Genomic DNA, 60948 nt, shown 5'->3' on the forward strand with positions numbered 1-60948 from the left:
AAACAGATTTTTATTTTATGGTTACTTAAGAATATTTTCAAATGAATATTATGGAATATCCATCTAAAAATGGCTTAAAATATTATTTAAGCCTACATAATAAGTTGTTGGCAAGGCTTTGGCCAGCTTCTCTGCAATTCCTTGGCTCCTTCTTCATGGTCACGTAGTAGCTGATGTCATGAATCACTCCTCACAGAACAGCATCTGACACAGGAAGTAAGGAACAGAACTTTCCCTTGGAGTGTTCTCTCTCTTTTCATCAGGAAGAGTTCCAGCACAATATTCCTTAAGTTTTGTTTCTGGATGAATCACTAGAAATTAGTGTGATTGGTTTAGAATTAGTATGATTCATATCCTGAGGCTGGGTACATTACTCCAAATTTTATCTATTACCACACAAAATTTGGATTCTACTAGAAAGAAGCAGTAGGGATCATTTTGGGTAAGCAATCAATTGCATCTCTTCCATGTTTCAAAGAGTTTCTAGATTTTTCATTGTACTAAACTAGAGGAAAGTAGAACAGTGCTCCTAAATAATATCACTTTTATCCACTCACAGAGAAGTTTTTATAAAATCATGCTTTAGTGTTATAATCTCACCTTTCCCTGAATCATTTCCTTTTATTGCTCTAATAACAGAAAGTACAATCTGCAATTATTAAGTGCTTATTCTGTGTCTAGCATTAGTAAAAATTAGAGATGAAAAAGGAGAAAGCACCACAGACATCACAGAAATCCAGAGGATCATTAGGGACTATTTTGAAAATTTATACTCCAAAAATTAGAAAATCTAGAAGAAACTGATACCTTTTTAGGCATATATGACTACCAAAATTGAACCCAGAGGATATAGAAAACCTAAACAGGCCAATAACAAGCAATGAGATAGACACAGTAATAAAAAGCCTTCTAACAAAGAAACCCCAGGACCAGATTGAGTCTCAGCTGAATTCTACCAGACCTTTAAAAATGAATTAATGTCAGTGCACCTCAAATTATTCCATAAAATTGAAAGGGATGGAACACTTCCAAATTCATCCCATGAAGTCAGTATTGCCCTGATACCAAAATCAGATAAGAACACATCAAGGAAAGAAAACCATAGACCAATGATGAACATAGTTGCAAAGTCCTTAGTAAAATATTAGCAAATTATTTTCAGCAACACATTAAGAAGATTGTATATCATGACCAAGTTGGTTTCATTCCAGGGATATAAAGATGTCTCAACATAGGCAAAACAATAAATCTAATTCACCACATTGATAGAATTAAAGATAAAAATCACACCATCATCTCAATAGATGTTCCAGCATATTAAGTGATTTATATGCATCATCTGATTAAAGTCACCAAATAAACAAGATGAGGTAGTTACTGTGAGACCTTCATTTTGCATATAAAGGAACAGAATCTTAACGTGCTTAAATGTCTTTGCTTGAGTTGAGTTCACATAGCTAGTAAGTGGTAGCAGCAAGATTTGAAACTTCAGACTTGTGGTTTTCAGACTCTAAGGCTTTAACCAGCATCATATTGATTTTATCCCTATATTACCAAGAATCCTTTATACATATATCCCCATGACCAATTCCTAGATAACAAGACTTGGAAAAATATGTCCTACAAGGCCCACTATGAGAAGATTTAGAGGAACACACCAAACATGGTTCCTAGGAAGCTCAGAGACATTTTTTAAATTTTATTTTCAGTCAATTCATTTGGCTAAATTCTTGATAAACTACATAATTATCCTGCCTTTTTGTTTTAGCACTTAACTTTTGTCTTTTGCAAATACTTTGGTTCTAATACATATATATATCCATGCTTTGATCAGAAATCATTTGAGAGGAAGAAGTGATTATAAAAATATCTAATGTCAAATGATATGCATGTTGAAGGTTAAGGAATGAAAACCTCTTATGACTTGAACTTCTTTTGAAATGCTTCAAAAATATGTGAAATTTATGTATAGATGGAGAAATGAATGGATAAACATAACAAAGCAAATATTGTGAAATATTAATTATAGAATCTATGTTGTTTGTTATATGGATATTGATTACAATTCTGTATTTTTTTTGCATTGAAGTCTTTCATCATAAAATGTTAGAGAATATGTCAATTAGAATCTGGCCCCATGTTTATAAAAGTTTCACAAAGTATTAATTCCTCCTAAATAACATTTAGGTTTTGTGTTAGTACCACATAGCCCACGTGTATGAGGACTCAGGCTAACATGCACACATGTACTTTTCTTTTCCATTCTTTATTGGTCAAGAATTCTAGATAATTTACTTATTGTATCTCTGAATAGAAAGATCTTTGAATCACCAAGAAAAGATGCCTTTGTAGACTGAGCAAGCGTTTCCGTCTTTCTGTTCTTCTCTCTTTCTGTACCCCCTTTCTTCCTTTCTTTTTTCATTCCTTTCTTTTTTACTTTTCTCCTACCATGTGCCCAAACTGCATTGGTCAAAAGGGACCACAAACATGAATCAGAACAGAAATATTTGTTAAATCAACAAGACCAAGATACAAGCAAATACAAGTAAATCAATCTAAAGACTTCATAAAGAAGAGAGCCCATGATAGTTTCTCAAAGGAGGAGACACTGGATTTTGAAAGAATATGAAGTTTACTAAGTAGACAAGGGAAAAAGGAGTATTTCAGGGAAATATAGCACTATGTGCCAGTAAATAGTGATATAATTCAAATTCCAATAATTCAGAATGTCTGGAATAGTTCAGGGTTGATGGGAGATGAAGCTTAAGAGGAAATCAGAGGCTGAATAATGAAGAGTTTTGTCTACTGGGCTAAGAAACTGGGATTTAATGCTCAAGGTAATTGAGTGACACTGGAGGATTTAAGTAGGGATATAAAATGCAAGATGGACCTGTTGATGTGGAGGAGGACTAGATGGGGCTGGGTGGAAGCAGTGACCAGTCAGAGGCTGAAGAACAGCACAGTGAGGGTAACATGAGAGTGTCTGAGCAAAGGCAGCTGCTGTGGGTGGAAGAATAAAGGCAAATTCAAGAAAAATCCAAGACAGGAAGAAACTTGACACCTGAAATGGGAGCATAGGGACATTGGGTGACTTGATTTCCTGACTTGGGCCAATAGGATGCCATTCTCCAGGGTAGAGGTCATGGACTGAGTCTTGCTGCTGAATTGGCTCCTTTAGGAAGCATGATCCCCTTGGCACAGATGCACTGTCCTCTCTGGGAAGTCCCCAGCCCCACCACTGCCTATTGAAGCTCTAGACTTCTCCTACATGGATATTTTTCCTTTTCCTGCTTCCAAGCAAAGTAAATCCATGGTCTATGTTCCTGTATCCTTGGAGCCTACTGGAGAAAAGCAGTGCACATGGCTTTGAAAATGCTTTCCCAGCCATCTGGAGCACAGGTTGGAGGAAGACCCGACATGGCCCAGCTCTCACTTCTGGATGCCTGGTTTCACACCCCCTGGCTGCTGTCTTTCAGAAACAAATCCTATGCTGCCTCACTTTATTATGGAATTAAAATTGTTTCCAAAGACCTCAAAGGAGGAAAATGAAATTGTTTTCAGCTTTGATTGCGGTCATAATAAAATAGCTATTTAGAGGGGGATTTGTTATTCTTGGATAAATGAGGAGTAAAAATACTTTTTTACAGTTTGCCATAAAGAGAGCAATAGAACTTTTCATTAGACAAACACAAGCAATGGTTCAGGGAAGATGAGGGCATCTATATTGGTTCTTCCTTGGACATCATGCACAGTGGGATACTTGGTCTTAATCACAATGGGGGAGTGGCAAAACAGGCTTCTGCTCTGCTTTCCCTATTAGTCCATGCCTTTGACCTTCCTCTGTTGCTCAGAGCCCTGGCAGCTGGCCTCTGAGGACCCTCCAAGAAGGACAATAGGTCCTCTTTCCACTTACGGCACTCCATGTCTCTTTTCTGTTGCTCATTCTCAGCTTCCTTGTCGAAATAAGTATCTAGAACCTGAAGGAGAGTCATTTGACTTATACTGAGCACCAGCCATGAGCATTATCTTGGAATAATAATAATGTGAAAGAACATTATCTTGTGTCTGTCTCATTTGACCCTCACAGCAACTCTGAAAAGTAAGAAATGAGCATTCTTGTTTTCCAAATGGAAAAACTAAGGTGTAGAAAGGTAAAATGTCTTGCACCAGGTTTCAGAGTTGGTGAGTATAATGAACCATAAAATTTAAGTACAGGTCTGTCTAAAGTTTTTTCTCCCACTCTTTAAGTTTGTTCTTCTCTTTGTGGGACCCAGACCATTGTAGGACACAATCAATGTCCTGTGGAAAAATGCAGGACTTAGTGACCAAGCCCTGTGATCTTGGGAAAGTGGTTCTGAGACTTGGTGTCTTGATATTCCCATTGGGAAATCAAAGGGGAGAAATAAATTCTAGAGGTTTGGATTTATTAAGGAGTAATTGTTAGAACATATATAATGCGCCTATTAAACAGTAAGGGCTCAAAAAATTAGTTCCTGAATGAAGTTCTTATTAGCTCATTTTAGGATGATGTGATGCCTTAATTCCCATGAAGACAGGGAAAAAATGGTGCATGGTATTTAAGAAAAATAACTCCCATGTGATGTGCTGACATAGCAGTATGTGTGTGTGTCGGGGGGGGGGGAGGAGGGTACTTCGGACACAGTGGCCTTGGAATAACCTAACAAGTCCCTCTGTGTTGGCAGCTACCCACTTACTCTATGTGTAAGAGGAGATTTCAATTCTCCTTCCGTGACCTGGACTTCAGCATATGCCCAGAGGCAGGAATCATGAAAAGTGCTCCTTTTTTTTTCCATCCTGAAACAAAAAGACAATTTAGTCTATTTCCAAGTACACTTCCAAAAATTAGTCTTGAATTCAGCAGAGTGTTCACCTTTCAGATGATTCTATGGTTTTGAAGAAAGTTTGGATTTTCAGTTCTCTGAATTGGCAAGATAACTTTTTTTTTGGATAGGGGATCTCCTGCTTCCTTCTAAATGCTGGCATGAATGAAGACTCAAGCCAGCCTCCTAACCCTGGTTCTAGGAGGAAAGCAAGAAAGGGAACTGAGGTCTTGTGCACACAGCCAAATGTTTGCTCTGTCTCCATTCATCTTTGACTCTTCACCTGGAGAGACTCAGCTGTGAGTAAGCTGGGACCATGGAAATACTCTGCCTCCCACACCAGCCCTGGGTTTCCTAGGCCTTCTTCAGAACATATAGACTTCAGTTGTTGTCAAGCTAAGTGCTTCTCCCTTTATCTCTATTTCAAGTCTACACATTTAAAGGCCTGGCCTGGATACTTCAGTGGCATAACACATTTGGACTCTTTGATTTTCCAATAATAAATAAACCAAACATTAGGGAAGGAGTTGCAAAAGTCTCAAAAATCTGCTCCCAGTTTAACAAACCTCTTTCAGTATTCAGATGCTTTAGATAAATTAAAGATTTTAGCCCATATTTATGATTTTTGAACATTAACTTAACTTTTGATAAATGCATCAATAATTTGCATGGGAAAAGGAGGGAAACATTGACTGATTCTCCAACTACTGACCTCTCTTGGCAGTAAATCCTGACACTTATGAGGAATTATGGGGTCATTTACATGAATGGGCACAGGTCCTTGCTCACCCATGGATTGTGCCCTCTAATAGGGTAGGGAGGGTTGGATGAGAAGAGTTGTTCATGTGTGTTAATATTAGGGACATTGGGAGGCCCACCCCCCTCTGAATGTCTTCTGTTGTATCTGGCCTGAATCTAATAATATGGTCTTCTCTAATGTGACCCTCAGGCAGTGGGTGAGTGGGGAATGTACAAAGACAATCTGAGGTTGAGGTAGAAAAAGAGAAGAAGGAGAAACATGAAGGTCAAATTCCATTACCTTCAGAGCTGACCTTCTGATCAGTAGTATAACACGAAAAAGATCATTGGCAAAGCAGGGTAAACATGCAGATAAGTGAACAGGATACAGAAGGAAGGACAAACCATGTCGTCAGAGAAAGAACTGAAGAACCTAAGGCTGTTTAGTGTGAAGGAAAAGAAAACATGGGGCAGTGAGAGCTATTTGAAGGGTGAATATGAGGAATACTTTCTGCTCATAGTCAGAGAAACTAGAGCTAGAAAGATACAAAGGAAAATATTCCAAATACTTTTTAAAGGTCTCAACAATGAAGGGAGGGAAAAATGGAATACTACCATTTACTAAACACCTCATATGAACCAGGGCCTGTATGAAACATTTTATGTTTTTTATCCTAAAGTCTGCATCCTACTCTTTAGACATGATGTGAGAATTGAAAGTCAGACAGGTTATGGAACTTATTTGAGATCCCAGAGCTGGCAGAGAGGAGCTAGAATTTGAACTTTTACCCTCTCTCCAGTGACCCAATTATAGCTAGTGCTCAAGCAGAATCTTTGTGACCTCACTTGGGGGAAATGAAAAGGGACTCCTGAACAGGTGAGGGTTATGCTAGCTGTTCTATGAGGTCCTTCCTATTCCCTGAACTCTGTGCACAATCCTGGTGGCCCAAGGAAGCCTGACTGGAGTGCTGGAGAGAAGGAGGAGGAGGGACGATTTGTGGGCAAGTCATCTGTTCAGCAGAGTGAAATGAATGGCAAATGGGCCTCCCTGGGACTGAGTCCCTCCAAATGTACCACCAATAAAATGCTTTACAAAGAAACCTGACAATTTGATTGTTAATTCAAAACATCCTGCTCCAAGCTTCCTTTAACGAGAAGTTAATTGTTGCAAGTTGGTGGTTTATATAGAAGAAAGAAAGGAGAGAGAAAAGAAAGTAAAATCACACTAAATACAAATGCATAAATTTATTCAATAACTCACTATTCTTATGGTTGTTTTTCTCTACATTCTTTCATGTTACTATTGGAATATTATTCTATACAATAAACATTTATTTCCATGAAAAGTCTAATATCACTTCAAGAAATAAGACTCTTGTAAGTCTAAGTCAGTGTTGGAAACAATCTGAGTTCTGAGGCATAGGACCTGATATTAGACCTGGGATGGAGCTGTAGCCAGCTGGCTACATGGGCAACTTATTTAACTCCTCTGAAGATCTTCTAAGCTCTAATAAGTAATACCAATGTTTGTTATTCATTTCTAGCTCCAGAGGTTTGGCATGAGGGAAATCTTATTTGGGCTCCTGGGTATTTAAAAATTATTTATTTGTCTTCTATTAAACCATCCATCCATCCACCCATCTATTCATCCATCCATTCTTTTATCTGCCTAGTTTTTTTAACAAATGGTGATGGAATTTCTGCTATGTTCCAGATTCCAAATCAGGAACTAGGATTATAGACATGAATAAGACATAGTATAAATTCCTGTTACCAAAGAACTTCTATCTACAAAGAGTAGCACATTTATATATGTTTGTAATGAAATGGACACAATAGACCTATTAAGCCATGAAGAAAATGTAATCACTTCATATTATTTTGTTTTTTTCAAGTCATTGACTAGGAACAAAGTTGAATTTGTGAGGATTTCAATTGTCAATTATTCTACAGTAGAAAATAGAGCAGGTGTTGGACATAGAGAAGGGAGAAACTTTCTGTGGACTTGGCATCCAGAAAGGGATGCTACCAGGAAGCTCGTGAGCAATTCTGATTGTGAGAATCAACTGCCTCTGATTCATGCAGCCAGGGCAGGTAAGCAGAGCCTGTAATCCTCTTTCCCTCCTCTTGGGGAAGTGCCAGACAGTAGCCATAGAGGATGCTTTATTTCCAAACTTCTCATTCTGACACATAGCAATTCAGGGAATTGAGAATTATTGGAATACTCGGGAAGAGCAGATAACATCCCCACAATTAGCCTGATTATTACCTTTAGGTCCAGTCACCCTGGCATTGTGGGGACATCTTGGGAAAGTGATATGTATGCATGTAACAGATGATCCTAACTAGTTGCATGGGTAAAATAACTGGAAAGAAATAATTGAGTTGTCAGATCCCCGGTCAAATGTGCTAGGTTTAGTCTGGAGCTTCAGACTTGACGGGATTAGATGCCAAGGAAGAATGGGGGAAAGTAGACCTGTGAGGTGGGTCTTTGCCTGGGTATGAGGGAAGCAGGAGTTTTATGTTCTGGTTTGAGTATATGTCCATGTTCTTGTGTGCATACAGATATTCTACACTACAATCAAGATAAAATTCTGGAACAGTGCAGTTCACAGTGAAGTGACATATGAAGGGAAATTAAGATTTTCCAAATCCTTACCATGCAAATTTTTTATATTTCTCTGAACAACATTAAATAATACTTAAAATGTATTACACAAGTAATAAATGTGTTTGGGTTGTTATTCTTACCAATGCTTAGTTGAAATATAGGAACCCACTCAGGGTAGAAAGATTTAAGCAAAAAGAAGATGGAGGAAAAAGAATTCTACATGTACTGTAATGAACAAGCTAAATTAATGGAGTATGTTCAGAAAGTAATATTTTTGAACTATATTTAAAGGAATATAGTAGAAAGACATATATATAATAAGCTTCACAAATTTGAAGTATACCATTACACCTTTGACACACCTATGTACTCATGAAACCATCTTTACAACCAAGATAATACACATACTAGTCTCCCCCCAAAATGCCCTTTTGCAACCTTTAGAAATCAACTTCATTTTTACTTACTAAGCTTCTTTAAACTTATTTGGAGGGATCAGTTAATCCAGCATGCATGAATGAATACTTCAGGCTGTTCCTTCCAAAATTCCAGAATGTTCAAGACTTATTTTAGGTAATAAAAAATGTTTAAATAGTCACTGTCTCAAAAAATGTACTTAATTTATAACTTAAATGGTTTCTCCCACATAATAGTGAAATCTTAAAACTAGATTTACAGTTACAACTTTTCTCGCTCTCCCACCTCATGTAGTGGGAAGGCTGCTGTGGCAAAAAAGGACAGGGCCAGCCAGGCTGTCTTCTCCATGTGGTGCTTTTCCTCTTGCTTTGTATACCTTGGGTTGAAGCACCGTGGTCAGGAAGAGGGAAGAGAAGCACGTGGTCCTTTCATGAGTGTTTCTGTCTGGTGAGGGTGCTTAGTTACCTTCTTTAGAGAAGCCCACCCTTTCACTCATGGCTGGAGGACTTCTGTCTTACAGGACTCTAGATGCTGCTGCTCCCCTCCAGCTAGTTGTCTGCTCCCTTTTCAGCTACTATATTTGGTAGTGCCCTCAGTTTGTTTCTGCTGAGACCTTTTCATCCCACCAGATCCTCTTGGGTAAGAGCACATGATCCCATGCAAGCTTCCTCTCACATAGACCCACATATGGCTTAATTTTCTTCCCTCTTCAATCTGTGCTCCTCTACATAAACAGCCAGCTGGTCATATTTTGTAGACCTATAGATTTATTAGGTGTAGTCCACTAAGTCCTCCACCTCAGAGGATAAAAACTAAGGGTCATTAGTGGTCTCCTTGAGTTTAATTTGACTTGAGGTAAAGGTAGAGGTAACTTCTGACTGTCTCCCTTAGGGAGTTGAGACTGAAAACACAGACTCTTCTTCATTCATTGCTAATCTCCAACTTTTTTGTTATGGGTGAGAGTTTAGAGTTACAAGGACAGAATTTTGCATATTTGTCTTAATGGCCTCTCAACTCACTTCAGAATATTGCATATGTTGTCTTCAGCTAAAATTAAGAAAGGAATAACTCCATTTGAACATCTTTTTTTTTAACCTAGATTTCACATCCTGGGGATCAGTGATGTGATGAAATGTGAAAAGTTGTGCTCTCCTGGAAGCTCTTGCTTCTGATTTTTTGTTATCTTTCCTTAAGACAGTAAAAATATGAAACTGCTCTCACAGATCAGAGTCTGGTGAATAACACATATCATTCCTTCTCTCTATTTCTGCCAAAATTATGCTTAAAGATTGTACATAACATTGTAACTTTTAGCAAAAGTAAGCATTGAACACACAGAAAGGGTTATCAAAGAGAATATGTTTTAGGAATAAGAACATGTTCTGTAGTCTATGACTGGTTCATTTTTGTATCTTCTAAGTCTCTGACACAAAGTGTGGCCCATACATTTTTACAAATGTAACTGTTTAGCAGTATTGACTCCTGAGTTAGGAAGCCCCACAATACCCATTAGCTCCATGTTGGCTGAAGCCAAATGATCTCAGAGCACCCACGCTGAGGCCCAGCGTGGGTCACCTAGAGTTGTCACCTTCTGATTTCCAGACTCTTCTTTTTCATTACTGAGGACTTGGGGATTTGATCACGATCTTTCTATTCCTCTATCTCAGAAAATGTCAATATGTACATAAGGCTACATATCACAACCTAGCTTCCTAAGATTTGAACCCCCTTAAACTCTTTGACCATGTCCTCTACTCCAATTCAGAGACATATCTCTTTGCCCAGAACTAACTATTCCATCAGAAAAATTTATTTCCTGTTTCTTAATTCTACCACAACTCCCAATCCCATCCCACAGATGTCTCATTCTCTCCCCCTCCGTGCACATGCATAGGTTCCTCACTCCCTTGGTCCTATCACACCCTCTGAGGCTCCCAATCACTTCCTGGTCTCACATATATCCCTGTCTATCAAAGATTCCATGGTGATCATTGCAATTGCTTTCTCAGATGCACCTTTCTTTTCCTTTTCCTTCTAGCCTTCTGCCATATCTGCCTGGCAAAACCCCAACCTTAGATCCATTTTACATTCTACTTACTCATCTTGTACCTCGGCAGGTAAAAAATGTTGGGAAAAAAATAAAATAACCGTAATATTGGTATTGTACAAATTCATGACTATTAACCTAATCTTTGGTCCATTTCCTCTATCATCTTATTCAAACTTACCTCAATATTCTTCATTTTCTGAAGGTTTATCTATTCCCCCAACCACTGCTACTGTCTGCAAATAGCATTTTCCTCTACTTTATCAAGACTCAGCATGTGCTTGGGGCATGGACATTGTATTTTTAAAAAGCTCTTCCAGAAGATTCTGAGGTAATCTACAGAAATCCTCCACCACCTAAACTTCTATCCAGGGAAGCTAGCTCAGCCCTCTGGCTCCACATTTCTTCTACTTATTCTGAATCAGCAACCTGCGGTCCCAGCCAATGGGTTTCCCATCTAGGTTCCCTTTAATTTCATTTTGCTCCATTTGATGATCTACCTTTAGACTGTGGACCTGGCTTTCATTGATGATTTGTGATAATCTCAGCTGCACATGAATCTGCTGTCACGAAGCACTGGGCTTCTTACCATCAGACTTGAGTTATTGAACTGTAAGTACAGTTTTTAAAAATATTTATAAATCAGACTTCAGAATTAGGACTGTGTCAGGTTGGTTATTGTCATCTTAGCAGCATCACAACCAAGCTCTTCTAAGGATGGGCTGGAAATAAAAGAGTTTTGGGTTAATTTGCCAATGAGAAGATGCATGACATTGGGGAAGGTAGAAATGATCTTGATTATTCTTCTCAGGGAATTGTGATGGTCAGACACAGCAAGCTTCCAGAAAATTTCTCCATGCTTTCATGGTTGCAGTGGTCAGAGAACTCCCTACTACAGTTCACCAGCATTATAGTGAATGTTTCTTTGTGCCTTGGATGGTAGCCTTCTAGACAAACCTTTATTCCTTCCACTTTGCCCACATTTATATAAATTCCTTTTTAAAATACTTACTGGGGGCTTTATTTTCTTTACAGAATTTAGGCTGATCAAGAGCCTTAATATATAATGGAGAAGTTCTAAATGTTCTTGCCTGGGAAAATCATATCATATAGGGACCATTTAAGGAAAATTGCTTATGGAAAGCCAGCAACCTATCCAACAGGTAAGAATTAATAACCACCTAATTTTCTATGTCATCCTGCTCTGAAGATGTCTCCTGGGTGGGTCTGATTATCTGAAACACAGGTCAGCTCTGGGACATGTTCTTCTCTCCTAGCTCTAGTTGAATGTGTGAGTATGTGTATTTGTGCAGATGAGAAGCTCAGCTCTCCGTCTCCATGCCTGGTCCTGCTCTGTTTTGAGCCTAGGAAAGAGAGCTGGAATGTGATTTAGAACCCCTGACTCTGGATCTTGTCCACCATGTGAACCCAACCAAGTCACTCTCCCTGCTGTGCTTCTGTTTCCTCATCAGTTAATTGGTCAGAGTACTTATTCCAGAGATGCCTTTCATGCCTAATGTTTTACATGAATCCATTGTTGATAGTTTAGTTTCTTGAAAGTGTCCCTGAAGGCTGGGCCTGGGACAAGTTCAGCAAGATCTAAGCCAGCCCTGGAAACTGAAAGTTCTCTCCTGGGCCTGTGGGAGCTGATTTATGGATAGGGCCTTGTTGGGATGGAACCCAAGGGTAGCTAGGGAGGTGAGAATCCACAGGCAGTAGAGAAGCAAACAACTGTGCCCGCTAAGTTAGGCCCAGGGGCAGAGGGAGCTTGGCTGTTCCAGCTGCTGACAGTCAGACAAATGGAGATACACATCTCATGCTTGCCTTGTGGTCCTTTCCTCATTGGAACTACTGCCACCTCTCACAGAGTGATGATTAGGTCAAGAATAAGCCACAGTGTAAATTTATGGCGCCTATAAGCTTCCCATGTTTTGCAGGGAGATTCCTTCACCAAGGCAGTCTCCTCTTTCACTTGTCCTGAGGTCCCACACAAATCTTGATTTTATCAGGATTGCTGTGTTCCCTTAGCTGCTCTTGGGTTCCCTCTGACACACGCCCTTCCCTGGAAGTTTTATTGTTCCCCTCTGCCTCATTTTCTCACACGCTCCTTCCTGGAGAGCTGGGACCCAGCCAGCCTCTTCTTATGGGAAATAGTCTCCAGCACCCACAAGAAAGCCCCCTTCTCTCTTCATTATGTCCCCTGTTGTCATTAAAAAGAGAAAGACAATAAAAATCTCTCTTCCTCCTGTGCTTTTTATAGATTTTCTCATTAAGAGAATTAAGAGCAATCAAAGCCAAATCCATAGCTGCTTCTCTTTAGACAAATCATCTTGAAACTGTTTGCTACTCAAGTCAAATATGATGACTGCTGGCTGCCAAAACTGAGCTCCCAGGGTAAGTTTCCATTATCTTCTCTGCAGTGCAGCCAGAGGGAAAAGGCACGGCAGGTGGTGGTATTTCAGACTGACCACTGCTACCCAATAGCCACTCTATTCTGGTGGCTGAGGGGACTCCATCCTTTGCTTCTGGCTGGATAGGTCCTCAGGAAGACCTACCCACAGATGTGAGTCTAGGTGGAAACTTCTAATGAAATTCTTAGCCAACAAGCCAGAATTTCTCAGGGAAGTGGCAAGAATTGCATAATATAATGCAACTGGCACAATTGCATTATATTTGGTACATACCAAATAATAGCTTCTGGTAACTACAAGACTTTCTATTCTACCAGAGCATGCAATGATCTGAGAGTCAGGAAAAATAGGATTCTCTTCTCTTTCCTGTACAATTCTGGGGAAGTTATTTTCCATTTCTAAATTTTAGTTTCCTCATCTGTAAAAACCTATGATTGGTCTATATATGAATTTCTTCAAGAAGATTCCAGGGAAACAGTACCATAGATTTTGTGGCAAAATGTTTGAAAACCTTGTATGTAACAATGCCCCTTAGAGAGTGACAATGTTGATGTGCCTTAGAACACTCCAAAAAGTCCCACAGAAGACAACTGTTTATCTTAACATTGTGTTCCTGAGATATATTTGAGCATGGAAGTCATTTTCTCCAGTACATGCCTTCATTACCCAAGAAACCAGTGCCCCTCAGCACACAGTCTAGGGTGAAGGGTTCTAGATAATCTGTGTCATGTTTATGGTTCCTTAGTCCCAGGACATTCTGCACACGTTTAACTAGTAGGAGAATCACCAACAAAGAGCTTTATTGTCAAACATGAATCATTGTGTGTGGGGGTGTGTTGGAAATGTTGTTTTCTTCTTTTCTAGTTACTTTGAAACATGTCACACGAGTTGTTAATTAATAGTTATCCTATAGAAAACCAGAATTAATTCTTCCTCTGTGTTTTGGTGGCCCTTAAAGACGTACAAATATTGTGCCTCAATAAAAATAAAAAAGATAAAAAAGAACTTCAATGTCATGTATACGAGCAGAAGCCACACTGCTGGCTTTGATTATCTGGCTCTGCATACACTCCTTTCTCTGCCTAAAACAGTCCACATTTTGACTGGCCAACTCAACCTTCTCATCTGGGCTCAGTGTGGGTGTGTCCTTGGAACTGCCTTCTTTATCCCTCAGGTCTGGGTTAGTGGCCATTGTATGTCCTTTACTTTCCAAACCATGTCTACATTGGAATAAGAACTTCCTGAAGGCCAGTGCACGCATGTGGAGTTCTCTATTCTAACTGGAGTGCCTAGGAGAGTGTTTGGGATCTGGCAGGGTCAAGTTATAGAATGACTTTGGAAATTGTACCTTTAATTGGAACTGGAAAGCAGTGATTAGCTCTTATAAGAAGAAAAAACATATATTTTTTTTCTCTTGTTCCAGTGAGGATGTTACAAATGGAGAGACATCTGAGTTGTTCAAGATAGACTAACTGACTGCTTCTGTTAGGTCAGAGCTTCCTACTTGTTCACCAGAGACATAAAGGAGGCTGTCATCAATTGGAATTTCGTGTTAAATGATTTGACATTCCCTGCTAATTTTAAGAATCTAGAATTTAATTCTTTCTTAATTAGCATTCTGTGTAATGTATATTTCCCTATCAAATAGAGCCTATTTTATCATATATCTTTGGTTTTTGAGAAGTATAACTAAATTTAAACAATAATTAATTTACTAGCAATCTTATTACATTAATAGTAGCCATCTAATGCATTAATGAAAATGTTGCTATGTGCTGTAGTCAAGGAACAATTAAGCTATATTATATAGCTCCCAACAATGATAGAAATTACGATTTTTAAAATATGTTTATGACATAATATTAATAGAAAATATGTAGACTTAAATAAGCATTATATAAATTGTGTGAATGCAACTTGGTTATAAGCAGGGAAAAAAAGATGGGAAGGAAATACACATAAATGCAAAGTATTGGGGTAAGAAAGTTGGGACCAGGGTAAAGTTCATCTGTTTATAAATTTGCTTCTGCAAAATTTTTCTCCAATTTATTTATTTATTTATTTATTTGTTTGTTTGTTTGTTTGTTTGTTTGTGTGTGTGTGTGTGTGTGTGTGTGTGTGTGTGTGTGTGTGTATGCTGGGGATTGAATCAGGGCCCGGGGATACTTTTCTGCTGATCTACATTTCCAGTCCTTTTTATTTTTTATTTTGAGATAGGGTCTCCCTAAGTTGCTGACTGCTGGCTTTGAACTTGAGATCCTCCTGCCTCAGCCTCCTGGGTTGCTGGAATCAGGCATGCACCACCCCAGCCTGGCTTTTAATGTGCTTGTCTTAATTATACATATTTGAAAGACAAAAGTAAGACTTGAAACAGCAGAAACATTGTTTTGCCAACATTATTGACATTAATGTTCTGCAAAACATTATTTTGACTTTTATTCTAGTAGAGTTTTGGGGCCCTTGTTCAAAGATGACTGGACTATAAGGATAATTCAGGCCTTATTCTCTTTCCCAGATGTTTTATAGGATACTTCATAACAAGACAGAATGAAAACAATCATCCCCAACTCAAATATTCCACTAGTTATTGAGAACCCCCAAAGCCCTTAAGATGGGAACTGGACTGAGATTGAAAAGCTGAGAAACTTGGCCTTCATCTGTCCCCATTTTTGACTTAAGTTTTTCATTTGGAGGATGGAGGAAGGATGCCTACTCCAGATCAGCAATCTTTTCTCTTTGTCTTAAGATAAATCTCCAAAGCTATTACTGATAGAAAGGGGAAAAAAAAGTTTTGTTTGGCTTTTTGTTGCTCTGGACATAAACAACAATCCAGGATCCTAGGCCTTGTGGGTGCACAGGATTTAATCTCCTCCAGGTTTTCTTCTGATAAACATCCTTTCAGCTGTCCTGGCCCCAAACATTTTTCCTTTGTGAGACTAGATGTGTGGCTTTCTACAGAGGCCTGAAGCTTTGCTCTCAATGGATCCAATCACTGATTCTGACCCTTCATGCCTGGACAATCTCAGCTCATTCAAGCCTGAGATATTTGCCAAGACAGTCTCTGACTTGATGGTTAAATATAATTTGATGGAACAGAGAGGCCTGCTAAAGTAGCAAGAGCATGACTTTGGGGAGTCAGAACAATTGAAGTTTGAATCCCAGTCCCTCTGCTTACAAGCAATGTGACTTTGATTAGACAAATGACTTAACTTCCAGAAACCCTCACTTCTCCATCTGATAAAATGGCACAATCAGTCCTACATGAAGGCTATTTTGTGGCTTGAAAAATACCTATAGTATCAGATGCAAAGTGCCTGATAGAGTAAGCCTGAGTTCCCATTCCTCTGCTAGCTAGTGTCACACGCTGAAGTGTCGAAATCACATTTTCAAAATTCCACTGCCCTGGACCAAGTCCTAAAAAAACTAACCAGGGTAGCAAGGGGTCTGGAACCCAGGTCCTTCGAAGAAGGGCAATTACCAGTGAGTAAATAAATACTTGATGGATGCCTGCCATGTGTCAAATTCTGCTTATCACTGAGGACAGACTAGGCGACAAGAGGTGTTTTGCCCTCTTGAGCATATAACCCAGGTGGAAAGACAAACATTGAGTGGAGTAATTATAAGTGTGATTAGTAATGTAAAGGGGAAAGTCCCAGGCACTGTGTGGTTTATAACCACAGAATCAGAACCAGGCAGATTAGGACCAATAGGTAAGAACTAGCTAACAACTAGTATTGTTTCAATACAATAATTCAAAGAAAGGCACATCATGGCATAAAGTTGAGCCATCTGTAAATTGCACAGCATCCAGTTGAGAGGACGTACGAGGACTGAAGTTTAGGCCTTACTTTGTTTCTTAGACTATGTATCTTGAAGCAGCGTCTTCCTAAAGGTGACACCATTTTCTAATTTTCACAGAAACATTTTAGAGTTGGTGTTATGGTTTGGATGTGAGGTGTCCCCCAAAGCTCACATGTGAGACAATACAAGAAGGTTCAGAGGAGAAATGATTGGGTTATAAGAGTTTTAGCCCAATCAGTGATTTAATCCCCTGATAGGGATTAACTGAGTGGTAACTGAAGTGGTAGAGTTGTGGCTGGAGAAGATGGGAATTGGGGCATGGCTTTGGGTATATATTTGTGTCTGGTAAGTGGACATTCTTTCTGCTTCCTGATCACCATGTAAGCTGCTTTCCTCTGCCACACTCTTCCACCATGATATTCTGCCTCATCTTGAGCCCCAAGAAGTAAATGGAGCAGCCTTCTATAGACTAAGACCTCTGAAATCATGAGCCCTCAAATAACTTTTCCTCCTCTACAGTTGTTTTGGTCAGGTCTGTTAGTCACAGCAGTGGAAAAAGCTGACTAAAACAGTCGGTAATGGTCCTGAACAGAGGTTTCCAAATGGTGATCCTGGGTAATATCTGACATACTTTGTTGGTTTATACATTATTTTATAGGTTTTTAGTTTGAGTTAGTTGCCAGATTTTAAAATTAAAGAGATTTTACATTATGCAGATTACTGGACTCTATGGAAAAAGGGAGAACTAAACTTTGTGAACCCAAAAGAAAATTAGCTAGAGATGAGCAGTGGCTGCTAGCTTTACTTTTTGAAAACTAAAGATGCCCCTATCCTCTTCAAACATTTTATGCAAATTCTTTCCCTCTCTGGATCCCAGTTACTTGCATGTGCTACTTCTGTCCTTTATATGTCCACAACTGTGTAGAATAGGCTGCCCATTGCCTCAGTGGATTCACTCCCTGGTGCTGGTCAAGCAGCAACTGCAGATTCTCACTCAGAGATGTAAAGGTGGAACCAATTATTCTAGGAAAGAAATGTCCACTGAGCTCTAGGTTTTGCAGATGACTGAAGTTGGACAAATGACTCTTGCATGACATTCATTATATAGGAGGGCTGAAAGTATATGGATCAAAATAAGAGTTGTTTATTATGTTTGTTCACATGAATATGCCAAACATCTGAATCTATTAAGAAAACCCTCAGCAAATTCCTGATGTGGAAACACTACTATATTTTGTGATACGGAGCAATTACAAACTTGGTTTATTTTGGCTTTGTTATCCAACCTACTAAATAATAGAATGATCAACTAACTAAACTATTATGGGCTGAATTGTGTCCCCCTAAGTTTATATGTTGCAGCCAAGCACAGTGGCTATAATCTCAGAGGCTCAGGAGGCTGAGGCAGGAAGATCAAGAGTTCAAAGATCCCTAAGCAACTCAGTGAAACACTGTCTCAAAATAAAATATACAGAGGACTGGGGATGTGGCTCAGTGTTAAGCACCCCTGGGTTCATTTCCTGGTACCAAATACATAAGTAAGTAAATAAATAAATAATAAAATTTATGTGTTGAAATCTTAACACTCAGAACTTCAGAATGTGACTATATTTGTATATAGGGCCTTTAAAGAGGAAATTATTAAAAAGAGGTCTTGGGATGGATCCCAATCCAATATTACTGGTGTCTTTATAAGAATGAGATTAGAACATAGACACACAGACTGAGGGGCAACTTCTGGTGTAAAGAAGCTCTTTATACTTAGGGCTCTTCCCCTTCCTCATTCAGGAAGACAGTCATCTCCAAGTCAAGGAGAGAGAGACTCAGAAGAAACCCAATCTGCCAGCACCTTGACTTTGAACTTCTAGTCTCCAGAACTATGAGAAAATAAATTCTGTCATTAAGATAACAAGTCTGTGATTATCTTGCTATGGCAGCCATAGCAAATTAGTCTACTAACTTATTAAATAAGTAAATAAATAGATAATACAATTCCTATTTCCTGCCCTAAAAAGTCTCATGAAATTGGAGGGAAAGCTTGACTCATGAACATTTCCACCAGTCCCCAGAGTGATTTCCCAAAGTTAAAACTAGATCACATAGCTCCACTGTGGCTTCTCCTTGAATTTGGAGTAAAATCTAAGCTCTGCCCTGTGAAAGTCCTGGTGTGATTCAGCCCCTGCCTAATGGCCCACCTTGGTTTGTGCTATGTCCTCCTGGCTCATGCCACCCTACTAATCCTCTGCAAGACAGATACCAACTTCTTTCCAAACACCAAGGTCTCAGCGGGTTCTGCTCTTTCTACTTAGGGCTCTTCCCCTTCCTCATTCAAACAATCTCATCCTCATTCTCAGCTGGGCCTGGAGGAAGGAGACTTCAAGGAGAAAGGGAAGCAACTTCCATTTCCTAAGCTATAGCATGCATATGTTATCTGGATGTAAAGTGTTCTGAGGTGGAGAATATTAAGCCCACTTAACAGATAGGGAAGCTGAGGTTCAGAGAATCAGAAAGCTTAAGTAAGAAGAAGGGATGGGATTGCAACCTAAGTCTCACAGACTGGAGACCCCTTCCTCATCCTGTCATTGTCACCTGCTGCCCAGAGTGCCTGGTCACCTGTTGGAGGGAGCATGTAAGCGTCTTGCTGGCCTATTTCAGAGGTCTTGCAGCTTTGGAGTCTTTCCTGGGGATTAAAAAGCTCTCAGGCTTTTTGTTATTTTCAATTTGCCATTAAAATCCCCATCCTCTGCTCTTGTCTAACTTAAAAAATATCTGTTCTTTTATTTAACTTGGGCATCTTCAGATGAGCTTTTGTCTGCAGCTAGGCTAGGAGGAAGGAAGGCCAAGCAGAGGACATAAGAAAATAAAAGCAGAGGAGAAGGTAAGTAAGCAGTACACCAGGAGAGCAGAGAGTTGGCAGGATGTAAAGAATAAGGAGCTGGAGCCGGTGGAGTCACTCCCCCAGTTCACTTATGGGGCAACACCTGTCACTTTGTCACCCTGAACTGCGGGTGGAGAAGGAGAACAGGAGTAAAGAGTGTTATGAGGGGTGCTTACAGAAAACTGAGAGTTTAGAAAGTTTTACAGTATCTAAAAGGTGAGAGGAGTTGGAATTATTATTATCAGTAATAGTAGTATTTTGAAAAAATATTCAGGATAAGGAAGAACCCAGACTCAGCCCTACTGAACAGAGAGAAGGTTCAAGAATTTTACTGGGTTGTGGAGTGACTGTGACCTAAGAGGGGACTCAGTACACAGAGCCCATGGGCATGGAAATTAAGCTTTATCCTAGCCAGGGCCAGTGTCCAAGGAGGGCCCAGCTGATGCACAGAGTTGTACTTTCTAAGCCTTTAGTGATGATCAATGTCTAAAAGACAAGGGAGGGGCTGAGGTTGTGGCTCAGCCGTAGAGCATTCGCCTGGCATGTGCAAGGCCCTGGGTTTGTTCCTCAGCACCACATAAAAATAAACAAACAAATAAATAAATAAATAAAATAAGGGTGTTGTGTTCAACTACAACTAAAAAATAAATATTAAAAAAAAGACAAAAGAATTGAGGTCTGAAGTGGGGATCCTGTGATGAGCCAGGACCAGTGATTCTGTCCTCTCTCCCAAGCAGAAGGGTCAGGAAGAGCTAGACTAGTACTGGGCCATGGCCAAATAAGTTAGGGTTAAGGTAGACTTGGGTGACTGGTGGACTGGATGGAAAGTCAAGGCCAAAGCCAAGTTCAATGGAAAAGGCAGTGTGGGGTGTGACGTGCTTCTCAGTTCCCTGCTCAGTGAAGTACTTACTGCTTCAAGAGTGCTCTTGGTAGAGGGGCCTTCAGTGGTTTCCTTCAGGGATTGCCTCAGCTTCAGAGGTCCACTTGGCCAAGGTTATACCTGTCCATGGAGCCCACATTAAATGATTGATCAGTGTAGAGGGGGTGATGGCCTGGTCATCCCAGTCCTACCAGGTCACTGTGAAGAGTCCTTTTGTCTCCACAGCTCCGAAGGTTTGGCCAAGGCTGCCTTGGGTCTGCATCACAGCTAAACTTTTCATTCTGCCACTTCTTCTTTCTTCCCTTCCTTTTCATAGGTATTGACCCCAAGGATACTCTTTTTTAAAAATTTTTTGTTAGTTTTATATTTTTTAAGTTATTGATAGATCTTTATTTACTTGTTTATATGTGGTGCTGAGAATTAAACCCAATGCCTCACACATGCTAGGCAACTGCTCTACCATTGAGCCACAACCCCAGCCCCCAAGGATACTCTTTAATAGGTATTCTGTGTGCTAGACTATCTAAGTCTGCTTTCTAGGAGACTCACTGAGCAGAGACTTAAAGGAGGGGGTATACCACACAGATACCTGGCAAAAGTGTTCCAGGCCTAAGGAACAGCCAATGTTAAGGTCATAAAATAGGAATATGCCAGGAAAAATTTAGAAAGGAGGCCAGTGTGACAGAGAAGAGGGGGAACCAGGGGGAAAATCACCCAAGAGAATGATCAGAAAGGTGAAGCGATGATTTGAATGTGGTTTGTTCCCTTTAAACCTCATGTTGGAATTTCATTCCCATTGTGAAGTATTAAGAGGATTAAAACTTAATCTGACTATGGTGTTTACAGGTAGGGCCTTTGAGAAATAAATGAGGATAGAGGGGGTCGTTAGGGTGGAACCCCCAAGATTGAATACTGGTTGTTGGCTTCATAAGTAGCGGAAGAGACCAGAGCATATGGATACATATGCTGTCCCTCTCTTGCCATGGGGTGTCCTACACCACTTTGGGACTCTGCCAACAAGAGGGTCAGTGGATGCAGCCCCTCCACCTTGGACCTTTAGAACCATAACCAGTTTTAACTTAACCAATCTGGTAATGTGTTATTAGCAATAGAAAATGGACTCAGAAGGCTAAAGAAGGCAGAATTGTGTAGATTTTACTGGCCACTGTAAATTCTCTGGCTTTTCCTCTGGGTGCTCCAAAGCCCAGGGATGGTCATATAATAAAGACTGGCATAATCTGACGTTTTAGAAAGATCCCTCTGGCTACTTCATTGAGACAGAGGGGAGGAGCACTTGAGTGGAGGCACAGCTGTCCATCTTGGATCTACTCCTCCATCAGGAAGGAGAGTCCTGCTCCTTGACTCTACATGTGCTTAGACTCATAGATTCTGGGCTCTCCTCAGCTCCGGGGCTCTGAGCCAACACAGTTTCTGCAGGGATGGTTTGTTCTGCCCCCTATCTCCTGGTGGTGATCAGAGCCTACCCTGTGAAAGTAAGATTATAAGATTGCACGGAGTGCCCTTGTCCTCCTTCGGGACTCAGCTGCTGCCTGTCCTCAGATGCAAATGGATCCTCCACTGGGTGCTCACTGTCTTATCACAGTAGTCTTCATACTAAGCTGAAATTACTGGCTTTTGTGTCTGTTTTCCTAACTGATTCTGCAGAAATAGAAACTTCCTCATTTTTATTTTAATCTCAAGCACCCAGCAGAGTGTCTTACACAACTGGGTTTCATTTTATGCTTGATAAGTGAGCGAACGGATGAATAGAGCCAATGGGTGGACATTACTGGGAATTTTAGTCTGTTAAAAAAAAACATAAATGGTTCTAACAACCAGAGCTGATCAACAATGGAAGAAACTGCTCCTAAGGTGGAAAATTCCCCACTGTTGGGAGGGCCAAGCAGAGCCTGGACACCACTCTGTTGGAGCTGTTGTAGACAATACAGAGACTTCAATTGCCGGAAACACCATTCATTGATGACCATCTGTGTAAGTTCCATTTTAAGGATGCAGTAAGAATGAAACACTGTACCTGTGTGCCCAGGGAGGAGCCTCTGGCATTAGCAATATCCTGTTTGGTACTAAAAGTTTGAGGGTAAGACTAACTTCATTCCTCTTCCTACCCCTTAGGAAAGCTACTAAGGTCAGAGAGATGGAAATTAAAATAATAATAATAATAATAATAATAATAATAACAATATTATATTAAGCTGATTGGAAAAAATGCCTTGGATCTCTATCCACTCTGGCTCCGTAATTTTGCCCACTTCCTGAACTGAATGTCTTGACCAGCTTATAGTGGATGGACCATCACAGGCTTCCCTGGAAGAAACTTTGAGAAGACAGAAGTTGAAAGGCAAATCTACAGTGCTGATGTCTTTATTCCTCATCCCACCTGCTCTTTGGAGAGAAAGACGCCGGCTGAGAAAGGAATCATACTTTGGAAATAAAATGTCTCCTATAATTAGAAATTGGGGAGGAAGAACAAGGATTGGTGGTGTTCTGTCCCAGCAGCATGGACGCACATGGGCTGCACATCAATAGAGCCCTTCTCTAGCCTCTCTGGTCCCTTGCCTGGAGGCCGAGGAGCACTGGGAAGGGTTAACAACAGGAGTTGTGGTTCCCTTTGGTGGAGAGAGTTAGGATCTCACAATTGAAGCTTTTACTTTAAGACACAATAAAAGACACTGACATGCTGCGTAAGCATTGTTCCTGGCTGTAGTTATTCCAATTATTTTTTATGTTTTCTCCTTAAATGAGAAACATATCAGACACTAACTCAAACACGGAGATACCTATTTATGCTTCAGAACAAACAGTTTAAGGGCATTATATACAGATGTCTAAATATTTAGAAAGTGTCTGTTTATGGGAGTGAAATGAAAAGTACCTGTTTTCATTTGAAGGATTTTATGTGAAATTTGCATGTAAAAAAAGGCAGCCCCCTGTGGCAAAGGGGTGTCAGAGATGAGAAGCATGTACAGGCGTGGAGTGGGGGTGACTGTGGGGTGGGGGCTTCCCTTGGCCTGTCCTGGGTCCTGCGATGACCCAGAGTTCAAAAGGTCTGGAATCTTAGGCTGGGTGATGCTTCCCGTTAGGCGGTGGGGATAAATAAATGCCTTGGAGACATCTGGGTGTTTTACTGGCCTAAAATGTGCTTCCGAAATCCCGACCTTATCTTTTTATCCCACACTCATCTTAGCCCTAGAGGAACATTTAAAGAGAAATAGGCTGCTTTAGAAGAGTGTAGCAGTAAATGGAGGGATGATTAGACTACTTGGGGGTGCTCAAGGCCCTCCCAAAGCTGGGGCACCACAGGAGCTCAAATGGAAGAGTGAGAGACTGTTTAACACACTGTTTGCTAGAGAGACAGGTTTCAGCTCAATTTATGGGAGTACCTAACACGTGAAGATGCTGTGTATGGTTTGGGAAGCAGAGAGGTCTCTGTTGCTTGTGGTGTTCTAAAACAGGAAGGCCTCTTACAGAGGGTTTTGAGGAGATTAGCTGGATTGCAATGTACCTCTGGTTCTTTGGTTCCCAAGATTCTCAAATAGGTTATTCAGAACAGTCCAGAAGTTGCTCTCCTCTTTCGTGTTTTTTCCTAGGAGGATCCTACCAACTTGCGGCTCCCAGAGTTAGGGCTTCTCAGTAGCCCATGGAGTCCATAGGTAACTAGGATCTAAAGTTGTTTCTTGAGGTCAGGAGAGAGTAGCCCATGCTATCCTCCCCAGGAGTTGCTCTGAAGCCCTCACCAATCCCAGCTCAACGGGTCTACGTGTCCTCTGAAGGGGTCTTTCTCTTGCTTTACTCTCCTTTTCAAGATCTGGCATGGAGGGTTCCTGGCAGAATCATTTGCTCAGGGTCTTTTGAGGAAAGAGATCAGAAGCTGGGGAGTGGAATGATGTCTGGTCCTTCTCCCTTCCTTGTCCCATCTTGGAATTTAGTAATGAAGCAAGGTTACTCACCATAGCATTAGAAGGAAATGGGAAAGTGCTGAGTTCCAGCAGAGCTGCCTTGGGCCCCCTCCCCTCAACTGTCACAGTGTGATGGGGTGGGCTAAGGGCGTAACTGAGTAAGATGCAGGAGTGAAGGTAAAGGTCCTCCTGTTAAAACTGGCAAAGTGCCGTTGGTCAGCACTTTCTGATCATATTGGAAAGTTGAGACAAGTTTGGCCCTGGAGACAATATAAAGGTTCAGATTGATATCCAGAGGCTTCTGGCAAGTGCCCTTAAGATGGGCATTCTAGAACTCTCCAGAAGGTGCTTTACAGTGGGCACATCCATCTGTAAGACCTGGACCAGAAGGGACTGCCAAAATAGAGAGGACAGAAAAACAGTGGGAGGTTGGAAGTTAGGGGCGGCTGATGGAGAAGGATGGATGTGGGAATTGCCAGAATCAGCAAGAGAAGCTTATTGTGTAGGGGGAAGAATAAGAGAGTGAGAAAACTAAGATTTAAGACCAAAATTTTGAATGGCTATGTTCACTCTGCTCTCATTCTGTGAAAGGCAGGGTCTGAGGCTAGGCATTTGTCTTTCCATTTATTCAGTTACATTTTTTCAGTTGTTGCTGGCTCATCTTTCTAGGTGGGGCTGCTGCTGGTTCATCTTTCCTCCTCTGAGTTGTTCTTTTTGGTCGTGGTAACAGAATGTTAACCCACACAGCACCCAACTATTATTCACTGAGTGAATTGACAATTTATTATTCACTTTAATTTTGGTTCTTTTGTGTGTGGTATAAATAAAACAAGCCCTCTCCACATTCTGGAATGAAGCCCCTATTACCCTCTTAAGAGTGGAGTGCTTAATGGTAGCCGAGTCACCAAATCCTAATGGATATTTTACACTCTATCACCAATGTCTAAAGCTGGCATCAGGATCAGACCCCAGGTATCAAGTGGGAATCGGGAGAATGTCCGTAACTGGGGAGGGGGCTGGCAAGAACAAGTCGGAAAGCCCAGCTTCCTTAAAGTGGTGACTGGAGAAGTCACCAACTTGAAACTAAATAGTCTGGTCCTGTACCAGGCAGCACTCAGCAAGAAGTCCCACCTGAGTTCTTTTTTTTTATTATTGGTTGTTCAAAACATTACAAAGCTCTTGACATATCATATTTCATACTTTAGATTCAAGTGGGTTATGAACTCCCATTTTTACCCTGTATACAGATTGCAGAATCACATCGATTCTCTGCAGATGCCTCAACTAACAGGGAGTGCAGCACAGAAGCCTGGTAGTTAACACCAAGCACCTCCCAGACCAGACCAACAAAGGAGATTCAGGAAAATCTGTGGAATCTTGAACCCAGTCCTGGGGCAATGACTCACAGATGAGGCCAGCAAACAGGGGGAATCAAAACTAAGCCCCATTGGACTGGGTTCCAAAGGTGCTTAAGAACTTCCTGCCTTGCTCTGGAACTGGGGCAGAGCCAGGCCCACAGGTGGGAGCAGCATCAGCTCCATCTGTGTGACCCTCTGACCTCTTTTCCTGTCTGCCAGGGAACTGACCACTTATCTGTCAACTGCTATTTGTCAGGAGATTGAATTCAGCTGATATTTCAGCTGGGCATGCTTGTCCTCCTACCCAGTTACAGAGCTAAAAGAGACCACCTCTGCCCTGGAAGACGTAAAGGCTTGTGCTGAGCTGGCCTCCTAAATAACCAAATTGCAGTGCAAAGGGATAAGGGTCTTATAATGGATTTGAATAAGGGACTCAAGTGGCACACAGAGGAGTCTGTCATAGAGAGGGCACCTGTTATGATTCAGACCTAAAATGTCACCAAAAAAAAATCTCATGTGTTATCTGTGCAGCCAAAGTTCTGAGGTGAGATGATTGAATCATATGAGCTGTTATCTCCTCAGTGGATTAATCCATTTGATGGAGTAATAAGTAGATTTACCCAGAAGTGGTGAAAACAATAGGCAGGTGGGGCATGGCTGGGGGAAGTAGGCCACTGGGGGTGTGGCCTTGGGGACTATGCCTATTTCTGTTCCCTCCTCACCCCTTCTCTTTCCTGGCTCCAGAGAGCTGAGAGGCCTCCCTCTGCCATGCCCTTCCATCATGATTTTCTGCCCAACATCAGGCCCACAGCAGTAGAATCAGGTGACCACAGACTGAGACCTCTGAAACCATGCACCAGAATAAATCTTTCCTTCTCCGAGTTGTTCTTTTTGATTGTGGAACAAAATGCAAAATGTTAACCAACACAGCACCCAACTACTATTCAAGGAGTGAATTAACAATTTATTATTCACTTTAGTTTTGGTTCTTGTGTGTGTGTGTGTGTGTGTGTGTGTGTGTGTGTGTGTGTGTGTGGTATAAATAAAGAGGGGTCTGTAAAGGCATCAAAGGGAAACTAAAATTTGATAATTTGATTCTGCTCTTGAATGATGAGTAGGTAAGGAAATGAATTTCAAACAGAAGAAACTTTACAAGGAACATCATGGAAACTTGAATGAACACAGTGGGCTGGGAACAGATTAATTGTTTGGTACAACTAGAAGATGAGGCTAGAGAGGGTAGATCACGTCATACTGAGCAAAGGATCAGGAACACAGGGTCAGTCAGCTTTTGCTGAGTAATAAACAACCATAGGACCTAAACACAATGAAAAATAAACATTGCTTTCTATCACATGCATCTGCTGGTGGCAAGGACATCTCTGTAATGAGTGAAGAGCAGACATGACCCACCTGAGGTGGGATCAAGTTCAGATCTGGACTACACAGACCTGTCGTGGTATAGGGGCCCATGCTGTAGTACAGTAGTTATCTGGGGTGTGTGCTTCTCAAGGAGAAGGTGGGTAGCTCTCAGGGAAGCAAGTAGAACCATACAGTGCTCCCCAATCCCTGGGCTCAGGACTGAAACACTGCCACTTCTACCAAAACAGGTCATGTGTCTATGATAGAGGGAGTGAGTGAATAGCTGTTTAACAACTCTCTCACCTGAAATAATACTGTGCAATTTGTTTTGATTCTTAAAAAAAAAAAAAAAGCGAGTTGTTGCTGGTTCATCTTTCTTGGTGGGGCAGTTTCATTTTAACTGGCATGTCAGGAATACCTGCCACATGCAAGAGGACACTTTATTCATACCTGGATGTGGCTAATATGCCTACTTTGTTTATATATTGAAGGTTTTGAAGGGTAGGGATCGTGATTCATTTATCTGTGTAGCCTTAGCACTGAGCACAGAGTAAATGCTTGAAACACTCATGAACGGGGAATTGACCTCATGATGTCCTCAATGTATGATTAAAATTGAAGGGAAAATGGACATTTCTCTGTTTCCCTGGACCATTCCAGGTTAAGAGTGGTGTCATAAATGACGAACAGTCACAACATGTTTGGAGTGAGAACAAAAATGCTAAGCAGGGGAAAAAATAGTAGAAAGCAGATGGTTTAACCCATAGCTGCCATAGTCAAGGGACCACTTGATAATGAGAGTCAAGAAGGACTTGGAATAATGGAACTTCTTTTCTTCTTCCAGGTAACCATCAATTTGAATGTGTGTGTGTGTGTGTGTGTATGTGTGTGTGTATACACACATATATATATATATATATATATTCTGAAATATGTATGTGTATATATATACACACACATTTATATATATATGTCTAATTATCATAGCTAACAAATATTGAGTGTCTATTATGTGTCTGATGCATCTTAATATGTTTTATATATTGTTTCATGTAATTGAATCCTCCCTTGGATCACAGTTATTAATGGCGCACAGCACTGAGAACAATAGCCTATTTCCATTCTACTAAAGTTGCATCTTTTCATGCTAGTTCAGTGGCAAACAAGGACAGAAAAGGCTGAAGCAATGTAAATACAATTGAGTGGTAAGCACAGCTGAAGAAGTCAGTAAAATTGTGCAATCTCGGATGAAAGACTAAGCATATACTGTGAATAGATTCAGGTCTCAACAAAATCATGATCAGGGCAATGGACAACAAAGAATAAGAATAAAGATGAAAGGGACCAGAATACTGACCCTCTTAGCCACTTTTAGTTCTGAATTCCACACAGGTTCTCCTGCCGGGGAGGGGGTGGGACTTAGGTCCTAGGAGTCCTGCTCCGTTAATTGTTACTTTGGATTTCCAGATCTCTCCAGGGAAGGGGTATCCTTGTTCATTTCTGCTGCCCCAGAGCACAGCACAGTGCGTGGGTAGAGTATAAACCCGGTGTACTTCAAAGATCTGAACTTGGGCCTGTCACAGGGTGGAAAGAGACTTGAGAAAATTCGCAGCCTCTCAACCAAGTGTCTGCTTCTTCCTGCTCCTCTCTGGTAGACTGCTCAGGAGTGGAAACACCATCATCCCAGGGAAGCTTAGGGTAAGTACCTGCCCTTTGGTTCTGTCTTCAATATCAGAATGTAACCTCTTCTCCAATCCTGTACCTGCCCCTCATATCTGGCCCAATGTCCTGATCTCCAGGAGACAATCAGATGGCAAGAGGCCACTGAGTTAAGGCTAGAGTGTGTGGTCTGCACATGGCAGCACAACAGGGGACGAGACCTGAAAGGTGGGCAGAGTCTGCACCACATCTTGGGTGAATTGTGCTATTTCTGACTTTCAGTCACCTCATGTCTGTAACTGGACCAGAGTCCCTGCACTCCCTAATTCATGGGGTCTGTTTTAGGATTACAGAGAAAGATGTCTGCAAGATGGAGGAATGTTTCGCTGAATAAATGTTACACGTAGGTTAGTTAGTTCCCTCTGAGAGAAATCTAGACTTGTAAAGGGAGCAGGAAGGCCTCTGAATGGCCTGATAGTCCAGAGATTCTCAAGCTGTTTCCAGGGATTGCTGTGGAACCTGGGAGTTTGGTGCCCTTGGGAGGGGGTGAAAAAGGCTGGAACCCTGACTTGAACTTCCATCAGAGCAAAGGCTGTGCTTTGCTTGTGAGTGCTGGAATTCTGGGTATTGATTGAGACCCTCACCCCACAAAATGAGGTGCATATACTCATGGTAAAGTTTGAAAATCACTGAACTAGTCCAACCCTCCCATTTTGTAGATGAGGAAAATTGAGAGGGGTGAGAAAGGCCAGGAAATGACTCCTGGGGCTCTAATGAGTCAATCAGTGGGCTTTGACAAGGCTGGGTTTCATATTATTGAAGACACATTCTCATGCTCATTTTCTTCTTCAGATCAATCAAGGTGTCCCCCTCCTTCCTTTTAGAGGAGTCAGGCTCCTGCCAACAAGAAAGACAAAGGATCAAAGTAGAAAAACAAATGCTAATGCTCCCAACTCTGCTGCCCACCTACTGGGCCCAAGAGGTTCAAAGCTTCCAGACCAGGAAAGAAAAGCCCAGCCCCCTCCCAGCACCTGGGCTCCTGCTGCTTCTCTAACCCCATCCCCCCATCCTCCAGGTTCTTCTGCCACCTAGCTTTCCAGAGCCATTTTGGTCTCCTAACAGGCTTGGGCCATTGGTCCCCAAAGGCTGTGACCCCTAAATAGTCCCCTTACCACGGGGACTGTGTGTGTGCTAGGGGTTGTGGGGTTAACTGCAGTGGACTAACTCTTCCATCTGTTCAGAATATGTTTAGGAGGTGTAAGCAGAGAAAGGGATTGGAAAGTACACACACTTCAAACTGCTGAAGAATTTTGCGAAGTGTTCTGTGTGCTTTTAGGCAAACCACTCCAGTTTTCTGGGTCTCAGCTTTCCACTTTTAGAAATGAGCAGCTGGAGGAGTTATTTCTAAGGTCCTTATCGGCTGACAAATGTAGCTCCTCCTTGTTCTTTTCTATTCTCTGAAGGCATTCTTTGAAGAGAGTTTTCCCTTGAGGAGAGCGCTTCAGAGGGGAAAATATGTCAGGTATGTGTTCCCCGTGGCTACTTAGGACAGTTTGGAGCACAAGAAATTGTAAAAGATGGACAGACAGGGCAGAGTCACGCAGAGTCTGCAATGGGGATTGGGGACTGCATTTGAAGAGTGAAAAGGACCACTATGCAGGGAGCCCCTCAGGGAAGCCACGGAGGCACAGTGAAGGCTTGATCTGCTGCCCTGTGCCCAGCCACTGGCCACTCAGATGCCATTGCTCTCCAGTGATATTTGAGTAGGGCTGCATCCTAAGATTAAGTAGCAATGAGTGCAAACTGGAAATTAGTGAGAGGCCACCATCTGTGACTTTTGCTTTTGTAATTCCTGCTTTGAACGTTTCTCTTTTCAGGCTAATAAAAAATGCAAGTGAGTAAGTCACGTTTATGAAATCATTTATAAAAATCTCTTTCAGGCAGGGTTGAGGTACAGTGGGTTCCCACACCAACTGGTGGGACCTCAGTGGTCAGTCCTGTGCAACTCTAAATTGTTCTGTATTTTAAATATCGCCTGAACCCCTGGGACTTTTTGCTTGGGGTGTTGGAGCAGAGCAGTGGAAACACAAAAATCCTCAGGAAAACTTCTTTTCACCAAAATTCAAAGAAGACATACTAGGCGTCATATCTTAGACATGGCTACAGTCCCAAAGCCTCATGTCTGCTAGCGTGGTACTGTTAGAAAAGAGCCAGGGTTCCCCAGTATTAACCAATTCTGTAAAGCATTCAGTGAGAAAAAAAAAAAAAAACTGGCTAGAGAACTAACCCAGACCAGATCTAGATTTCCTTAGGCTGGACAACTGCCCCTGCCTATTTTCTTCTGCAGGAGCTTGCCTGGGCTCTATTCTACCAAATTGCATGCAATTCACTAAAGAGAATTCTGCCCTGGTCAAGGGCCCAGAATTCCCTTCTTCACTTCTCTTCTGGGAGAAGGGTTACTTCTTCTTTGAAGTTTTTGTGTTCAGGTCCTTAGACTTGACTTGACTTTAAATAAGCAAACAAACAAACAAAAACTTCTTTTGCTATTTGTCCACCAGTTATTGCAGTCTCCATAACGCTTTACAGTATTTATCTATTTAAAATGCTGTCTTCCCCAGCCAGACCTGATTTTTGCCAAAAATGGACCTAGTCCAAGTCATCTTTGCTCTCCTGGTGCCTAAGAGTGCCTGGTACATAACAGAACTTTATAAATCCTGTTAAAGGAGAAGTTGAAAGACTCAATAAATAAAAATGAATAAATAAACAAATCCATTCCTAGCCTTCAGCTCCCTGAAGGCATCCCTTAGTTGCCTACCTGGCTCCTCATGGTATTTGTGTTTCAGACCCCTGCTGTAAGTGATAATTCATTAGAATTGGGATCAGCTGGAGTGTCATAAAACCCGGAAATAGCTGTGGCTTAATCAGGATAGAAGTTTCTCCCTCAGTGACTGTTTGGAAGGAAGAGCCAGGTTTAGGGTGGTGTGTTTCTCTCTTGCTGTGCATGACCTCTGCTGCCAAGATCACTTTATAGCCCAAGATGATTACTCCAGCTACGGTCATCAAATCTGTATTTTATCTGCAAGAAAGAAGACAAGATGACAAAGAGAACATTACTTCCCGTTAAAAATGCTGCTTAAAATCTCATACTCGATTTGAAGGTAAATGCTATCTATCAATCAGAACTGTGTAGTAGCCACACCTTGCTGCAAAGCGGTTAGGAAATACAGTGTTTATTCTCAGTGGTCCCCAAAATGTGGGAGTTGTATGACTGTAGGAATATGGTGAGGGAATGTTGACTGGATCAAACCTGTAATTAAGAAAGACCAGATGGTGTCTGGAAAGAAGGAATTCAAGAAAGAAGAGAGTGGAGGCAAGGAGACCCATAGGAGGCCGGTTCACAATTCCAGACAGATGAGAAGCACATGAAATAGGACAGTAGCAGAGGGGACAGGAAGGAGGACACAGGTTAGTAACTCAGTGGGATGAGGGAGGAAAAGAGTCTAGAATGAGCCCCCTTTCCTGACTGGGGCCCTTGGGAATAAGATTGTATTTGACTGGTTTGGGAAATCCAGGAAGGCTTCAGTGTCAGAGGTGGAGGTGAATACTGAGAACACTTATTTTTATTTGTGACCCTTGATGAGCTGGGCATGCCCCAAAGGAAACCATAAGGTTTCCCAGAGCAGTTTGTGGGAATGGGCCGTTGGTCCAGTTAGAAGGAGCCAAGTGGAGTAAGAAGTGCATTTGGGGGTGTGGGGTCAGATCCCTATTCCCTGCCTTGTACCTTGGCCACTGACTTATCAGTGGAGTCCTGGTTGTCTTAAGGGTCAACAACCAATTCTTCAAAGAATTTCAAGCAGAAGTCATTTCAAATTCCCCCTAATTAAAAGGGGTAGATCAGTGTGTGCCTGGAGTCCTGCTGCTACTGGAGAAGGGGAAGGCGGGGTGTGGGGGTTTACAAATCCCTTAAGGCAGTATCCTGACTCTATGGGGAGGTGCTGGGGAGTCTAAGGAGGGGCAGCCACGTGCCAGCTGGCTGTGCCAAGTGAAGGAGCCACATGCCTGGGGTTCTGCCATGTGTTTGTTTATTTGGTTTGGCTGATGTAAAACATACACACACAGACGTACAGCCTCAGGGCCTGTGTGCAGAGCCCTCATTCAATCCTCAACTAAAATCAGAAACAGTGTAGAAAGAAAGAAGAAAGTCCAAGTAGCAGGATATGATCAGGTAGCCAATTTGTGTGTGTGTGTTTTTTTTCTTCATTCATTTATTTATTCATTCATTCATTTAGCAAATGAATGTCAGGCATTCTGTAAGGCACTAGGCCTAGAAAGTGAATTCAACACAGGCCCCTAGAGGCCCAAAGACAGGGCAGGGGATAGAAGCCTGGAAAGAGGTCATTTCATTACAAAGTGAGCATATAGGATACAAATCTCTGGTCTGGTCTTTTCCGGGGCTTCCAGCATCTCTACCCAGACTTTCAACAGTCTGAAAATTGCACCCTCCAAACCCCAATGTATGCTCCAAATTCAGGGGAGTTCACAGTCACGCTTGCATTTTCTACCTCTGTACACCCTATCTCCCTGCTATTCTTTGCCACTTCCCACTCAGCTTTGAGGGTCCAATGGAACCCTCTGTTGGGGACCATCCTCTGGGTCCTCCTTGCCTTTCCTTCAGCCTTTATTGCTGGTGCTGCTCACCTGCTACTTTCATAGTTCACCTGCACATTTCCCCAGTGACCTGTGAGCAACCTGAGCAGAGAAGGATCTTGTCCACATCTCTATCCTGGCAGTTAATCAATACCTGGCACAGAAACCCTCTTAATAAATGCCTGACTAAATGAACGGACATAATTTAGCAGCGCCATGGATAGACTTGATGTGCTGCAATTAAGATGCTCTGGGACTCTGAACCCAAACTCCACGGTGATACAAATCCTGAGCTCTGTCGCCTCCAACCAGCCCCTTCTCTTCAAGCCTCTTTGCTTGTTTTTTTGGCATGAGCCGTTAATGTTCTGTAAGTATGCCTTATGCGTAAGCTTCATTGTGAGTGTGTTGATCTTTCCTTCCTTAATGTACATGAAACACTTATTATTGTTATTATTATCATCACAAGAAGAAGACAAGACACTGATCTAATGGGTAAGGGCATAATCTAGTAGGCAGGAGATAGCTGAGTTCAGATTCTTGAGAGAGGCCTCCCATGGTTGTCCTGAATTGCCTGTCACTCTATTCATCCAAGCTCTCCTGACTGCTCTTACTCTGGCGTCTCCCCTGAGCACTGACTTGGTGAGCCCGCATTGCAGAGAGGTAGAGGAATGGGCTGTGGATTCCGGCTGCATGGTTCAGCTCCCGCTGTGGTTGGACACCTCTGTCCTTCTCAAATCTCTTAGCTGGCTCCTTCTTTCTCTCTCTCTCTTGGTGGGAGCCATTCTGGACTTTGTTGAGATGCCACACCACAGACATGGGATCTGTTTTCCTGAGGACTTCTCCTCAGATGGAGGCAACAAAGAATATTGCTCTAGGCCCCATACTTTAGAGGGTTCCACTCTGGCCCACCCATGCCACTCCCCTTAAATTGAGGAATTCGAGGGGATCAGAGAATGTGTCAACCTACTGTCCCTATTCTCCCCTTGCAGACCATGCAGTGGAAATGTGGACACCACAATTCCCAGCCTCTGTAACCTTGAGTCTGCTTCAAGTGACTGCAGTGACATACTTCCTGAAGGCAGAGCCTGATCAGCATGCAGTCCCCAGGCCTATTGTGTGACTAAGGGTGATTATGAAGATTGTGACCAGAGCTTGGTTCCCCCGTGTACGCACACAAGACTACTCATGATTTAGGGCTAATTTGTGGGAGAGGCCAGAGGCTGGAGAACAGAGATGGGCTGTATCCTAGCCACCCTACCTGATGTGACATAGCATGATGTCCTAGGGCTCTAAATTCTAATGTGGCCTTTCAAGTCAAAACAAAAGTGTGTTTGACAAGATAGAAGAGTAGAAACATTCTATTTCTCAGTTTGTTTTCCTTATGTGTAACTTCTAAATATTTAGCTTGATGGTATGTGGGTCTCTGTATTAGTCAGCTTGCTTAGCTTTGGGCTGCTGTAGCAAAATACCTTAGACTGAGTAATATATAAACAACAGAAGTGTGTTGCTCACAGTTGTGGAAGCTGGGGAGTTGATTTGGTTTCTGGTGAGGGCTCTTGTCAACCTGCAGATGGTCACTTTCTTGCTGTGTATATCATTTCTTATATGAACACTAATCTCCTTCCTTATGAACTCATGGTCTCCCATGAACCCCACCTCCAAATACCATCAGGGATATGACTCTCAATTCCTATCCAAATACCATTAGGGCTTCCAGTCTGTCCATAGCAGCTTCTCTTTGTACCCTAGGTTGCTCTAGGGTATACTAATGTTAAGGGTAAGTCTGAGGCAATGAACTCTGAGAGTGTGGAAGGGTAATTAGTGCACATTGGAGGGCTCCATGGTCAATGAGAAAAGGGAATCAGAGGGAAACAAACACAAAAATAACTCTTTCCCCCTCTCCTTTGTGGACTGCACCTAGAAGTGGTTTCTCCTTGCAAATGATCCAGCAGAATTCCACGTGCTGAAGCTCAGCTCTTAATCAAGCTGCCACGGCTCAGGGAGGTTCGAAGAGGTGGTGGCCAACTGGTGTTCAGGGCATGGGGCCTCTCCTCTCCTTGCTCCCATTTTAGTTCATCCTTAGCACCTGCTGAGCTTCTCCTTAAGGCCCTGGTTTTGCTCCTCTTAAATGTCATTACTTTAATGCTGGCCTTGGGCTAATGCTCTCTAGGGGACTCAGAATGACACTCAATTCCTATCAATTACTAGCTATGGCTTTAAGGCAGATTACTTGTCCTCCCTGTGCCTCGGTTTTCTCCTCTGAAAAATAAGGATAAATTATAATATCTCCCATGTAAAGTTTACGTGAAGACTAAATGTAGCCAGGCACGGCGGCACATGCCTCAGTCCCAGTGGCTTGGGAGGCTGAGGCAGGAGGATTGCAAGGTTAAAGCCAGCCTCAGTCAGGATTGAGGCACTAAGCAACTCAGGGAGACGCTGTCTCTAAATAAAATGTAAAATAGGGCTGGGGATGTGTTGAGGGCCACAGCCAAGTCGGGATGACGCATGGCATTTTTGCCAGAAGTAGTGGTTGAGAGGTGATGCCAGCGAGCCATTAAGATGATGACTTTTGAGTTCTTGCAGAGTTCCCGTTGAGCTCTCGCGGGGATTCCTGAAGCGTTTGCATTGGCTGGGGAAGTGCCTGAGGAGGGATTTTCTGGTTGGTGGTTCCTGGAGGAGCGTTCGGGAGAGTTCCCTGGCATTCGGGAGAGTTCCCGGGGAGCATGTGTGGAGTGTGCTGGTGGAGTTCAGAAATAAAGTTTGTTCCTGCTTCAGTGGCTCGTGATTTGTGCCCAGCCAGACTGCGGCAGGGATGTGCATCAGTGGTTGAGTGCCCCTGAGTTCAATCCCTGGTACTAAATGTGTTAATATATGTCAGTTTACTGCCCCCAAATTGTTAGATTTTATTACTGCTCTTTCTTCAAATGCACTGCATTAGTCTCCTTGGGCTGCCATAACAAACTATCACAGACTGAGTGGCTCAAACAACAGAAATTTATTTTCTCATAATTATGGAGACCAGAAGTCCAAGTTCAAGTTGTCAATAGGTTTGGTGTCTTCTGAGGTTTCCCCTTGCCTGCAGATGGTTGTCGTCTTCTTCTTTTTCTTTTTTAAGAGAGAGAGAGAGAGAGAGTTTTTAAAATATTTATTTTTCAGTTTTCGGTAGTCACAACATCTTTATTTTATTTTATGTGGTGTTAAGGATCGAACCCAGCGCCCCATGCAAGCCAGGCAAGCGCCTTACCGCTTGAGCCACATCCCCAGCCCCAGATGGCTGTCTTCTTGCTTGTGCCCTCACATGGTCATTTTTCTGTGTGTGCTCATCCTTGGTGTCTTGGGACACCTATCAGAGTGGATTAGAGCCCACCTTGATAACCTTGTTTTAACTTAATCACCCCCGAAAAGGTCCTGTCTCCCAATATAGTCACATTCTGAATTATTCTATGTCAGGGCTTCAACAGAAGAATTTTGGAAAAACACAATTTGGCCCATAACAGACCCTCTCAAGATCTACCTCTATGTTGGGTGATCAACTTGCTCAGGTTTGCCTGGCATTTTCTTGGCTTCAGAACAGAGAGTCCTGCACCCCAGGAAATCCCCTAGTCATGGGCAAGCTGGAAAGATTGCTCACCCTAATTCTTCCAGAAGCCTGCCTGAGCCACAATATGTAAGGACAAGAAGGAGTAAATGAACCCAGCAAAGAAGGTCCTCAACTTGGAATAGTTGAACTTAAGGAGTTTTTGACCTTATGATAGCATGGAAGAAAAACACATTCAGTAGACATTGTACTCCACATTTTGCCCTTCGATCTTTTCCCTGGTTAGCAAAAACATGATACTGTGTTGCAATGCTGGGTAGGGGGAGCAAGCAACAGCTCCCGGTCAGCCCTGTGACCATGAGGGAAACAGTTGACACTTTAGTGTACTGTGTTGCTAAGCTGTGATGCTTGGTGCAAGGTGTTTAAAATGTATTTCGACTTATGATATTTTTAACTTAAAGTAAGTTTATTTGGACAAAACTCCATGGTAAGTCAAGGACATCTGTATATATTTAGAATTCCATAATTCCTTGTGAACTTTGACATCTATTAACTGTCTGTGTCCTCATTTCAGCCTGGTGAGATAGGTGGTGTAGAAAATAATATTCCATTACAAAAAGTGGGAAACAAGTGCAGAAAGATTCATCTTTGCTTGGTGACCCACCCTGTTCATCTTTCTCCTGGTTCTTTCGTTACTAGGTGTTTCCTAGACCAGTATGAGGCAACCATAGTGTAAGCTTCAATCCATGCCGTACAAAGGCCCAGGCAAAAGGTAAGCAACCAGGATGTATCCATCAAGGAGCCCTATATTTCTCTATATTGATGTGAATTAAAGAAATTAAACAGCGATCATGCCTGCTCTACCTGGGTGGGGGCGATGGGTGGGCCACAGGCTGGGCCTGAGCACATGCCTCTGGCTGGAAAACAGGCAGGGCAGGAGGGAAGCAGAGAGAGATGCAGGATGTGTTTGATGATCTGCTCTGAAAGGCAAGGAGGGAAGTCATTGATTACTGAGCTTTGTTTGATCTGCTCAAGGATCAAAGGGACAAACACTATGTGCAAAGATGAAAGTTGACCTGAAAACCCTGTGTCCCCACCTGCTGGGATGCCAGGCTGCCCTGCGCCCATGGGTCAGGGTGGAGGACTCTCAGAGGAACCAGGGGCAAGACTGTAAGCCCATCACTTCTTTAACCTGACCTCTGAACCCTCTCCTGACAACTGTCTTTAAGAAGAGGTTTCTCTCATCCCTTGGGCCCTCTCTGTTTGGGGAACTCAAGGTTATAAGGAGACCTGGGGGCCAAGCATTGCCTCTGGCCTTTAAAGAACGTGGATAAATCATCAGATAATACGGGCTAAATGCTATGATTAGGCTGAGCTTGAAGGTGTGAAGGTACCACTGTAAAACCCCTAAACTTAACCTGTGGGAGGGTACAAAGGAGGTACCCAATTTTTGCCTAAAAGATAAATTATAGAAGGTGAAGTTTTTTGTTTCCTTTTTGGAGGAGGGAGAGGAGAATCACATGCACAAAGCCAAGGAGGTGATAGACACCATGATACAGTATGATTGGGTCAATATGAACTGAATTATAATCTGAGCCAGGGCCTGTATAGTCTTATTGTCTCCTAATGACATCCAGTGAGCTAGCCCTGGGGATTATTCCACTTCATAATGGAATGAGAAGCTTGAGGCTCACAATGTTTGAGCAACTTGCCTGAAGTCACATAGTTGGCATATGGTGGAGTCAGAATGTGAACTCAGATTTGCTTACTTGAAAACCTGGATTTTCACAAATAAAGATGTGGTCACATCCATATTTTAGAAAGTTACCTCTAGTCCTTGGGGTTAACTGGAGAGACTGGAAGTAGATGCAGAGAGATCGGTCAGCATGCTTTTGCAACAGGTTTAGGTGACTGGCATAATCTCCCAACTCAAAGGATTGCTGTTCAAAAAGTAAATTTATTTTCCATAAACTTGAGAAGTCTGTTGTTAACAGAAATGTAATCTTGGTTCATGAGGGTTTCTTCCTCTTTTCCTTCTCCCTATATTATCATCTGAAATCTACATGGAGAAGAGCTACATAGTAGATTATAGGGTGGGGATCGGATGAGAACAGGGGGAAGGTGGCAGTGACTGTCATCAAGTCATACTTCCATATCAGGTTCCTAGCCTCTGTCATCTTGTGGCCTTTTTTTATTTCCAAACAGTTCTAGACTCTACTTTTTGTAGATTATTTAGCCTCATTTTACAGCAAATTCAATGGATCTGAGTTATATTCTGGGCCTACCTGTCCCAAGTCACTATACTGAATCTTCCTGTTCTTTCCCTGGTAGATATCAGGAGAATTCTGGGACATTGCCATTGTCCCAGGCTGAAGACAGGAAGTTTAGCACAAGAAACCTTGTTCCCAGACACCAGAACTAGAGGGAAAACTCTCATCCCTTCCCATGCCCAGGTTCACCCTAGGCAAGTAGGATACAGACTCCTCTCAAAGACACACTTTAGTAACTTCCTCTCTGACTCTCCGCCAACTCTCCCAGCTCTGTTAAATTTTATATTTTTAGTAAGTATTCTTTCTAATCTATTGTTTAGGCTAGGACTTTGACTGTTAAACCAATGATTAGCTTGCTTGTTTCTCTTTGTGTTCTGCTATCGATTTCTTTCCACTTGGATCCTGGCACTAGAGGTATAGTAACAACTTAGTCAAAGCCCATGCACTTGTGCTGGGTAGACATGGATAACAAATTAGTATATAATATGTTTGTTTTAGTCAGTTTTTGCATCATTTTGACCAAAATACCAGACAAGAAAACTTAGAGGTGGGAAAAGTTTATTTAGGGCTCACAATTTCAGAGATCTCAGTCTATGGGAGATCAAGTCCATTGCTCTGGGCCCAAGTTGAGGCAGGACATAATGGCCAAAGGGCATGGTGAAGGTGCACTCTTCTGTTCGTGGTTGGCCAGGAAACAGAGTAAGAGGGAGAAAAGGGCCATAGATGCACTTTTCCATGGCACAACCCCAGTGACCTACCTCCTCCAGCCAAGTCCCACTTGCCTACAGTTAACACTCAGGCAGTTCATTCAAACAAGGATGGACTGATTAAGTTTCAGCTATCACAGTCCAATCATTTCACCTCCCAATATCCCTGAATTACCAATACAGGAGCTTTGGGGGACACATCATGTCCAAACCATAACATGTTCCCTGGTGATAAGTGCTATGAAGAAATGTCAGCAAGAAAAGGGGGCAGAGGTAGGTGACACTGTGGCATATTAGACAATGGCTCTCAGTTAAAGGAACACTTGGGAGAGAACCAAATGAAGTGAAGGAGTAAGTCCCAGGCTTACAGGAAGGGGGAACATCAAGTACAAAGACCCTGAGGCAGGAACAGGCTTGGTGATTTTAAGGAGCAGCAGGGAAAGTCCTGGGGCAGAAAATAAATGAATGAGGGAGGAGGAAGCAAGAGATAAAGGCACAAAGGGAGGAAACCAGAAAGCCTTGGAGGATGGAGGTTTAGTGGGCATAATAAGGATTTTGAATTTTTTTTTAATAAGATAGAAAGCCACTGCAAGATTTTGAGCAAAGAAATATCATGGCCAAGTTATTTCTCACAGGATTACCCTATTTTCTATGTGAGATCTTGAATGAAGTATGGTGGCCATTTTGGAGACAATTGCAGAAGACCCAGGATAGAGGTAACAGTGGCTCTTAGAGCAGTATCCATGAAGATGGTAAGAGATGAGGAAATTAGGGATAAGCTTTTAATACATTTTCTGATGTTTGGATATGCAGAAAAAGACAGGAAAACATGGGAAAGTAGGCACATTAAGGAAAGATGCTGCTGTAGGTCATGTTTGTGGGGGGACTGTTTCTGCCCCTACAGGATTTGAGGGTTGGAGGTTATTTGAGGAGCACTCTCAGGAATAATACCTGTGAGGGAGTGAAGGTAGCTGGGGAGAAGTTCTACTGTGATGCAGTCATGACAGAGGCCTCAGCTGACCTATAGGAATCTTGGGAGCTGAAGCAATCCTATATTATTATCCAATTTGACAAAAGGGCCAGACTTTTTGTAGCCCCCTCATTAGCCCATCATCGGAGGCATAGGATGAGGCAGGTGGCCTCCTTCTGTGAGGGCAAGTCCTAGAGAGAGGTTCCTCTGTGATTCATCAATTGCCAATACTTCTAGAAGCCCAGGTCCTGAGGAGGCACTGGGGGGCCCATAACACTGTCCCCTACAAGTGTCTACTCTAGTTTTCTCAGGGAAGGGTCAGGAGGACGTTCAGACCAGGTGACACCTGGACTGGTTTTAAAGGCTCCTTTGCTACTTTCCTTAGTCATGTGATTTTTGGTCATGAATGAGACGGTGCTTGAACAAGCCTCAAACTCTACAACCAAAACTGTTCTAATTATGTTCATTGGTTAAATCTTAAACTAAATGGAATTCTGAAATTAATTGCCTTTTAAACTAAAGTGTTTTCATTTTCCCAAATTATAATAAATTCTCAATTTTCAGTTAGGCTTTATATTTTCAAAATCTATTGATTCTGAGAAAATGCCTATTTTCTGAGGCAAAGTTGATATTCTAGTTGGTTCAAATTTCTGGCAATTGAATATTCCTCAATGAACAGAAATCCAATGTGCTGATATTTTTCAGGATTTCTTATTGGCAGGAAGTTCTTTCCATGAGCTAACATCCTCTTTGGAACAATTTTAGACATTTATTCTAGATTTTTCTACAGAGGAGATAAGGAATGAGTGACAACAGGGTCTGTGTAACAGGTGATTCCTGCGTGCAAACCCTATTTTGAGGATGATTCTCACCCTTCAGAGAGGGAAATATTGGACTTAGGGCCTAGAAGCTGGCTGAATATATTTTAAAGAGTATATGCTCAGTGAATGAGCAGATATGTATGCATGTGTGGTTATTATGTATTTGCATCTTTATGGTGTTTTGTTTTGTTTTGTTTTGATACTGAAGATTGAACCCAGGGCACTCTACTACTGAGCTACATCCCCAGATCCTACCCCCTGGCTTTTAAAAATTTTAAATTTTGATTCAGGTTCTCACTAAGTTGCCCAGGGGGGCCTGGAACCAGATATCCTCCTACCTCAGCCTCCTGAGTCACTGGGATTTTAGGTGGACACCACTGTACCCAGCTTCTAGGCATGTTTTAACAGAACTTTCCTCATTACTATGGGGAGAGTAGACTGGAGTCTGGATGTGTAGGGATGTATAAATGTGCACACATAGATATGTAGGTAAGTGTGATGAGTTTGAGGGAGAATGAGTATATGAACAATTTTGTTTCTGTTTGTGTGAGAATCTACATGTTTATAATGCATGTACGTCTGGGACAGTGATTCAGGTGTGTAAATAATTTAGGTTTATGAGTATGTTTGTGCACATGCACATGAGAGCAAATGTATAGACGTGTCAACAGTATTTCCCAGCTACATGAGGTAATCAGATCTCATGGTTCAGTGGCAAAAATATCAATGCCAAGGTCAGGTTTCTTGCCTGCAGCAACTTCAGTGATCCTTCTCCAAACATTTTCCTTAGGGGCTCCTCTAGTTCTTCCCTCTCTTCCCACCAGGGGTCAAGGCCCAGAGGGGCTTCAGGCAGCTTCTTGGCCTTTGGAGCTGCTACTCTGATGTCCGCCCCAGGAGCCTTGACTGTGGCAGTCTTGTCATGTTGGACTCTCTGCTGTCACTGCCAAAGTGACAATTGATGATCAGAACTGGGGCTGCCCAGAAACCCAACTTCTGCACAGGGCCCTTTGATCTACCCAGCCTTGGAGTAGAGCAGAGCCCAGCACAGATGCCTTTGATGGGGCCTGGCCAATGAAGGGCCTGCGGGCTGCCCTTACCCAGTCCCTGCAGCCTTTGATGCCCACCCTGCCCTGCAAGGGTCAGCTACAGAAGCAGGCAAGTTGGGGAAGGAGCCAGGCATACTGCACTCTGTGTCTCAGTTTCAGTGTCAAAGCACCATCTGGGTGCTTGGCCTGGCAAAGATTAGGTCTCAAGAATGCAGAAATTCATTCTCAGAAGCATTGCTCTTGTGACTACTTGCATATCAATGCGTCTAGTATTTATGGAGCACTTTTAGGGTCAGCAAAGCAAAGCCATAACATGCACAGCCTGTCAAGTCAGAATGTTTGTATTAAATTTGGCCACTTATTAGTTTTTCCAACTTGGGTGAGTTAAGTAACTTGCATGAGCCCTTCTGTGTCTCCATGTTCTCATCTGTTATGAAGTTGTTATAGGGACCAAATTAGATGTTGCATATAAAGCTCCTGACACTTATTGAGCCCTCACAAATCTTATCATGACAGGGAGGCTGAATAGTTCAGTGCTGAAATCCCAGGTTAAAGTCCCAGGTTGAAGTCCTATTACCTGGGTTTAGATTCCAGCTCCATGTCCTGGCCCCAATGTTTTTTTTGTTTTTGTTTTATCTCATAGGGTTGTTATGAGGATTAAAGGAGTGAATGCATATATAATGCTTAGAATAGTGTATGGCATGGAATAAGTGCTTCATAGAAGTTAGTTTTTTATGATAATGACACAGTATAAACACCAGTCTGGATATGGTGCTATGAGTCTTTTTGTCTACCTCAAGAATAAGTCTTCAACATTTTTATTCATTTATTAATTTTTTCTGAGAGGTCACTTCTATTTCTATGATTTTATTGCTACTCTAACTCCCCAATTCTAAATTCAATCATGTCACTTCCCTGGCTTAAATTTCTTTAGTGGATAACACTGTGCAAAGAATATTCCACTCCACTTAACATGGCTTTCAAGATTCTCCACCTTTTGATCTCTGTTTATCTCATCAGTGTCATAATTCATAATCCCTCTCCTCTCTACCTCCCTGTCCCCTAGACACAGAATTACTTGCAGGTCTCAGGTTCTTCTGTACCCTTATATGCTTATCACTGCTGTCCCTTCTATATGGAATGTCCCTGCATTGTATGCCTGTGAACATCTTCTATTTCTTCAAGATTCATATCTCGGATCCTTCCTATTTAAAGCATTTTTTGACCATTCCCCACACAGTAGATTCAGCCACTACTTCTTTCATGCTCCCCACTAAACCTGGTATGTGTCTTGGCCCCTCTGACATGGCAGGACACTTGCTGGTCCATTCTCCTATAGAATGTGAGCTCCTTGAGCAGGACTTGGCATTACCTGTGGATTCCCAGTACTGAGCACTAGACCCAATATGTGGCTGCCACATGGTTAACACAGAGGAGTTAAGGAATGAGTGGCAATGCCTTCTGAGAAAATTAATTTCTATTAATCTCTCCCACTTCTCAATTTCATCAGCCTCCTGGACATCTTCCCCTGGGAGTCCCATGGCTCCTCAAACTCAGCTAATCCATCATACCTTCCCACTTCAAGTTGTTCCTGCTTAATTCAATGAATGCCACCATCTATCCACCTAATCTTCCAATATGGAAACTGGAGACATATCTGAAGCCCTTGCTCATAGTCACTATATGCACATCCCAAGCCATCATAAGGACTTTTTGATTTGACTGAAATATTTTTGTTGTTGTTGTTGTTGTTACTCTCTTCATCTCTGTTTGCATCCTCCCTTCACTGGGATGATGTGTATGTTAATATTACCCCATTCCTCCAGGTCTTGAAAAGTTTCCCAACATTTCCAGGATAGTATCCAAACTTCTTGGCAACACTTGCAGGGTATTCTGGTGTCTGACCCTGGCATCATTCTCCATTCTCACTTTCCCTCATTGCACCCAGTGCTCTTACCATAGCTGCCAACTCATCTTCCCAAATATGCCAGCCTATGCCCACCACTGGCTCACTGGACCATCCTTCCCTGGACTGTTTGGTACGCTCTCTCCACTTCCCTCCTCCCTAGATTATGCCTCCTCTCCTTTGAAACTCCAGCCAATGCCACTTTGTGACACCTTTCCAGAACTTTCTGGGCAACCTTACACCACCTCCTGCTAGTGTTGTTCCCTCTTGGTGGTCTTACAACACTTAACAATCAGCTGGCTATGCTGGATTTATTTCTTCATTTTTTAAAAAAAAAATTGTGTTTATCTCCCTGACTAGACTATCAGCCCTTTGAAGACAAATATGTGAACTTAATAAATAATTCTGTCTGAACTCAGGTTCTTCATCTATAAAATGGACACAGCAATAACTATCTTCTTAAGAGATCATTGTAGGGGTGAAATGACAATGCAGGAGGAGGGACTAGGCTCACAAAAGGCATTCTGTAAATAAGAGTATCACTGTGGTTCTTGCTGGCCGGGGTGATGCTCGACAAGAGAAGCTTCCATAGTCCACAGAGCACAGGATTGCCCCAGCTGGGTTTGCAGCAACTTAATGGTGCTTTCAAGTTGACTCAATGAAATGGAATCATCAATTCCCTCAACTCATTGCAACTGAGTGACTTTACATTGTTATCATTTCCTCTTTGTAGCTCAACTTCCTTGTTTGAAATATGGAGATAATGATACTACATTTATCTCACAAGATTGTTTTAAGAATAAAATAAGAAGGTGCCTGTGGGTATTGGTGTTATTATTAATGAGTAACTATCATGGAGTAGCTGAATCTATGCTTGGATGATGCTCCATAAGTAAATTAATATCTTCATGGGGCTACTTAAAGATACAGGCATTTGAAGAGATGGAAACTTAGAGATTCAAACCCAGTGATAGCAATGATTGAAAATGGCTGTGAGTGATGGAATCCTAGCCCAAGATGGAGATCTCCTGCCCTGCTCATAGGCTTGAACACAGGTAAGTGGGGTATGTGGCCCATTGAGTAGTTCAAAACTATGGAAGGTTAGAGAACTTTTATGATAATGCCCAATGGTGCTAGTCTCCTCCCCTGGTCCTGTAATGAAGGATCAGGCCTTTCTTCTACTTTTCCATGAAAGATAGAGAACTCTGGTATTAGGAATGTTCTCCAACTCTGGTATCAGGAATGTTCTTGCTGATTGCTAGGCTTGCTTCACTCAGCCAGCATCGTGGTCAAATGCTGGCATGGAGCCATACTGCATCAGTCACTTTAATAGCTCTGCTACTTGGTGGCTATGACCTGGAGGGCAAGTAGCTTGGCCTACTTCAAATCTCTGATTTCTTGCTTGTAAGAAATAAGAGATAGCATTTGTACCAATCTTGTAAGATTTCTGTGAAGATTACATTAAAAGCTGCATGTGCAGATCAGTATTTGGTGTCTTCAATAAATGTTTGCTCTTTTGATTATTTTGCCTGTAGGGTACCCTGTTTACTCTTTCATGAAGCCAATGAAAAACCAACTGGGTCATATGTCAAGATAGCTCTCCCCATCATATTAAGTGGCTATAGTGTGTCCTAAATGCTTTGTCAATGCCAGCACTATCACTAGACCATATCTCACAGAAAAAAATATGCCCTGATTTCTCTTTTCCAATGATCTTAACCAATCTGGTCTTTTCTTATTCCTGGGTCTTTGCTCATTCTATTCCTCCAACCCTGCAGAACCTCTGTTCTGTCTTTCAAATGCCACCTCTTCTATGAAGCCCCTCTTGATTTTCTAGTGACAGGGAACCAATGTCTCTACCTACATCACTTTTGGATGTGTAGCTCAACTCTACTTTCTACTCTGGCCACTTCGCACTTTCTGAACTTCAAGCTTGCTGAGAGAAAGTTTTTATCTTACCTCATTGCTATCTCTTTGGTGCAGGTCCTAGAACATAGTAGGTTTTACTATGTGGCAATTTTCTCCTTCGTTATGCACTCAACAAGCAGAATTTGTACCTCCCCACCAAATTTCTTTGCTTTGAGAAAGATGAATCTATAGGGGATAAAACAATCACCTATCTGATGATGTCATTTTGAAGTTTAGTCTCTCTCTGAGCAGAACCTGAAAATAGGACTTAGTTTCCAGAGTTATGGGAGATAAACCCAGTAAGCAGATCAGAGAGGAGAAGTCCACATAAGGATATATTATTGCTGGGTGTGGTGGTGCACACCTGTTATCCCTGTGGCTCAGGAGGCTAAGGCAGGAGGATCATGAGTTCAGAGCCAGCTTCAGCAAAAGAGAGATGCTAAGCAACTCAGTGAGATCCTATCTCTAAATAAAATACAAAATAGAACTGGGGATTCGGCTCAGTGGTTGAGTGCTCCTGAGGTCAATCCCCATAACCAAATAATAATAATAATAATACATTATTGAGGTTGCTTTCCAGGCCTCATTAGCTATATTCCACCACAGGCTCTCAAACAGCATCTAGAACACATACCAGTTCACTTGAAGTATAGGAGGCTGGAACATTTGTGTCCTGGCTCCCACACCTCCTCATTTGGGATTTGCCCTCTGGAGGTTATTAGCTCTTCTGTACTTCTAGGCTCTGTATAAGTGAGTGCAAAGACCAAGGAGCTTGTATGGACCCTGGGTCACAGAGTAAAAAGATATGCAGGACATGGTTGAGGTGGGACATAGCTAGCTTGAGGTGAATTTGAGATTGCATGGAAGTGAGTCAGGGGCAAAGGACAGGTATTCAGCGTAGATAATGAATGTAACTACCGAATTGGACAGAGGCAGAAATTGAATGACAGTGCACTAGCAATAGAGCTTTGACCAATCCCAGCAGGGTCTCTAAGGCTGGGATGATCCTTCAGAGATATTCCAAGTAGGGACAGGGAGCCTCCCTCTGATCCACTCATATCAACCAGACACTGGATATGGCTTGCCCTGGCAGAGTACATAAACTAGGTTTTCCCTTCCACAGTTGGCGAGTCCAGGGGATGGTCTCAGCAGAAGCCACCAGCATATACTCTCCACAGCTGAAGAAATGGGGCTGTAGTTATCAATCAGGGGCCTACATGGTTCCTGCAGCATCCACAACAAAGCCTAAGACATCTGAAGTCCCCTGTCAGCATAGCTCAGGTTAACTTGTGTCTTTCATCACTTCACTGTTGACTGAGTCTTCAAAGTGATTTCTTGATTCAAATTCTTTAAAACGCTTAATACAGGAGGCCTGGTTGAATGAGCTCTGATCACCACAGTGTTTTGAAATAACCTTTATCATCTCTTTCTTCTTTCATCCATTTTAGATTTCCATCATCCTTGGTAAACAGTTTAACCACTCAGGGTTATTTGCCCATTTTGGAGATTAAGTTTTTCATTTCTAAGGAGTCTGAAACTCTAGTAGCCTTGCTCTTGTTGGGCCTTGAACACTGCAACCATCTGTTCACCATTGCTATTGGGTATGGAAGAACGGAAAGACAGTGCTCTGTGAATCTTCTGAATTCTAGTCACATTCACCCCACTCCCATTTTATAGTAGTGACCTAGGTCTCTTCAATATAATAACTCATTTCTTTACCTGTGGCTCCACTTGCATGGAGAGTCCAATGTGACACTGTGACAGTTATAACTTTAGGCTTTAGGCATGGTGAAGTACTTCTCATGTTCTTTCCATGAGACCATTAATCCAACAGAATTGTGTTAGTGAAAACCATAAATTCTACAGCAGAGTCACCTGTTGTTCTTGGGCTCATACTTTGTAACTATTGGGACTGTAGTAGGCTCCATGATGACCTTCAAAAATATCAAGTTCCTGTCTCTGGAACCGGTAAATGTTCCTTTATATGGAGAAAGTGTCTTTAAATGTGATTAAGTTAAAGATCTTGAGATGATGAGATTACCTTGGGTTATCCAGGGTGCCTAAGTGCCATCACAAGAATCCTTTTAACAGAAAGAAGAGATGCAGTCAGAAGAGAAGACAATGAGATGGTAGCAGAGATTGGAAGGGTGGGACCACAAACCAAGGAATGTTGCAGCCACCAGGAACTTGAAGAGGCAAGAAATGGATCCCCCCGTCCCCAGCTTCTGGAGGATGCATGGCCCTGTAACACCTTGATTCTGACCCAGTGATAATGATTTTGGAATTCAGAGAATAAATTTCTGCCTTTTTAAGTCACCAAACCTATGGCAATGCTTTTTTAGCAACCACAGAAAACAGTCACAGGGAAATGGCACAATATACCTCTGTTTGGTTAATGTTTATACCACGTACTGGAAAATAACCTATCCTGCAAGATTGTGCCCCAGACTGGTGCCTAGCAGAGTTTTTAATGGCCCAATAAATTTATAGTCTCTGATTCATTATGAATATTTATCAGAAAATAGATTTTTATAGTCAGTTTGATAATGGCATTTCCTAGCCCACCAGATCTGTGGCTGTGAGGACTGGTGTGAGTTTATTTAAGGTACCTCTTCCCCAAAGATCACAAATGACCTTGCTAAGCTATAGATAGACAAAGTACAAAGAAGACCTTCAGCCAGCCCTTATAGCCTATTCACTTTCTCTGTAGAAGGCTGAGAACAAAGTTTTCTGAGTTTTAGCTATAGGAACATGTGATTAAGTATGATTAAATGTGATTAAGTTAAAGATGGTAGCTGCTGGTTATAGAAGGTTACACGTTGTGACTTTGCCTATGTTCTATCTTCTACTCAGGCGCTATGCTCAATTCAGAAGCAAAATATCTGAACCCCAGCAGGACTTTTTGTTTTTCTCCCCTCTGTCCCAGTCATGTGAAAGGATCATTAGCATTTAAATCTTTCTCTACAAAGCAAAAAAGGGAATTTACTCTTCCAGCTGACAGAGCCTGGGCCTGCCTTCTTCTTATACAGAGCGCATGTCCTCCTTGGCAAGGAGAGAAAGAAGGCTATTGAGTACTTTTTATCCTATTTGACCAAAAAAAAAAAAAAAAAAAAAGAAAGAAAAGAAAAGAAAGAAAAAAAGCATGTTTGGTTTTTCTCATAGATTTAAAGCCCAAAATGGGCCAGTACTGTAAATAAAACATGTGATCTCATTTGAAAAATTTATTATAAGGAATTTTGTTTATGATTTCATGTTCCCCAGTAATAATTAATTGGAGGTCTTCTGTGATCCCCACAGACCAACAATCATTCAGACTGTAGGAAAAAATGATCCAACACAGCCTCTCCTCTGTCTCTCAGCACTAGCCAAAGGAACCTTCTCTGGTTTTGCCTACACTTTAACCTACTTCATGGAAGTTAAATTTATAACAAGACTTGCCTGTTAAAGGGCTTGGGACATATTTACCAAGTCCATGTGTGATGCCGATGTCAGAACACCCTGTTGGAAATTTTTCAGCTCAACAGATTTTACACTTAAACTGACCTGAGATGTTTAGAGGTATTCCTTACTTCATTTCCCAAGGGCCAAGAATGCAAGGTTATTCAACTATTTGATGTAGCAAAAGAAACAGGTGTATCTGCACACCTCCATGTCCAATAAATAATGATAAAAAGAGTCAGTCATACAAATGGTAACAACTTTTGTTTACTATTTTTGATGCATTAACTACAGAGTCAAGAAATTTTTATGAACTTTCTTAGTCTTTATGACAGCTATTTAAGTCCTTACAGGCTTGGTTATGGCGTAACAAATAATCTCCAAATTTCTGTGGTTTACCACGACAAGGCTATTTTTTCTCTCTTGCTGCCTGTTAATTTTATAGGGGTGGCAGTCCTGCTTCACATTGTCCTTATTCTGCCACCCAGGCAGCCAATATCTGAAACATGCCCTATGTGACAGAGGAAAAGAAAGTTCTAGAGAATATGGTATCAGCACTGAAGTGATATTCTTCTGCTCACAATTTATTGGCTGAAACTCCCTTCATTACCCTTCTAGCTTACAAAAGGGTCGAGAAATACAATTCTTCTATATTATCACAAAGGGTTGGGGTGGCAACTGGAAATATTTAGTGAATAGGATTTGAATCACACAGCAAACTTATTGCACAAGTGCTTTTAAGAAATGAATCACAGATTAGGAAACTGAGCAACACACAATATATGTAACTTGCCCTAGAATGCATCTAGAAAACATGAGAGCCAAGATTCAGACTCAGGAAATTTTATCTCTCTCTGTCTCTGCCCCAAACATGTGCGCTCACATGTGTGCATGCACATGTACACATGCTCACGTCCTGAGGTGATGGCTAACTGGTCCAGAGGCTGTTGGGTGACTGTATCCTGTATAGGCATCCAGGAGAGGAAATATAAATGAGAGTGTAACCCAAAGTCCTCAGAGAGAATATTTCAAATCAAGGCAAATATGTTTAGTCATTGCCGCAGTCTGGCTGGGCACAATTCAGGAGCCACTTGTCAAAAGAAACTAACTTTATTTTTAGAACTACAAACGCCAAGCAAAACAGCTCCTCAGGAAAAAAATCCTCAGAGCCCAACTGCCACCACCGGCTTCCACAAGCCTCTCACCCACACCAACCTCACCACCTCCCACAATCCTCCTGCTCTTGAGGCTGATTGGCTGGGTCGCATGGGCGGAACCAAAGAAGTCCCCCAATGAGCAGCTCCATGGTCTGAAAGGGCAGGGAAACAGCCTAATGAGCAGCTCTGTGGAGGAGCCAATCAGCTAGATGTTGCTGGGGCCGCTGTGAGCCAATCATCAGCTGGCAGTCTGAAGGGCAGGGAAACAGCCCAATGAACATCACCGCAGAGGAGCCAATCAGCTAGATGTTGCTGGGGCCGCTGTGAGCCAATCATCAGCCGGCAGCTGGAAGTTTGCTGGGGCCCCTTTGGCTGTGGCTCTCAACAAGTCATTAGGTCTAAAAGGCAGGAAGGAGGACAAAAAGGAAAAAAGAAACACAACAAAAAACACTGAAATCCAAGGGTCAAGAATGGGACCAAGCAAGAGAGGAATATGGTTGGCAGCAAAGAGGGACTAGTCAGGTGCTGGACACTGACCTCAAAAGAGGCCTTTGTGTTTTTGGAGTGTAGGTCATTGGCTTGGCTGTTTGAAAGTCTAGGAAGGAAGCTGAACATGACACACATTTTCACAGGGGTTGTGCATCCTTCCTTCCCAACTGGGAGGAGGTGTGAACCCAGAGATGGAAGACAGAATGTTCTTTGGGAGCCTGACTTGGCGGTGTAGCTGCTCAAACAGGTTGTCTTTGGGGCTAGTCCTTCAAGTGAAACTGTCCTAAGCCTTTGTCATAGTGGATTTAGATGGAGAAACATTTCTATGCTGTTTTAGTCAAGTTTTTTTTTGTTTTTTTGTTTTCTTTTTTGTCCTTGTGACTAAAATACCTGACAAGAACAATTTATAGGAGGAAAAGTTTACTTGGGTTCATGATTTTAGAGATCTCAGTCCATAGATGGTTTCTCTGGGCTCAAGTGACGCAGTACATTGTGGATCAAGGGCCCAAACAAGGAAAAGCTGCTCAGCTTAGGACTGAGTAAAGAAGCCAAGAGCAAAAGAGAGGAAGAGGAAGGGGAAGCAGGAAGAACAACCCTTTCAGGGTATGCTTCCAGTGACCCACCTCATCTAACCACACCCCACCTGCCTGCAGTTACTACCCAGTCCATTCAAACTGGGATGGACCGATTAGGTTACAGCTCTCATGATCGAATCATTTTACCTCTGAATATTCCTGCATTAACAGGATATTTGGGGGATATCTCATATCCAAAATTATATTAAATGCTATATATCCCTGGGTTTTCTGACTTAATTTCACTGATTTCTCCTCCTTGTTGCTGGTCCAAGGACCTTTTGAGTTGTGTCTAGCAGGATTTATGCTGTCTAGGAATGATTGAAAGAGTTTAATGAAGGAACTACTCACAAAAGAGTGGGCAGAGTTAAGAAAACTAACAGATGGTGAAGCACCCTGAGGGTGGCAATGGTGGGTCCTGTTTTCACTTCTAGTTCTGAAGGAACAAGGAGGGGAGAGAGTTGCCAGAACAAGGCAGAGCATTGTCTGTTGGAGAGCCCCTCCTGATGGGTGAGAACCATGGCAAGGAGGGAGCTAGGGACTTCTCTCTATTTCTGCCCTCTGATATACTGATGAGGGTCCCCATTGGCTGAACTCAATTAGAAGCCAAAGAGCAAGGGGATTGGCATGATACATATGTGAGCCCCCTTTCCCAGGATACAGAGCAGGATAGAGAGGAATGGAGGGGAGCAAAAGTATTCAGCACACACACTGTTCTGGATTTCTGATCTTGACGCTTCTGAGGAGCATCCTCTCTTGAGCTCACACAACCTTCATCTCCTGTTAATACCCACCCCTGTGACAGCAGTTTTGGGCCTCTGATTGCTACTCTAGGGTCTCTCGCTAACTCATCTATTCAGGTACACATTCAACTGTGAGCCAGGCCTTGTATTACACTCTTGGGATCCAGTGATGAATAGAATCAAGTGCCTGTCCTCACAGAGCTTACATTCTAATGAGGATCACTGACAATAAACAGATTTACAAAGAACTAAATTAAAGAACCCAAGATAGGAAACCAAGGAAGAGCAAGTGGATAAGAATATGGGGCTGCTCCTTTTAGATGTCATCCGAAATATCCTGTATGAAGAAGGGAATATGTTGAATCACCATGTACCATGTGCCAGGCATGTAAAAATGAACTGGTGTTGAATACACTGTTTCTGTCATTTAGACACATTCAAAGCCTGTAAGGTATCCCACTTGAAAATTGAAAGGACAAGTTGATTGCCAATTCCAAATATTTCACAGATTTAAAGAGTGAAGTACTTTTTGAAAACTTGATTTTAAAGAAAGGAGAGGCCACTGCATAAAAGAGGTCGGGGAGGTTTCCTGGAGGAGGCAATGCCTGAAATTTCCTTGATGGAGGGGCCACTGATAGTCAGAAAGGAGAAGCAAGGACATTGAGGAGGGACAGGGATAGAGGGGAGAGGAATGGTGGTAGAGGGAGTCAATGTGAGCAAACAGGGGTGACGGTGACATAGTGACATGGGAGCAGTTTAAAAAGCTACAAGTTTTGCAGACTGCAGGCAGGGATTCTGCATATACTTTCAACTACCTCCTAGTCTATTGGCACCAAAATATGTCAGGGTAGTGGCTGATTCAGTAGCAGAATCAGGCCTAACAAAATTTTCTCTCTTCCCATAATTAGCTGTGTAATCATGCACATTTCCCAGCTTCTTCAAATTTCAGTTTGCTTATCACTAAAGTGAGGAGAAATACCAACTGGCATATTTATGGCAATGGCTAGGTGTAGAACATTTGGCTCAATATTAGGCACTAAATAGCTATTTTTCTTCTCCTTCTTGTCTGAAAAATAAATGTTTAAAGGCAAGCTGTTTATCTGGACCAAAAAAAATAAATAAATAAATTTAGTTTTAGCTAGGAAGCCAACTTTTATAGTAGTCAAAAGCACAGACCCCGGAGTCAGGTTGCCTGGATTTAAAACAGGCTTCTCCATTTTCCAGTCAAGCAAATCAGGATAAAGTAGTAAATAACCTCCCTGGGACTTGGATTTTTGGTTTTTCTCGTTTTAATCTGTAAAATAGGATGTTTATAGTAACTCTTATGGCCTGTCATTGTGAGGAGTCAATAAAAGGCTGTAGAGATTAGCGTGGTGAGTTAGTCAGCATTTTGTCAGTATGATCAAAATGCCTGGCAAGAACAATTTGGAGGAGAAAAGTTTACTGAAGTTCAGTCCATTATTAGCTGAGTCCTTAGCTCTGAGTCCGAGGTGAGGCAGGACATCATGGCAGAAGGGCATAGAGGAGGAAAGCTGCTTAGCTCATGGAAGCCAGGAAAGGGAGAGGGAGGGGAAGGGGAGGGAGAGGGGGAGGGGAGGAAGAGGGGGAGGGAGAAGGGGAGGGGAGGAAGAGGGGGAGGGGAGGAAGAGGGGGAGGCAGAAGGGGAGGGGAGGAAGAGGGGGAGGGAGGGGGGAGGATGAGGAATGAGGGGGGAGGGGGAGAAGGGGAGGAGGAGAAGGGGAGGGAGAAGGAGAGGGAGCCTTCTGCTCCTAAGAGACCTTATATCCAACCCATAACATCTTAAAGAAGTTTCATTTTATTTCTAGTTTGCTAAGATTGTTAAAACCATGAATTGATAAAAACAATATTCAACTGAATAGGGAACATTTTCAAATCACAAGATACATCTTTTTCAGAATATTAATATGAAGGATTTTTTAATATTCAATCAGTCCTGCATTCTCAGAATAAGTTCACATTGATCACGTTTATACATATCTATATATCTATATATCTATATATATATATATATATATATATATATATAGAGAGAGAGAGAGAGAGAGAGAGAGAGAGAGAGAGTTGTAATTGGACACAATACCTTTATTTTATTTATTTATTTTTTGTGGTGCTGAGGATCAAACCCAGGGCCTCACATGTGGATTGCTGATTTTTCTGTTGAGGATTTTGTATTTGCATTAAAGTGGGCTCTAGGTTTTCAGTTTCTTTTCTTAGAATGTCTTTGCCTGGTTTTGGTGTCAGGGCAATGTGGGTCTCATAAAATGAACTGCAAGTCCTCCTTCTTTTATTTTTTTGAGAAAAAAGCATGTAGAATTGGTGTATTTCTTCTTTAAATATTTGCTAGAATTTACAAGTGAAAGTGCCTGCAGATTTCTTTTCCCAAACTTTTGAAAGTATGAATTAAAAGTTTTTAATAATTATAGGACTACTTAGATGATTTGTTTCACCTTGAGTAAGCTTTGGTCATTTATGGTTTTCAAGGAATTTGTCCATTTCATCTTATTCATCAACTTTATAAGCGTAGAGTTGTTTGTAAAATACCTTTATTAACCTTTCAATTTCTTTTCATTCCTAATGTTGATACTTTATGATCTTTTTATCATCTTTTCTTTTCAGTATTACTAGAAGCATATAAATTTTGTTGGTGTATTTTGATTAAAAGAGAAAATTTTGAATGTACTCATAAAGAAATGATAAAAGCTTAAGGTGATGGATATGCTAATTACCTTGAATTGATTATTACCCAATAGAGACATGAATCAAATTTCACATTGTGCCTCATAAATATGTATAAATGTTATGTGTCAATTAAAAATTAATATAAAAAGAAGTTGTTGGTTTTATTGAAATCTTTTATTATTTCTGTTTGTTTCACTTTTATTGATTTCTGCTTTCATTTTTATTTGAATAGCTTTCATTTTCTTTTGCTCCTTTTCTAGCTCCTTAGTGTGAAAACTTAGCTTATTGACTTGAGACCTTTTATCTTGTTAATGTAAGGATTTAATGCTATATATCTTTCCAAGCAATGCTCTTGAGATTTCCCACTTGACCCAGAGATTAGAAATGTGTTTCTTAATTTTCATGTGTTTTAAGACTTTTCTTTGTTGATTTCAAGTTTAGTTCTATATTGATCAAAGAATGCACTTTATATGGCATTAATGCTTTTGAATTTGTGAATTTTGCTTTTTAAGACCCAGGATATAGTTTATCTTGGTAAGTGACCCTGGTGTCCTTGAAAATAATATGACTTATTTTTTTGGTGGAGCATCCTCTAAATGTCAGTTCAATCAGCTGATTGAAGGTGTTTCTTGGTTCTTAGATACATTTGCTGATTTTCTGTCTACCTGTCCTATTAATTACTGAGACACAAATAATGTCTCTATAACTGTGGATTTATCTCAATTTCCAAGTTAGTCCAATTTTGCTTCACATAGTTTGAAACTATTTTTAGGATGTACATTTAGGATCATTATATCTTCTTCACAAATTGGCTCTTTGATCATAGAATAATGTCTTTTAATTCATCTTGTAATTTCTCTTTCTCTGAATTCTACTTTGATATTATAAATCCCTCCGGCTTTCTTTGACAAGTGTTTGTGTGATATATCTTTTTCTATATTTTTATTTCCAGCTTTCCTATAGTACTATGTATGAATTAAGTTCCTTGTAGATAGCATAAAAGTGGATCTTTTAAAAAATAACTGAAAATCTCTGACTTTAAGTTGGTATGTTTAGACCATTTGCATTTAATACAATTATTGATATGTTTGAATTAGAACTATTAGGACTAAAATATTGTTATTTGTGTTTTTTTCCCTTTCTGATTTCTTTTCTGTTTCTCCTTTTTTCCTTCCTTTGGGTCATTTGAAATTTTAAAAATTATTCCAATTTAATGTATATATGGTGTTATTTACCATATCTCTCTATATATTTTTCATTAGTGATTATTAAGGAGTTTAAATATAAGTTTTGTTGGTGTATTTGATTAAAAGTTTTTTCACAGTATACTTAGAATCAAAATTTTTCACTTCAAGTGAAATGTAGAAACCTTAACACTTATAGTTTCTTTACCATTCTCACTTACCTTGTGATTGTAGTTTTTATGTGCTTTGTTTACATAAATTGGAAACCTAATCAGAAAGTTTTATGTTTTAAACCATCACATATTTTAAATAATTCAAGAGGAGTATAATAATTCATCATATTTAGCTAGACATTTATCTTTACTTCTGTTCTTCTTTTATTTGTGATATTGCAAAATTTTTTATAGTATAATTTCCCTACTGTCTGAAGAACTTTGTATATCAATTTTTTAGGTAAATATGCTGGTTATAAATCCAGTTTTATTTTCTTTAAGAATATCTTTATTCCACCTTCATTCCTGAAGGATGTTTTTGTAGAACTAGAGCTCTAAGTCGACAGTTCTTATTTCATAAATTTAAAGATGTTACTCTACTTTCTTCTCTGATGAAATAGATGTTAGAACTTTTGGTATCATCTCACAAGTTCCTAGGACTTGAAATATTCTTGCTTACTGTTGTTTTTTTCTTTGCATTATGTTTTATTTAGTTTAGATAATTTTTGTTTATCTACTTTCAAGTTCACTGACATTTTCCTTTGTGCTATTGAGCCATTCAGGGAGCTTTTAATTTTTATTATGGTTTTGATATTAAATATCTTCCCCAAACTCCTATGTTAATGCTGGAATATTCAGAGATGAAACCTAATCACTCATCCTAGTTTTAATGAACTGGGTGGTAAACTATAGGAAGGATGTGGGTGGCTGGAGGAGGTGGGAATCTGGGTCTGGGCCCTGAAAGGTTGCATCTCCCGCCACCTTTGCTTTTTGATGCCTCCATAAGCTGAGCAGATTTTCTCCACTGGTCCCTTCTGCCCTGATGTCCTGCTTCGTGGACCAAGAGCAATGGACTTGGCCTACAATGGACTGAACTTCTGATACTGTGAACTCAAATAAACATTTTTTCTTTTAAGTTGCTCTTGTGGTATTTTGGTCACGGCAAAGAAAGGCTGATCACAACAATATGGGTAGTGTATTTTTCAATTCTGAAATTTTCTCTTGTTTTTTATATTTCTTTCCTGAGATTTTCTTCCTTTTTTGTTCACTTCAAGTGTATTCCTTCTTATAACATTTTTGTAATGACTATGTTAATAACTTTAATAGTTTTAGCATCTGTGTCATTTCAGTGAGATATTATAATGTCTGTTCCCCTGCGAGTTTTATTTTTTCCTAGATATTCATCCACTAAACAGTTCTGGATCATCTCCTGTCTAGTTTGAATGTTGTATACTGAGCCTTAGGTCTTGTTTAAGACCATAGAATGTGCATTTTAGTTTTAGCAGGTCATCAACCTGGCTGGGTTCAGGCCACAAGTTCCAAGTAGACTTTTGTGAGTTTTATTGTAGGCTGAGTCATTTTTTCAAAGCCCTTACAATACTGTTTAGATCTGTTCTTTTGTGAACCACCTGGTGGCTTATTTGAATCTGAGTGGTCGTCTATTCTACAGGTGATTTCTCAGTCGTCAGTATTCGTTTTTAGGGTCAAATTCACTGCCTAGTAAAGATTCTGGCTGATGGGGCCCACTAACAATTGGAAATAACCTGGGAGGATGCCTATATGTTCTGCAGTGAAGAATGGTGAACCAGGATAGCCTCAGTGAGTCTGCAGTGGTACTGCCAGGTGGCAGAGTGGAGTCAGGCCAATGTGAACGAGTACTGATCACAGATCAATTTTTCTTAGCTTTCTAGTTCAACCTCCTTCCTCCACTTTTTCACTTTAAAAATGTGATTTTACTTAAAAAGCTAGTGGAACATATTTAATGGAATGAGAGATATAAAGTGCATAGTCTAGTGCTGGCACACTGAGGTTTCATCTAACCTGGTAGTAAGTCAGAAGGCAGAACTAAGAATAAGGTCTGAATTGCTTAGGTTGGTTTCCCCCTTTTTTTAATGAGTTTTGTTAGAAGAGTGAGGCAGTCCTAGTCTTTCTGTTCCCCCTCCCGCAAGCAGTTTGAATGATAGCCTGTGCTTAGAGTCTACAAATGTTGTTCAGGGACCAGGACTTGTCACCAAAACTGGAAGGTAGACACAATACTCCATAGAATTAGCACAGAAACTACACTGTGCAAAATGCATACTAGACATCCTAACTCTCTTGGTAATCTCAGATTGGGGGTTTAACACACACCTCTGCGGACTTTGAGGGCATCTGTCCATTCAAAAACAGAGATCATGGACTCAGTCATTGTTGTAAACTCTCAGTGGAAGTCATGCAGGTTGCAAAGTCAAAATATATTATCCACAATCCAGAGGTTTTTGTTTTATTTTACTTTTAATTTAAAAAAAAATTGTGCTGCTAAGAATTGACCCCCTTGGGCCTGCTAGGCATGTCCTCTACCACTGAGATACAGCCCCAGTCCCAACTCAGAAGTTTTCTTCTAAGGAGTTGGAGGGATACGATAAAAGAAAGAAATGAATGTGTGGTCCCTGTTTGGACTAATGCCATAAAGAAGGAACTTGATGTAGGCTGAGTGCTCTTCTTCCAGTTCCTGGGTAATTACAATCATTATACATACTCAGAGATTTTTGGAAATAGAAGGGTCAGAAACATTCTTATCCTGAGCCTCAGCCAGAAATTACTCCTTCTCTTTGAGATTTTTTGTAGCCTTGCGAATACTTCTAAAAACACGTCCCAGAGGTGGGGGTTAAAAAGAAACTTGTCATGCTTGATCCAGATCGATACTCCAGCAAGAAAGAGTGAAAACTGGGACTAGAATTTAGAATTCTGGTTCCTAATCTACTGTTCTTTTACAGGTGTCACATTGTTTTTCTGTCCCCAAAATCATGAATAATGACAGCTGTCTTTCTAGTTGGTAGATACTTTATAACTTCCAAAGAAATGAGCACATTTTCCATCTGTTCTAATCAGAGTCTGTAGGGAAGACAAGGAAGCCCTAGCCTGGATGGTGAGAACGCCTGTGCCTGTTTTTAGTCCCAGGAGGACATTCTGAAGCATTGAAGAGGATACAGACCCTGATGTGAGGTGGGAATTCCACATACTGTAGTAAGCCAAATGTAACTTTTATTGCTTAGATGGAAATTAAATTTTTTTGAAATTTTGGATTATGCATGGGAGTGTAAGTACATGTGTGTATCCATGAGTGGGCATAACTTTGAGTATCTATCATGCCTATGACCTGCTCAGTGTGTTATGTGCAGGTGCCATGTCGACACATATGTGTTACATGCTGACCCCTGTGCATGCTGCCAGGAGCATATGAGAACACATTGTTTGTTGTATACACATATGTATGAATGTATGCAGATTTGACAGTGCTTTCCCAAACTATAGGCATAAGAAGTATTGTGGCAGATGCCACCATGTTGCTTCTTGGCTGACTCCCCAGTCCTCATTAACACACACAATTGTTCTACATCCTTCCTAATTCTAGATTCTCCCAGTAGCTGGACACCTGCCAACTAGAAGCTGAAACTCCTGACAGTATCTGGGGGATCTATATGTTTGTAACTATCAGCCTTGGGTTCACTCCAGGGCAAGAAATACTCCCCAGGGTCAGCAGGAGAGAATTCAAAAAAATCCAGTCAGCTGTATATCTGAAACGTCTCTCTTGTTGGGCCTCTTAGTGGTGCCCCTCCTATCTATCAGGATCTTGTGCCTCTCAGCCCTCCATTGGGCCTGTGCTAAGGACAGGCTCTGCCACTGACTTCAGTCTAAAGTAGGCCAAAGTTGTCCTGGAGTATGGGCCCATGGCAG

At 41.5% G+C, this 60948-nt stretch overlaps 1 long non-coding RNA gene across 1 annotated transcript; it reads left to right on the plus strand.

Moving 5' to 3' along the window:
* The first annotated feature begins 7277 nt into the window (after positions 1-7277).
* LOC120889623 (uncharacterized) lies at positions 7278-60262 on the plus strand. The gene is made up of 5 exons (XR_013437210.1): positions 7278-11817; positions 12915-13048; positions 28729-28959; positions 37805-37877; positions 60103-60262. It is a non-coding gene; the product is annotated as an uncharacterized LOC120889623 (long non-coding RNA).
* The last annotated feature ends 686 nt before the right edge of the window (positions 60263-60948 follow it).

The sequence above is a fragment of the Ictidomys tridecemlineatus genome, chromosome 4 (assembly GCF_052094955.1).
Source record: "Ictidomys tridecemlineatus isolate mIctTri1 chromosome 4, mIctTri1.hap1, whole genome shotgun sequence".
Classification (NCBI taxonomy): Eukaryota; Metazoa; Chordata; class Mammalia; order Rodentia; family Sciuridae; genus Ictidomys; species Ictidomys tridecemlineatus.